The 72,089-nt window shown below is 34.7% G+C and overlaps 3 protein-coding genes across 6 annotated transcripts in view; 1 reads left to right on the top strand and 2 right to left on the bottom strand.

Moving 5' to 3' along the window:
* The first annotated feature begins 31,891 nt into the window (after positions 1–31,891).
* LOC119633569 (glycoprotein 3-alpha-L-fucosyltransferase A-like) lies at positions 31,892–33,194 on the top strand. The gene is made up of 4 exons (XM_038027184.1): positions 31,892–32,126; positions 32,183–32,408; positions 32,479–32,662; positions 32,727–33,194. Exons 1-4 carry the CDS (start codon positions 32,027–32,029, stop codon positions 33,192–33,194), a joined length of 978 nt encoding a protein of 325 aa, XP_037883112.1. The 5' UTR covers positions 31,892–32,026.
* A 6,380-nt stretch (positions 33,195–39,574) lies between these two features.
* On the bottom strand, positions 39,575–43,832 carry LOC119633538. The gene is made up of 7 exons (XM_038027141.1): positions 43,424–43,832; positions 43,099–43,263; positions 42,649–43,024; positions 42,359–42,594; positions 42,116–42,277; positions 41,414–42,031; positions 39,575–40,047 (listed from the first exon to the last, which is right to left on the bottom strand). Exons 1-7 carry the CDS (start codon positions 43,686–43,688, stop codon positions 39,575–39,577), a joined length of 2,295 nt encoding a protein of 764 aa, XP_037883069.1. The 5' UTR covers positions 43,689–43,832.
* Positions 43,833–70,071: 26,239 nt separating this feature from the next.
* Positions 70,072–72,089, bottom strand: part of LOC119633197 (contactin-5) — a 244,755-nt gene continuing 242,737 nt past the window's right edge. For 3 of the 4 annotated variants that reach the window (XM_038026595.1, XM_038026594.1, XM_038026593.1), the window contains one exon: positions 70,072–70,873. In XM_038026595.1, the coding sequence (XP_037882523.1) occupies positions 70,692–70,873 (182 nt within the window). In that variant the 3' untranslated portion in view covers positions 70,072–70,691. Of the gene's footprint in view, positions 70,874–71,107; positions 71,152–72,089 lie in introns of all 4 variants that reach the window. The other variant, XM_038026596.1, reaches the window with a different exon arrangement.

Genomic DNA, 72,089 nt, shown 5'->3' with positions numbered 1-72,089 from the left:
AACTTTTATGAAGAAAAATGAAAACATTTTTGATTTTTATCAAAGCATCTCTGTCGACTAAGTTCTATGAACGGCAATATTTTTCTAAACAACCTTTGCAGGCCCGTAATTAAAAGGGTGAGATTATGCCGGAATATATTATAAAGCCGTTGTCCATTTTTAAATATCTAAATTTTCATTTATATACATATACGGTGAGGTTTGATGGTCAAAACGATTCCACTCCCTCCAACAAAACCGGGGAGCAAGGTTTCATTTTGGTTTTGAGCGGATGTCAGCGGATGTCTCCTCAGGATGCTGCAATGCTGTAAGTTGACAGCCTATATTGAGGACTCGGAGTTAGATTTAACCTTTCAGTAATTCTTAATCTCTTCTTTCAAATTTCTAAATATAATCAATATCTTCCTTTCTTCTTCATTTTCTTTAATATCGGTTTACCGTACTTGTTATTTTTTCCTGTAAGCTTCTATGAGTGCCTGTCTGTGTCTACCTGTGTTTTCAATTCAATTATTACGAATTTTCATGACCTCTGCGAACAAGTTCATTATGTACCCGATCAATTCGCAGAAAAAGTGAAACTTTTGGCATGAAATCTTAGTCGAAGTCCGTTGACTATACCTAGCCTTTTCTCTATATTAGGATTTAACTACTAACGTTTATGTAAACTTATGATTAGATTATAATTAACCTTGCAACTCACCTCAGCATTCCCGAGAACGCGCTTGTGGTCTAAGCGCGTCTCTCGTTTTGGAATCACACCGTAGATGGGCTGAATTAATTGATCTGCGTAGAGATGAAAGCGAAAGTTGGCTTTTATATTGAGGTTACACTTAGAGAGTCAATTTTTGGTTATTTGTTGTTTTAATTTTGCACAGCACTATGAACACGCAATGCACTGATAATTGTTATGTACGTGTTACATTTCCTTTACCAATTGAATATTTTGCTCCCTAAAACAGAAAACCTGCTACTAACAAATACGAACGCAATAGACAACAATGTATAACATTGTGTAACATAAAATCGTGGCTAATGCTTGATTAGTTTTAGCTTCAGTCGGAATTACAGAAAGGGACAAACGTTGAGGCTGCGAAAACATTCAAAATAGTTTATAGTGGTTTACCAGTGTTGAGTAAAACCTTTTTGACTTTTTAACAAACTTAATAATAACAACATATGCTAACACTTATGTAAAGGGATTTAGATTTGACGAATGCACACTAACCAAGAATACGTAATTTTAATGATTCGATCAGAGACTCGTCGCATAAGCCGATATTTTGCAATTAGTGAATGGCGAAAACTCTTTCCATTGTATAAATGCATTAAAATATCGTAATAGAAATTTAATTATATGAAGTAGGAGACTGTTATTTCGGATAATAACAGTAGGCCGAGTACTTGGTCTATGAATGAAAAATTTGAATATTTATCAATGATATCACATGAAAACAAAATTGACCTTTTAAGTGAGTAATTCTTATGAATATATTGGCATAAAGGCGAGCCAAAAAATTGACAGTTAGTTTATAGTGTACGTGGACCAGTAAATAATGTTTGCTATCCAATCGCTTGCAAACAATAATCAATGTCTAAACACAAATGAATATAAGCCGGGCATACATTAACATATGAATGTAATTTACGCTTCATTCATCAGTGCTCCAGTATTCATTTCCCTTTTCCGTTTCCTTTCTCCTACCATATGGTGTTGCCACACGAACGAAGGGAATGAAAAGATGGCTCAATTCATAAAACGAGAGACGACAGCGAGCAAGAAATTTATACGCCTCTTCAGGTGAACCTTTAATTTCCGTCATCTCTATCCGTACACTAAAATTACCAAACAGTTTCCCTTCTTTTCCTCTTCTAAACATGCCTTGATGCTTAAGCGGTAGAACTACCTATTGGTCACATTTTTTATAGTCTTAAATGATTCTTAAAAAATGATGTCCAAGGCAGGTCACGGCAGGACTCTGCGTATTTTGAAAATCCAGTTTGTCACGTTTTTCCCGAAAATTTCCTTTTGGAACTTGTCATGCCTCCATTCTCAATCGAGTGATGTCAAATTTCAACTATGGTTTGATAATAACGTTTTTTAATGTGAGGCGTAACATCACCTCCTTCACTAAAGATCGACAGTAAATTAATTTTATCAGCATGTTTGCAACAATCAGAAGAAAGCTTCCGACATCCTACAAAGCATATATGTTATGGTTTAGTATCAAACTCCGAATCGATATAAGTGTGTCTACTTGTTCGCCTAACCGTCTGTGTGAACGTACGAGACGAGCATTTTTCTGATCGCCTGTTAGCCTGTTTTGAAGCAGTCGTGACTCCCCTTTGCAACTCGATATGTTGAACTCGATATATGGTAAGCATTGCTGTGCTAAGTGTCGATGTCTTATATCAATTTGCAAATAAATTATTAAGCAGTGATATTTATGTTCAGTTAGAGCCTCATGATGTTTAGGAATTCATCTGTTTCAAGATGTTACAAAGCGTAAGATGAAAGTTATAAAGATAAGGAGACTTTTATTTATAAATTCCATGATTTAATTGAACATTTCAATACATATTTGTATATGCTTGCTGTTAAATTCCATATCTTCCTAACTAACTAAACTAATGCATTCAAATATTCTTCTTTCATTCACTTCTTACATTTACAATTCTTGCTGAATGTACAGACTTTACGAAATTCTCAAGGAAATGAAATGACTTAGATCAGGTAATTTAATTTAATATAAGCTTATGTCACAAATATGTTCATAAACTACAACTAAAAATGTTCCTTATACCGATATTATGTCCATATAAATGTATACATAAGCTCACCATTCATGAGAGCAAATGTTTAAATGTATGCTGTCAGCAAACATATGTTAGAAATGAAATAAACTCAAGCACAAATATTTTACTGTGCATATGTATATGTATATAGATAGAAAGACACAAAATACAAGATCTTAAATTTTGTAGAAGGTCGTAGAAGCGTCATAAAGTGAAACATTTGACATCAAAACTGTCTCATTTATATAATGAAAGGTTTCGTATTATATCTCAATCAATTGTATTAATAGAATAGAATGTAATTTTATAATGCAAACAAAACTGGCAGGGGATCGGGCTTATAATATGTACATTATTTTGACCGTTCAAAAAATGAGGAGAAATTTCCTTTGTTTTTGAATAATACGCTACACTTTTCTTGGTTAAATTTGAATATTGTTAAGAAGTTTTTTTCGCCGCAACTCTCATTAATACTTGATAGAAGATGTCAGCCAATGTTAGTTAGTTGATGAGCAAGAGCATTTCTCTTTCTGTCTTTTTTAATATAACTTTAATCGTTTCTATCGGTCCAAGAGGATTACTACCGACGCTTCGGAACCAAAACAGGTAAATACAGTCCTTGTGAAAGGACATTAGATTGAATTTTAATGAAAATCTGGCGTGTAATTGCGCCAGTGTGCGATGATGCATTGATCCAAAACCAATGGGCGGTTTTCAATCCATCGGAAAGTTTCTCGCGAAACAAATATTAACGAATAAACAAAATTCTTGCAGAAATCTTGACATTCACTCAATAATGCGTTTTTAGAGCTCCGCATATATATGTCGATATGGTGGTTTCTCAATGGTGTGACTTACTGCGCTAACGGTATCACTTTTAAGAGAATTGTATTTGGTGGTATCCAAAGTAATTCCAGTTGTAAAAAATTGACTCTCCATTTGACTGAGCCAAAGGTAGAGAGAGGTACGTCTTCCAGAAAGGTGGTATCTTCGGAACAACTCGGGGAAAATTGGTTGAAATGTCGTTTTGCTGCAGCCGTAGATTGCTCGTTTTCTCGGGTTCTGGCATTCTAATGGTAATTAACAAGTGACAATAATAAGCAAAAAATGTTTGAAGATCAAGCAGAAAGTGGGGTTCATGCATCTAAGTAATCAATGTGGTATTGTTATTTGTTGTTACGGAAGAATAATGAATGACGCAATGAACACAGAAATAATAAGATATTTCGTAACCGGCCGAGTAATTTTTCACTTAACAATATTTATTAATTACTTTCTCTTTCACTTCTACCAATGTAGGTTAGTTTATCAACCTTAAAGTGAGACTGTTGCTAATGCCCACAGAATTTTTTCTCAACAGTGGAAGCCCTTGGAAAGAATGCATTGTAAACAGCAGTGAAATACTCGCCATTGATATATAATAGTCTTCCCCGTAGCTCTTCTGATTCCGGTTTACCTTTAGCATGCTATTCGCTTGTTCTTGCTGGCTCCGCAATCTATCTCTCTCAACCAGCTTTTCGCTTCATCATCACTTGGACAAAGCGTCTTTTCAGTCAGTTGGACGGAAAGTTGCGTTTTAAAAAGTTGGAGTTATTTCAAAAAAAGACAATACAAAGGCGTACAAAGTGACTGATAAACGTTCTTTAAAATTGTTCAAATTGTTGCAATGGTTATTTCAACCATACTTATAATGTGCCTTATATTTCGTCGACGATAGTTCCTCCCTTCATTTTGCTGATATTCCAAAGTAGATGGTTTTCGTGGACTTGATTCACAACACGATTCCTTCTCTACCATTTTTAAGGTCCTTGAATGAGCATGAATATGTGTGTGATGATGTTATCATTTCATTGCCATAGCACTTGTTTCCATCGGCGCTCGCCAGAACCCGAGAGAATTTAATGCAAACTCCATGCAAACTAACAGAAGAATATTTTCTTTTTATTTTTAAAAAATGTCCGACAACACTTTCATACACATAACTGATGTGAAAAGGTCTAAGCACTCGACATCATTTTATATAGAATTTAAATTGATTTTTGTTTGATTTAAGCCAAGCAAGTTTACGAACGCTTGAAGAAACTTTCCTTAGCAACATTTTAAGAGATAAGTTATCGAATTATTCGATACTTTGCGCACTTACGCATTCGCTTTAATCTTAGCTTACTATGGACACCGGTCTCGTATACGAAATGCAAATGCATTTCAAAATCCTATGATAGAAAAAACATTTTCTGTTGCCACGACATTTATAACTCTAACAGGCGACACTGCTAATAGTGCTATTAACAAAAAGGAAAGCAAAAAGAAGAAAAAAAAAAAGAAAAAGACAAAAAAGAATTCCTAATACAGCAAAACACACTTGAAGCTTAAAATGCTTCAATTATAAATCTTCCTTCCATTAAAATCGCAGATGGCATCAGTTCTACGAACTTCGAGTATTTCTACCTTATCTTGTACATATAGATATGCTTACGAATATTCGTACGTTTGTTATATGGGAAGTAGTGAAGTGAAAGCTAAACAGACAAGTAATGCTGAGGAACTACACATGCACACAGGCATACACATGCAAAGCCATAAAGTAAGTTAGATTAATGTGTGTCGTTAAATCGAAAACGCGTGGTCGAATCAACGCATCGGTGAATACTTTCACATAGATTACATGAACATACACAAGAGAACTAAATACATTTGTGAGAGGGTTTGTATCAGCCTTGAAAAAAAAAAAAAAAAAAAAAAAAAAACAAGCATGTGCTTTTAAGTGTGTGTAAAAAAGAAGAAGAAGTGTATGTCAATACGGTGAAAAGGGCCGAAGAGTTTGAGAGATGATAATAGCAAACAAAAAAAAATGTCATTTTTTCCTTCTTTTTTCAACATGAGTTACCTACCTATACAAACAAGAAAAACGAAAGAATGAAAAAGCAAAAAAAAACGTGAAAAAGTTCTGTCCGCTCGCAACGCCAAGTGGGTTTAAAGGGTAGTTATCGAAGGGAGTATTATATGGCGAAGGCCGTGGGCGCGATTAATGTTTAAGCAATTGATTGATCAAAATGCTTCGACACGTAAACTGTTATGTCCCTTTAATTATTCTGATAAATCTATTACGTGGCTTAAATTAAAAAATTAAAGTTTCTACCTGAACTTTATCCTCAAAAGTAAATAAACTTTACAACCAAATTGGAGTTACAATTTTTAGGTGCCACCCCAGTTAGGGAAGCATTTTTAATGAATTTAAATTTCAATTGAAAGCAAGGTGAACTGATGCACACTCTACACTACATCGCATCGATTTCTTCAAAAAACGGCATCACGTTGAATGTGATAGGAAAAACAGCCTGATCAAGTCCACTTTCAATAGGATTCACTATTAAGCCAAAACTTGTGAGTGTCTCAAATTTTCATTCAATATATTGAAAGCTTTCGACTTATAACACATGCGGAACGGACAGACGGAGAGACTAGATTAAATCTTGCAGAATCTCTCTCGACCTGCACAAATTTAGTATATCTTGGCGCATCAGTGATGCAGGTTGTAAACACAGACATGCGAACATGCATGCTTGCATGGTGTCCAGGCGCAAAATCTTCGAATGCAAAGAATTTTTTTTCAGCTACTACGAAAGATTAGACGGAGAAGCAAGTAATTTCATCTTAGGGTGTTTTCAGACCTATTTCAAAACTCTTATATATAGGACATAAAAAAGATGCTCATGAAAACTAGATTTTTGTACGACAAGGAGACTTAATCTTTAGTCTTTTTTATGAAGAAGATAAGTGAAGGATTATATTAAATGTTTCATCTTTCAACAAAGTCATGATGTCGGAGCCTTTTTCAAACAAAACTTATCCTAAATCAAGCAATCAAGCAAAATGTTACTTTAAAAGTTTTCAATGAGTTTTCGCACAACTTGTATATAAAATACAATTTGCGAGTGAGTATCTACGAGAACTGATGAGTATTTTCGCTAAAGAAAAGCCATGCATTTAAGAGGCAAAAATCAATAGATACTTTAATGCCATGGATTGTTATACTTTTTACAATCCTACAGCAGAGCAATTGTAAGACTTAAATAGGTTAATAATTCCTTAAACCGTCCGCCATAGTAAATGTATTCCATATTGAATGTGCATACATGCACACGAATGCACTCATAGTACGCTACTATACGATTGATTGGATGCAGAAAATGTATCTATTGTAACAATATGTTAAAATTGTAAAATTCATTTTTTAACAAACAAAACAGTTAAAAAAATATTGAAAACGCAATGTATGCGTTGTATATGCAAAATGAAAACAACATCATGCATAGGATAAAAACTATTTTAATGGATATTTTTTCATCGAATTCATGACCGTTAAAAAAGCAAAAAAAAAAAAAATGATATAAAAGTCGAAAGCATATTTAGATGTACCGCGTTGTACACAGCATGTGGCATAAACGACAAACCCAGCAAAGTCAGAGTTTATAATGAAACAAATAAGAAATTTTTATACGACTTTGAAACGAATTATGCGATACCTACCTATCAGTTTTCAGTCTACATCCAGCAATGAGAAAGTCTTCACTTGAACGACGAAACGGCTTTAAAATCGATCTGAAAAATATTTGCAGCAAATTTTAAGGCACTATCTAGAATAAGAGATAAGAGATTAGATGAGATAGCGTCAGTTTGACGATTTGAGTGGCGCTTGTCTGTTTTCATATTTCACTTTTGGTTATCATCTGACAGAGTATGTGACAAGTTTTAGTCATTTCTCTAAGGTGTAACATATATATTCTTGATATTCATTATGGTGGACGACAGACCGAAGGGCGATCAGAGAGCAGTGCATGGCCAAATCGACTTGGAAACTTATGCTGTTCAAGGATTGCTGTACTTGGGTGTTACAGCATTAATGACAAAACTACTATGCCTCTGTCTCTGTCTGGCGAGTATAAACGAAGAGAATATTAAACTGAATTTACCTCGACTCAAAAATGCTTACTTTACAATACACTCGTATTAATGATTATGAAAATATTTTTTACTAAATGCTTTTTCAAAATGACAGCTGATGTAACAGCAGAATGAAGAGAAAAATTTTTTTAATTGTCGTGAGATTCGTGTACAAAATATCTTAGCAACAGAAGATTAAAACTTGATTTTCAAAGTAATTAAGAGTCTTTGGATGTATTGTTTGTTGGTGCAAGGTTGCAAGGTTTTGCGAATAAACTAAAACTAAACTAAAACAGAAAGCCCTCTCTTCACCTTTAATATGGTGCACTCAATGAAGTCCAAAAAGTTCGATAAACTGAGAGAATTCTTTGTTGATCGGTAAAATGCTTCAGTGTTGTAAGTAAAAATGGCTGCGGTCGAATAATGTGAGACCTTCGCTTAGCTTTGAGTATTTTGGAAAATCATAATTTTATATATTCTTTGGTGTTTCTTAGAACAGCAAATGGGCAAATATATCATTATCTTATCCTTTATTGTTATTCTTATACAGTTCAGGTGTTTATTTAGAACCTTCTAAAAGATTTCATTCTAAGTAACAGTTGCCAACGGTATGGTCTGTTTAATTATTTCGTTGGTGAGAAGGGTGCGAAACCAAACAACAACCGAGCATGGAAATATACAATTTATGAATATAATAATAATTTCACAGTAGCAAAAAGTGCATGTTGTGGCCAATTGGAGTCTCATAAAAATAGACAACCGCTGTGCCATCTTTAACTTATGAGCTGAACTAGTTATGAGTTCATAGGGCAGTAGAAGCCATGTAAACAACACGTTATGAGTTTAACAATTAAAACACGCATTGCAAACCAGAAGGTTACATAAAAAAGAAACCGTATGTCATATCTATTAATTGAGATCGAATTGTTTTATGAGCTTTCAAGTGTACATTGTGTACGGTTAAGCAAGTACATGCCTTGGGCCTTTGCGTATCATTTCTTCAGATCAATAAAAAATGCCATCCATGGTTTATAATATCGCTTGCAGCAGCATATCGATATGGTTTTCATCTCGTTCTGCTGCTTCATCTTCTCTAACAATCTCAATCAATCTTAGCCAAGTGTGACCGACTACGACTTTCGCAAGTTATCTTATTAAAGCCTATAGGAAATATCATATCAATGATGGAATAAGCAAACTGAAAATACTCGGAAGAGAATAATTTGAACAACACATGTTGTTTAGCATCTTAAATAGTGTTATACACTTCTTAAACCGATGCAAATGATGTATGCTGTGATGATGATGCCTGATAGGGTTCTGACAGGGTTTCACCGAATGTAATATTGTGGACCATACAATTTTGAACTGTTGTAAAATAAAGAGAGACGAGTTATGGCTGAGCTAATCAAAGAACAGCGCCTCACATCACATCCTTATGTCGAAACAAATTTCCGCCTTTGGAAACGAAATATTTTAATCGAAGCATCTCTGACCTGCAGGAACAGACGAATTAGCTGAACTTGCCCAGAACTTGCAGAGCATGTTCAATGGAATACTTCGACTGCTTGGCCGTGACCTCAACAATGAGACACTTTTAAAAAGTTATTGAGTAATGAGAGCACAACAATCTCACGCTTGGTGCCGGGTTTTTATTGCTAATTGGTTATCTTATCCTTCCGACACGACAACTAGAAGACGACGTAGTTAAGAGATCTTGAGTTTGCGAAGATTTTAACACACGCTTGCAATCAGTCTTAATTGGAAAGATCGCAGGACATCCCAAAAGTCGAATTTCCTTTTTTATCCCAGTTTCTCAAGCGACAAGCAATTTACAAAGTTACGTATGTGTGCAAGAATCAAGTGAAGTACTTTTTACGAATTTTTTTGAAACAAAAATTAATGCTTAAATGACTCTAAAAGTTTGTTAGTGAGTTGCACTCTCAATGTGGCAAAGTGCATTTCTAGCTTTATTTCCGAGCACAGTAGTCATAGGCGTTTTGACTATCATTGAGGCAAGTTGGACTTTCCTCGGCGTCTAACCAGAAAGCCAAAGCACAGAAGCTGAACTACTTCGGCGTCCGAATCGTCCTAAATGATTGTAGCAGCATCAAACTGTTTTCTTATTTTACTCATTGAACAACGACTTTATACCTTTTTTTTTCTTTTTTTTGATATAAGCTACGGCACAAAAACGCATATAGGAAAATCATTATTTGGCTTAATTTGTTTCTACTGGGATTGTTGCGAACGCACTACCTCACCCAACGCGCGGAAAATTTAATGCGCTTAATGTTATGGTTTTGTCGCGTTGTACCTTTTTCATGACTTTTCGGACAATCAAAGTCACAAAAACTTATATGTGCAGTGGCAATGATCGAAAACATTCCGACCCATACTTGTCGCTAATGCGTTTGATATAAAGTGAAATACTTGTGTGTTAATGGAATAAAAATGGAGTAAAAATGATGCTGCGTATTAATTGTAATCATAGCAAGCTCATTAACACTTTTGCTCTGGTTTTGCAATAAATATCGTATTGCTTGGGTACGAGCGTGCGTGCACACGCTGCCGCCAACATTTATTGCTATCACATATTTAATGGTAACATGCGGACCTCATTTATCACGTTTAACTATATATTTTATAGATTCACTGATTCTCGACCATACGCACACACATTTCTACATACAAATGAACAGAACGCATTTACTTAAATTATCATTAAATTTGGAAACTTTAACTACGCTTACCATTATAAGCACATTTTGTCTGTGCATATATACGCATATACATGCAAACGCATGCATATCGACTTTTATTGCATCGTATATATATGTGTGCATTGCAGCTGTAACAAACACAAATGTCTGCATCCGTTTGGCATTCTTTGTGCTTCCGTTGCCATCAGCCAGACAAACATGACGTTCTTGTTATTGTTGTTTTTTGCTGTTGTTGCTGTTGTTGCTGTTGTTGTTGTTGTTGTCGTTTCACAACCAACGCAATCTTCAGTGTCATGCGCTTAAATCTTTTATGTCTTTTTGACACGTTAACAATTATTCAATTAACTGTACGGCCTGCGAACAGCAAATGTTTAAGCAACAGGATAATGACAAAAATTTCATGAACAATGACAATATAACAACAACTATAACAACAACAACAACAACAAAAATAAAGGAAGCAACAATGAGAATAGCAATAGCAACGACAAAATTGAGGATAATAATATTCTGTACTACTATTACTTATACTCTCTTACACTATCTGATGATATATTTGGTTCATTAAAAAGATACCGAGAAAATTAAATTAAATACAAAAAAGACAAAAAAGAGAAAGATAGAGAGAAAAAAACAAAAAAAAAAAAAAACAAAATAAGGAGAAAAGGTGGCAAATGAGTTAAGTGTGCATTGTGAGGTAATTGTAGCGATATAAGGCGGTCTTCCAGGCGTCGTAATTGAAATAATTTAAATGGAAACCATTAATCGTTGCAGTCGCGATGTTTACTGCGACAGACTACCGTTACACACTATATATGTACGAAAATTGAGTATAATGTATTTTCACAAAAAGCAAACAAAATAATGAAAAAAAGAAACATAAGACCGCAAAGTCTGCGATCGAGAAAGGGAAAGAGGGAGAGAGAAAGAAAGAAAGAGAGAGAGAGAGAGAGAGAGAGAGAGAGAAAAAGGAATTTTCAAGAAATTTCAAGCCTGCACTTGTTTACGAATTTAGATATTGGTTTGCATGCAGGCGTGCTATGCTTGCGTATTAGATGCTTTTCACGTACGCAATACATGTACATGCACACATATCTAGACCAGCACACATAACTATTCCGTAGTTTTACGCTCCTCGATTGCTATGCTGTAATTTATTGCAAGAATTTGGTTTAATGACTGCGCACTGAAATATTGTTTCCGTAAGTTAAGACAAGTGCTAGACTGGTAGACATGACAGGCGACCATACGACGCACAACAATAGCCATTGCAGGATAGAAAATGTGCACGGTGTGACCATAATAAATTGTCCAAACTTAAAGCGAAATCCTTTCATTGAAATCAATAACACTCAACAGTTTGCAGCAGGAAAAGCTAATATGTGTATATGGGTTGCGGAAAACCAACACTCAAACAAAGACGCCATCGCACGTATTTACTTTGTGTTTTTTTTGATATCAGATTGTCCTAAAAAATATTGAGCCTATTAATATAAATTGCAAGAGCTACTTCATGAAAACATATTTAATTGAATAAAATGGATGTGCGAATCGTGTGCCTTATCTTGGATGAATATTTTTTACATTATCTAATGCAACTTTCATATGAGTGTTGTTCATATGATTGTTTGAAATGGCCTTTAAAAGCTATGAAAATTTCAAAGAAAGTAACGCTTAACTAGCACTAGGAAGAAAGGGATACGCATTGAAAAAGCAAGGTACTCGAATGTAAAGAAGAAGTAGTATGCACAGAATAAAATCTGGGAAATGCGGAAATAAGAGAAAAAATGCTTAGTTCTCCTTGCGATCAATTGTTGCTTCCTTATAGAAAGTATTTGTCCCCTCTTCCCTATCTAGATTTATTGCTGTTTGCATTGGTTTTATTTAAGCGATTGCCGGCAACGTATCAGGACTCACTTACATCGTAACAGGTCCAGCATGAAGTTGCTTAAACTGCTTAAGCCGAGAAAAAGCTGAGTGGTGCTTATGTGGGCTTAACCACTAATCCGGATTTCCCGATAAATTTGCTAATGTTTTCAATATTAGTGGAAAACAAGACAGTCTAGCAATGCTGAACTAAGATGCCCATGCCTATGGCGAAATGTTTCAACTGCTTTCGGTTTTATCAGTTTCCAAAACGTATCGTTACAACAAGTGTTACTGTTGGGTAAATTGATAAATCAAGGGATGCTGTTCACTTTACGTGAAAAGCAATGACGGTCAGAAAGAAATGGGGAAAAGGAAAGAGGGAACGGGGCGTTAACTTAGCGGATGTATGGCCTATCGAGAAGTGTTATACCTTTATTAACTGAGCACTTACTATAGCTACGATGAAGTTTGCTCTACCGCACTGAGGTTTAAACCGCTTGTAGCATACTATCTACTCAGCTAATTCTTATCTATTTAGCTATTACTTCTATGTTCAGCTACTCATGCGGATAACAGCTTTTTTTTTTACTTAATTTGCATTCTACTTTCGTCAAATTAATATCGGAAACCCGGAGGTGCCTATAGTTTAGCTGTATTCTATAAAAACGTGAGGAATAATAAAAAGTATTTTTATATTGTTTAGGAAGGGACAGTAGCACCATAATTCTTGTTACAGTTACGAAATAAAAGCAGCTGTTAAGCCAAAAAGTGAAGTCGGCGAAAATTTCGTAGGAGTGACGATACTGGGGTCCTACAAGCGATTTTATTTCGTTTTCTTGGTTAGCGACATTCCACCGCCTTCTAGCTGCTAGAATGACGTTATGCGGTTCTACAAATTGTGTAATTGCAAGTCTTTGTAAATAGAGAGAATGGTGTGCATGATAGAAGAGATTTCCCTTAAGTTCTATTATGTTCTGCAGGACCTCCAGTGGGAATTCATGATATTCATGACTTCTAGTAGTCAATGTACCAATAATAACGTTTCCTCGTCTTGTACATGATAATTCCGACATCTTGCTCACTTTACGATACATTTCCAATTCGGTTTCCCGTGTATGTCATGTTAATTTCTGATGACTTTGATTAACTGTTTGGACGTGTTATGTGTGGCTTCATTTCAGTTGCATAGCAGTTACGTAATGGTATACTTACGCTTACATAATAGGTTATGTTGACTGCGCTGACATTTGGTTTTGACAGCTTTTTATTGAAATGCTGTGAAAACAACATCGTAGTTAATATCAATAGATTCGATTCGATTTAAGCTAAATTGAATTTCTCTTTTATTCGACTTGAAAGGAAACCGTCTCCTAAGCTCTGCCATTGCATACAGAATGCCAATCGTGCTCGCAAGCATTTGCACAGAAACTCTTATGTATGTATAACTATGTTTGTTTGATGTTACATATCAATATAATTTTAACGGTTAAACTAACTCAAATATGGAGGAATATCGTTACGCTTGTATGTAAAAGGAATGTGGCTTTCATTTCTAGTCTTCTCTCATGGTAATTGGCTTTGCGCGAGTTTGTGTATTTATTGCCTAAGGTCTGCATAATATCCGTAATACAGTTTACAGTTTATTTAATATTTCAATAACTCTCTTTGCTATAACTTCATGTTCGATTTTCGAATGCTTCCCACTTGGCAAAATTGTTTATTATTATTATTATTATTAGCAAGCTGTGAGCGTCTGAATCCGTTTCATAGGCAAAATTTAGTTTAAATGTAGAAAAATGTATTAAATGAAACCAGAATTTCATTATGAAAAGAGAAATTGTTTTTACTTCAAAGGTTACTAGATAGACGACCATAGCTGAGTTTTTTAAATTTTGCATAAATTTATACACTTTTTAAAAACATGCGGTGCCGCCTTTATTTAATACTCCTCGTTCTTTGAATTATTGATATAGAGACACAAGTGGTTCAGTGAAAGTGTCAAAAACACTATGTCGCCCATAAAATTTATGGGAATTTTCATTACATACCAATAATATGTTGAGAGTAAAATAATAATAGCTTTATAAATTAAATATTCCGGAGATAGAAATTATTATTTCTTTTTCAGATTTTTTACTACCTACAGAGAGGATAGGTGGTGTACATGCCTTACTTACTTACACCTTACTTACGCAATAGTACTTACGTAATAGTACACTAAACACTTCTGATCGTATTATTCATTTCATGAACTGTGCATATATTTATGAATCTGTCTAAGAATCTGTTTAGTTATGTGTAAGTTTATCAGATGTGTCGCTATGACCGTCTCACCTTCTATCCGTTAATCTTTCGATCCGTAAATCCCTCTATCAGTGAGTGCTTCTACACGTTCAATCCGTTCATTACTCTATCCATTAATTCATTTGTCTCTCAATCGTTATCAACAGGCGGGATCTCTTTTTATTATCACCTTGTGTACGTGTCCGCTCTTCCGTTTGAAAGCGCTTCTACTCTATTGTGTATTTTTGCCCTCTTCTATAGAAAGCCGATCATTTACTTCGTATTCTTCTATCCATTCATGTATCTGCTTGTTCATCCGTCTGTTTATTTGTCCCTCTAAGTGCGTCTTTGTCAATTTATCTATTCTGGGAATCAACGTACACCGTAATAATTATAATTATAATCTGAAACTTGTTAGCTTCATATCCTTTCAGTTCGACACACAGGGTCTCTTTAAAAAATAGTTTTTAAACAAAAAGACGAAATTCACCTTCTTTTTGCATTGAAGAAATAACCAGAGGTTCGACAAGTGTCAAAACGTACCGCACAAGTTCTTCTTTTTAAGGCTAAAAAGAGTTTTTTTTTGCGGCCAACATTGCTGCCAATAACTTTTAATAAATAAATAGCAAACATCATCTTAATCGTTTTAAAATTCTGCACAAATAAAATGCCAAGTTGGCTCCCGCGTCATTCTTTGCATTATTCCGCGAAATGCAAATCTTTACAGTTGTGGTACGTTTTGTTGAAATGAAGGGTATCCAAGAACCCCTCAAAACGAATATGACTTTTTTATTTGCTTATTCGTTCCTCTTTCTTTATGTAGCACTTACCATTTCGATGAAATATTTGCAGTGACTTATTTCCCATAAACCCATTTTTCACAAATCGTAATGCAAATCAATTGATTTCATAACTTCATTTTTAATGGTCATCATAAAGCACGTCTCTGGAATTGTTATTTGTGATTTGTGGCACCATTTAAGATATACGATACTTATAGATATTTCAATCAAACGAGGCCAAATTTTTAAGCACCAGCACCAGCACGAGCACCAGCACCAGTATCGTCATCATCAACATCATCATCGTCAACTAAATTCTCTTTTCAGCTTTGCTTCACACGACCAAAATAATGATGGCTGCAGTAGCGGCCGAAAGGGATATGGCAGCAATAGGAAAACGGGCTTTTCGCCGTGCTCTGTGAAACATGCATTAAGGATAAAATTAATACGTCAGCAGTTGTTTCAGTCATTCATTATGCTGATGCACATATTTTCTTTGTTTTTGTTTTTGTGTTTTTTTTTTCATTCTTTTTTGTGCTCTGCTAGTAAAAGACTAGAAGAATTCAAAGGAAAAAGAGGCAATAAAAAAGGCAGAATACGCCGAATGTTGATAAATTATACAAGCACTTTAGCCAACACTAACAGGCATCCAGACATCGGTTCATTCATGTAGTGATGTGTGAAGCAAAAATTAACTTAACAGGAAATTTCCGGCATTTCATGAGGTGTGAAATCATTTTATCTCATTACTACGTGCATCGACTGCCTATATACCACTATTACTACTACTACTACTACTACTTGTAGTAGTCATGGACGAATAAATTCGAGTCAGGCACGTTAGAGAAATATTAATTATTAAATCACAGTTTAACATAATGACTTGGTTAGTTAACAGCAATTGCTGTGTTGTAGACCAGGCGGAATGAGTAGCAAAGAAATATTGCACTTGAATTTTTTATGGGTTTATTTAACACTCAATAGACAATCGCTTGTTTAATTGATGGAATGCTACAAACTTGTCTATCGAGCATAATTTTGCTTTTCACAAAATACTTTTATTGAGCATTTGTTTCATTAAGACTTCAATTATAATGCTTATCTTCACCATTATCGTAAGGATTCGTTGCTTGTAAATCAATTGAAAATATAGTAACCTTCATTGGGAAGGGACTCGACTTTAAGAGTCCAATTTTATATTGATTAACGGCTTTTTAATAAAATTAAAGGCTCTGTTCAAGTTCCTCTATGTATCCGTTTGTCCGTCCGTACGCCACTAAATTCGCGACATAAGAATAAAAATTATCGCTTGTTTGTGCGTAAAGGCTACTTTTTATGGGAGTGTTTATAGGGGAGGAGAAGCGAAATATGGAATAACGTCTTTTTTTGCTTACATGTAAATGCTTACATGTAAAGTCCCAAAATATAGATCTACATAGTCCAAATATGGTGCGATTAATTTTTTTTAACAAATTGCTACGGTGGGCCTACCATGGCCGCCCGAGTAGGCCTGTCGGTAAAACCCGCGACTGCGAAGTCGCGTTCAAATGTCAAGAGTTTTCCTTGGACGCAGCTATAGTAAGTGTCCTATCGGTAAAGGCATTGCGTTTATGAAGTCCCTGAGTTTGAGACCATCGACACTGTATATTTTTCTATCTTTCTCTTATCTCTCTTCTTTCTGATAGGTACCGTGTGACATGAATAGGGACCAACCCTTAGGTAATTGGTCACGTTAAAAAAAAATAATTGGACCAATTTTCATCACGAAATATTCCAAATTGCCATACCAATGTTTAGTTTTCGTAGGAACAGTGTTTTAAATTGCAACTAGATAACGTGACTATTGGCAGACGATCCGATGGTCCAAACCATTTTCAAGGAGTTCATCTTTGCGTGGAAATATTCCAATGTATCTCACCTCGTAAGCTAAACACAAAGATACAAATCCAAAACTAAGATGGACAGACAGATAAACAGAGGCAGGAAATGTTCCTGAATCAATTGGTCCAATAAAAGGTCGGTCTATCTCAAGTCCTTATGAGTTCTATATACATCCTCAGAAGTTTAACACACACTATACCCCAGCCTGTGTTGAGTGCATTTATTGAACATGTTTTCAAATCTCTTATCGAATTTACAAGCGCTCATGAAACATTTGTTTCAATAAATTGGTCGATTGTTCGGAAATAAGGGCAACCTTAAGTAAAGCAAAGTAGGGGTAATCTTAAGTGTTTCGCCAAAAATGTTTAGAGATGTCCCCCCCCCCCCAAAATTATTTAGTTGAAATTTTCATCGCTATTGAAACGCAAAAAACGAAACACTAACTTGAACACAACTACCACAATAATTCTTGTTGATTATTCGCTTATTGTGTTCTGCGTAAACTAATTATTGTGATTTAGGCATGCCTTTCGAGCAAACCATGTCTGGCAGTTGGTTACCAGAATTAAATTTTTAAGGGTTGAAATTGTTGCAAATAAGAAACTTAACTTCATTTTATGGTTTTGTGAGTTTATAAATTTTTTGGGGTAAGGAGAAGGAAAGGGGGGAGGGGGTGTGCGTATGAATGAACCTCAACAAAATTTTCTCAAGTACTTTAGATAACAGGCAGATATTAGACTTAATTTCGAAAGTAATGATGTTCTAAACGAAAGGGAGCGAAAATGTTCAAGCCTATCCGTAATGTAATCTTTATCTTGTTAATAAAGTGTAACGTATGGTATGTTCAGGGTTCTGCTTTAACTACCTTTCTCTGCCCTAAGTTAAACAATTTAAAGTTTTTATGAGGACTACTTCTCTTATTCAGTCACATTTGTATTTCTCAACGTAATTGTGTTTAATTTTATCAATTTTTTGTGTGTTTCTTTCTCTTTCTCTCTTATATTTTTCTTTCATTTTTTTAGGTAAAAAGTGTTGAAATCACAATCGTTTGCAAATATTTAATTGCCACTTAATATCCAGAAAACAATCACAGTGTCCTTGTGGTCTCATTAATGCTTCAATACCAGAATGTTACTGATTTTATACCCTCTTATATATATATATATATGTATGTATATGTTTGCACACACAGACTCAGGCTTACGTATATCCATTTGCATATATGGTCGGTCTACAGTATGCAAATAATAGTAAGAAAGTCTGTTAAGTTTATCTGACTACATGCAACGAAACGTCTCTTTAGCTATCATAAGATGAATCTTGAAGTCTCGACAGACAGAAACATTATTGAAAAATATTACCATGAAGTAGTTAAAACGTTTATACTGAATAGATGAATTTAAGAATTTCGTTTGTATGTAATCATTCATGCTAAGGATATAAAGGATATAAAGGATTTGTGTTTAGTTTTAATTATATAAAACTCATTTATCGGTGATATGGTATGCGTTCTCGAATACAATTAAAATTCATTTTCAATCTTGTTTCTTTACATGAATATGCAAGCGGACGTCTGTGTGGTTATTTCGCAAGTGAATGAATGGAATACGTAAAATGTCTGCAGTCTCATTGAAATTGGAATTTATGTAATCCGATTTTTATTCGGTGAATGAATGAAATCGAACGTTGCATGTAAATGGATCTTCGTAGTAATCATTAATGATGTGGAAAAGGAAGCACAAATTTTTTTCCTTTCCTTTTATTTTATTTTTTTTTTTTTTTGTGTTTATACATGTTATATTTTTATTTTCATAGGAACGAGAGCAGATGCGGCAGAGAAAAGTTTTCAATACTTCAATCATTTTAAGAGTAATGTACCATAATGATTGAAAATTGAATGGTTTTCCCTTTACTACTAACGCGTAACGGCATTAATTCAATGTAATTATATAATGCAAAGTTTTATGATTGAAATAAAAATTATTTACAACTACTTATCCAACTTCGAAATTCACACATATAAGCCATTTTCATCTGCACAGTTATTTCATACCAATCGATGGTATCTTCGTTCGTTAATTTTCTCCATGATAATGCACGAAATCAGGAAAGTCGGGAGAGAAAAAGAGACATTGAGATTGATATATATATATATATATATATATATATATAGAGAGAGAGAGAGAGAGTGGGTGAGTGTAACAGAGAGAGAGAGAGAGGGAGAGCCACTAATGAACAACTTGAGATTCTGCAAATTCCAGATGGGCAATAATGTACCGTAACTTGGAATAAAGAATTTTATTCACTCGATGTACTGAATGTACATAACATTCTGCAAAGCCCATATCACATGTACTTCCAACCATGTCTGCCTAGGATGGGGCAGCACCTTACGGGAAATTCTAGAAGCTAAAGGCATAGTTTTTTTTTTTTTTTTGGTAATAGAGAACGTAATCTTGCTTTTAATCTAATTAGTTGATTTCCCAACCCCGTACGACGGCTACGTTAAGAAAAGTATAATGTAAGAAAATTCAAGATTCTATAATTTTACGACCAACTCCGGCAGATAGCAGGATATATAGCTACGTATGTGAGCGACTAAGCCGACAGACAAGTAAGTCAACCAAAAAGTAGTCTACCAGGGCTACCAAGTTATTTGCGGATGTAAGCGCAATAATCAGTAATAATGAGGTGTTTAGGCAAGTACGCACAAAGCCAGGCAGACAGCTATGCAGATAACTATTCACGCAGCTAGATTAGTAGAAAAACGGATAGATACACAGATGGGCAGGCAGGCTATTGAAAAATTTTCGGAAAGCTGAGTAGCTACAGAAATACGTTATTACCGAAATACACAGTTACAGCAAAGAATAGTTAGAGAGTTACATGTGCAGCAGACGCTTAACAAGAAATTACACATATTGTACACATATGCCTTAATTCTTGAAATTAAATAGATAAATTTAATTGGAATTTGAAAGTTGTGTCAAAAGCACTAAACGTCGATTAAGAAAAAAAAACCTCTATTGAATTAATATTAAAATATAGTAGAAAAAAACACATGTAACATAACAATTTTTTCAGCCAGAAGATATGAAAATGTAGCATGTATGTAGCTGGGTTCATTTAAAGTATATTGCAGTATATATGTGGAGGCGATCGGTCACCGAATCTTCCACTTACTCTGAAAACTTGCATAACATTTCATTATTAAATTATTAAGCGACATTTTCCAACAATTCTTCAGGTTTTTCAGAAAATTCATTTTTCCCTTACAATTTAATCGATGTTTCGAACATTTCACAACACGGGCAAAAAGTGAAAGCTAACATGAAATACATGTTGAATAATATTGTATATAAAATGTCTTTATATGGTATGACTGTCGGCTTTGTTAAAAAAAAAAAAAAGAAGAAAACGTTGAAATTATATTGGATAGGCAGTCTACTTGACGATTGATTTGGTGGTGGTGGTGGTAAAGGTAAAGTTTTCATATCATTTATACTTTAAGGGTTAAAACTGTTGCCAATGAAGAAGTGGAGTTGATTTTGTGGCAACTGGCTAAGTGGTGATATGAGTGAAAAAGATTGGAAAGGGGATGCATGCAAATGAACTTAAATAACGATTTTCTAAATTTGACGGCGTCTTTTAGATAACATGCTGATAAATTTAATTAAAATTTGTTGTATACACCGGGCACGTGATTGTTTTCACTAAACGACTTTACGTATTTAACATTCAATTAAATGTGAAGAAAAACGTCAGCGCCGTTAGTTGTCAAGTGGTTTACGAGCGCTCGTATTCATAATTATTGTTATTAAAAACAGTAAAATTATTAAGAGGAATTTTTCTTCCGGGCTTTAGTCTCATAATCAAGTTATAATAATTGGAAACATTGTAAATCTCTGCATCTTATGTGACGCTGAATGTTTGACTTTAAAGATTTCATAATAAGAGTACACTACAAGTACGGTGTTTATGCTTAACACCATATCGGTTAGTATAGAAAATTGGGCAACAAATAATGTTATCTTATTATATATTATAACATACATGATTGCATATCATTGTAAGAAATGGCTCTTCATTGTGTGAGTTGTTTTCCCTTGTCGTTTTGTTTACTTCATCAAACTTCTCCGTAAACTCGATAAAACAAACAAAACACTTTTTATTTCAGATTTTCATTAGCTTCCCACAACTTAAGTTTACTTAGTTACGAGTTAGGCGGATCTATAGTCAAACAACTAAGCAACATCATAGCTTGTTCGGTAAGGGTAAACGAGAATTCTTCCTCCCCTTAACTGCCTCAGGCCCCAGATACTGAAAGCAAATATGTTTATGCTTGAAGACCTTGTACCAATTTTGACATTCCGAAGCAATCTTCATCGCAAAACACTATATTAACTTTGTTACAAAACCGAGTCCTTAAGCCACGCAAATACGCAAACACAAAAAGGTCTTGTCACTTGTCAAGTTTCTTTTATATTGTTCAGAATAGGGCTTGTTCAGAATATGTTTACTGACTACTTTGTTGAGAAAGATACGTTCCAATTATTTACTAGTATTTTTGACAAAATTTCACAAAATATCGTTTATATCCATTGTTATTAGATACCCTTCGTTAAGAGCTCACAGCATCGATTTAATGTTTTAGCTTAGAAAAAAAAAGTGTTTCACTTTGAAAAGTTTCATGTAATTATTAAGCTTTTCTTTTAATTATGTTAGATGTATACTAAAGTAATAGAGAAACACTTTTACGAATACTAATCCTTGTCGAATTGTCAAAATTTTACAAAAGTTGATTCAGAATAGCAATATGACATCTAAGTTGAATTGAACTCGGTTAAGGCCGGCTTATTTGTTATTCTCCCTGACATGTAAGGTACCATGGATGGGAAACTTTGTCTTAACTTTGTCCGCCTATACATATATTTGTACACATAATAATCTTCAAGTACGCCAACAAAGTCGAATTTTATAATGAGAATTCATCCGGTTACCGAAGTACCTCTTGGAAGGGAGGCCTTTACATATGAGAACAGCACAAATTGTTGGTATTGTATGACGAAAGTAAGCGAAGTAAATTCTTTTAGAAAAAACGTATTATACCCAGTTTTCTCAAGGTCGGTCCACGTTTTAGATCGTTTGTTATATGAGACTTTTCTAACATTTCTTATCCTCCTTCTTGCTTTTTGTCTCTTAGGATTATAGGAGACGAAGTCATAAGTGTTATTCTGTACTCGAGTACAAAGCTTTAAGTTGGTCTTTGTTATTGTTGTAGCTCTGAGATCCTTCCGTTATGCATATTTCGTATCCTTACTATAATGCATGTCCGCTTTTCAAATAAGAGCGGTTTCATTTTTAAGGAAGAAGTGAAAATTTTACAATCAGCAAAATCGGTCATTATTTTCGAAGCAAACCAACGAAAATTACTTCTTGTTTCTATTTAAAAGCATTGGTGTTTTTATATGAGACCTGTCTCAAGATGCACATTGGCTTGCTTCAAATCTTCCAAGATTAATTTTTTTCTCAAGCTATTTCCGTTTTTAAGTATTAAAAACTAGACCTTACTTACTTTTCCTGACACTCCAATATATTGAATGGTATTTAAGTACAATGAAGGTAGTAATCTAGCGAGTGCATGGTAGAGTGCATTAGACTAGTCTACCATGTTCAGTGCAATACCCGAGACCTATATATCTTGAAGAAAAGTAGTTCACTTGGGGCTGGCAACCAGGAAAGTATGGAGAATCCGAAGCAAGTACGGTTGTTTTTAACAACCGCCCAAAGTATGCCATAAGGCTTTGCAAAACAAACTGGGAGCCACGGGGGTCAGGAAGCTCGCCTCACAAAGCCACGTATGCCTGCGGGTATATGATGGACTTTGTCCTTAAGTCGTAATAAATAAATTAATTATACTATTAATGCAAAAAGGAATTGACGGACGGCCTTCCCTTTGGCCGATTGATAGAAAATGTCTGGTAAATTAATTAATACATGCAAAAATGGAAAAGGGATATGACGAATAAGTTTTCCCCTTTTACCTATTTTTACTTTTGAACACATGTCACGGATGCCTGCGGGTAATGGTGGTAATTGATCTACAGCACAGTGGAAGCCTTATGGCGGAAGCAGTCAGTTGATCAATTTGTGAGTCCTGACTGCTTGGGTGCGGCCCTTCGGGGAGTACTCGTGGTGGTTGTGGTTGGCGAATTCCTAGCTAAAATGGAACAATTGAGTGCAGCTAGGCCTCGCCATTCACCAGAGTGGGGTTTATTGTTCCATACACAATCAACTGATCTGGACTCTGGTGCTGTTTAGGCTCCTACTCTGTGGGGATTGTCTAACTCGCCAGGGGGCGTAGTACGCTTAAAAGTGGCTTGGGCCACCGTGGGGTTAAGCCTTTCAGGCAGGAACCCACGTTAAACCCTTGCCACAAATTCTGACACTCCAATTATATATAAATAACAAGTTTCATCATGAATTCTTAATAATTGCACTTCTTTCTTATTAAAAGATTTATTTTCCGTAGCATGGGCTCTATGAATAGACAGACGGACAGACAAGCTTGAGTCGGTGCGGAAAATGATCCTGAATCCATCGGTATAACAAAAGTTGTGTCCACATTAATCCTATCTGAGCCCATCTGCACACACCCTGCTTAACACCCTGAAGTACAAATAGTTACATATATAAATATATATTATATAAATCCAGTTTTTATATATATACGTGAGACTCGGCACGAAAGAAACCAAAGAAGCAATTCTTTAAGAGGGATTTATTAAAAAAAACGACAACTCTTTCTTCCCAATCTAATATAAATAAATGTACTTGTAAAGGCAGTACAAATATTAATACGGATGTGTGTGCTTATCCACTCCGTGCCGAGAAAATATATATTTTCTATACTCTTATGCTCTAGCAAAAACATATAAGCAAATATAATTTTATTAAATATCATAACAAATGCACACACACACACACGGTCACCATACAAGCAATAAGGAAAAGAGCTGAGATACGTAAACACATTAAGGGGTTTGCAAATATTTTCGAGTTTTACCATCATATACGAATACGAGTACACGCACACAGTTATGTGTTCTGATATAACGTAGCTAAGTAACGATAACGAATATACTGGACAAGTTAAACATTTTAAACAAGTAAGTAATAATGAAAAGAAAAAACACTATAGAACTTTAAGAAGAAAGCTTTCACAACACCATAAACAAAAAAAAAAACAAAAAAAAATGAAAATGAAAATGAATATGTGTCTGTGCTGTGCTGTGCATTGCAAAGTTTTTGTGCATTGTGTACGATTAAATTTTACAAGTAAAGACTTGCAACCCATAATATGTGCAGTAAGCGTATGCAAACAAAAGCAAACAAAGTATAAATTGGTTACAAAAGGATTACCTGACAAATGAATGGATATTAAGACATAATACGTAACAAATAACATATGATTGCACATATTTACATTTCGTTATTCATATACAAAGCCATATGTGCTTCTCATCATGCGTGTTTTTAAAGAACAATTTTTGATGTTGTTTTAAATTTTCAATAAATTGATGAAAACGTTTTTCAAACGTCAAACATGATGCGATTCAGAATTGACCTCATTAGCGATAAGTAAGAAAATTTTCATTTTAATTTGCCAGGTCTGAGATGCGAATGCAATCTCCTTAGATGATTTCTGTCAAACTAAAACTTTTTACTTGTACTTCCCGCTGATTTCTTCGCTAAAATAGTCAGTATATTTCGAATTTGACACATGGATGAGAGAAACCGTCAGAAATAATTATTTGTCGTTGTTAATACGGTGATAGATCTGTCTGATGAGTGGTTGTAAAGTTTCATGTTAATATATCAAATAAGTTGGTTCAGGCAGCACTTCAAAGTAAACATAGTTTTGTCTTTTCTTAAAAGCGGAAAATTGGGCAAACCAGCGTGCGGTTCAATGCTTATATAAACAAGTAAGGAAATTATATTTGCCTGGGACCGATTCTTTGCACCCACAAGTTTTATCTTTTGAAAAAAAAATACACTAAATTTTGCTATTCTGTAATGTTGGATGGGCGTGGAGGATTTCTTCCATTTTTGCAGAAAATACATTAAAGTTTTTATTGCGCATCTGTTGTAATTTACAAGTTGTGCGCAGAACAGCAAGAAAGCAAAACTGTTTACAGTTTATGTCATATGGTAGGCGTGTCTGTCGACCTATTTGGCCCAGCTTTTATACCAATCGGCATGCAAGAGACTTCAATTGAGTCATGATTCATTTAGCGGCCGGAAGAATGCCCATTGCATTCTCGCTTATAGCGGTGAGAAGATCGACAACCGGACAGACGAATATGCCTAAATGAATCTCGGATTTGGTATGTGGCTGGAATATAGAGTCTGTATAGCTTTCTTCTGGATGCGCTGCTAATAATATAAGAAATTGAATACAATCCCCATTTTGCGCCGATGAGTATAAAAGTTTGTATCCTACTTAGGGAGTATTGTTGGAGTGTTAGGAAACGTTTCTTTTTCCTCTGTTTCGAAAGCTTGGATAGAGGAATTTAAATGAAGAATACGGTAACGGAAAGTCACCGAGTAACTGAAGAAGAATTTAGGCTATAACCATCTTACATAGAGCGGTATACTTGTTTCTTTCCGATCGTTATCGTGGTAAACGATATTGGCTTTATTAAAAAAAAAAGAAAAGAAAAATGAGATCATAAGTAATTCATTGTGCTTGAGAAAACTATTGAGGCGCAGCATGTGGCACATGCTAACCTGGAAACTGAATGCTCTTCGAATGCAATTTTCCGCACAGCATTTTGAAATGAATTTATCGGGAAAGAAATTTTTGGAACGTCTTCAGCACGCATTCAATTTTGTCAGTGTGTCAGGTTGTTATTACTATTTTATGCGATGGATGTGAACGCTGCGCGCAGCGTGGAAAAATTTCCATATTTGCTCTTATAAAGGAAAGAAATGTTTATTGAGAATTGTTGGGTCAGTGTGTTCCGAAAACGGTACAAGTTGCGCGGAAACAGTGTTGAGTCATAGGCAGCATGCTACAGAATATGCTAAGACTTTAGAAATCTCTTGATTTTTCTATTATATAGATTAAGAAATCGATTTTACAAAACTTAAAAATATTCGTGAGAAAACTCCCGTTTGCAGAAGAGAGCAAATAATTTACCATCAATGTCTCACAAAGATCTTGGACCAATGGAAAGCTGAAGGAATTAATTAGGCAAATCGGAAACATCCACAACGTCAGCTCTGATCTCACTTTCCTCTCAAACCTGGAATCGTTTTTATGTGACAAGCGTTTTTTTAATTAAGGAAAATAATAAAAGGAGTTTCACTCATATCGCTTATATGGTATGGTGGGATAAGAGGACTTTCTTTTTAACCGAATACTTAAAAAAACTTGTATGCACAACTGTTTAAAAGAGGGAAAGAAAGTGTTTCACTTTAACTAAAAGACTGCAAGCCAGTAAAAATTGTGTAATTTGTTATCGTTTGTTTAGATAAAATATTTTAAAAATCATTTTTCAATATATGTATGTGTATACATGCAACAGTCGTCTTAAAAAATGTTTGCATATATTTGAAGCAAAAACAATAATAATATTGCAAAAAAAAAACGCTCATAAGTGAAACTAAATATTCCAGGGGACTAATAGAATAAGTAAGTATAGTTTAGTTAGCAATACACATGTGCCAGAATAGAAAATTGCAAATACATATGATCCACGAGGAACAGTGTTTGGGTTATCTACGCAAACAGTAAACAGCATCGCATAAATCTTAAGTTAAGGTGACGTCTTGGTGACTAAAGAAATTGCAGGCTAATAAATTGTAAATGTCCACATATAAATCGTATAATGACTGCCACATAGCTGCACATACTATATATACACATACTTTCACTCAGCATGAAAAAGACAGCATAAAGATAGTATACGATATCGACCACCGACCAAGTATCTAACCACTTTTGATGATAAGAATCTCCAGTAGTTTTGCACATGACCATTGCATAATCAGACACATTGAAACACACATATACATTACACTTACACATATATATATATGTATTCATTCGTGTTCACACATTCGCTTATATATAGGGATATTTATATATATATATATATATATATATATAAATGGTTATATTATAAAGACATTCAACCCATAACAACCCTATGGTGCAAGTCGTTATACTATATTATGTGTGTAAGTATTTTCACAACTTTTAGGTGTGAAAGTGAACATTAACTTAATATATGCTCACATGCATACGAAGCATACATTCATACATTCTCTTAGACGATGTATGTATACGTACATACATGCACTTATGCGGACTGTGTTGATTTTGTGGTTTGCTTTCAAGTTCTTATCGTTTCATAATGCGTCGAGGGGGGGGAGGGGGTGCTTTTTATATCAAGCAAGTCTATATAGCGTTTAGTTAGTTCATTACAAGGTGTGACAAAGAAAGACTTAACAAAAAAATAAAAATATAAAAAGAAATTGTTTAACAATAACAACAAAGATCGGAAGTTTATTTTTAAGTTTTTATGCTTCAAGTGCCATTTCAGTGATGAAGTAGTTCAACGAAAGGGGGATGAGTTAGGCATGTATTTGCGCAAACGTGTCACTTCAGGCACGTCATCCGACAATCGCAATAAACATAAGAGTAGTTGAAGAAATTTTGCGCTGAAATTCCTTAAAATGTTACGCGGCCAATAAATTACAGCAATTTATTGCCAACGATAAGCTTGCGCTTCCACCTTAATACAAATGCATAAATACTTGTGCATGTATTGGGAATCGCGGTTGCATAAACCGCCATTCTAAGTCATAGCGTGCATTCTAAGTAGCCTCAGGCAAGAGGCATACAAGTCAGTTAATAATTTATTGGCTACCAAAGCAGTCGCCCCATTGAGGAAATATTTTGAATAATTCGTCACAAATTAAAAAAAATAAAAAAAAAAAATAAAAAATGGAAGAGAAACAATACCGAAAGCTTAGAACGCATTCCTTTTACTATGCTACAAGGTTACAATTGCAACTGCACACATATGCGTTACGTATAATATATAAAGTTTTCCTTTGCACTTTTTGCAATAATTTGTTAATTTTATTTTGATCACGAAAATATTTGTGCCTTGTGCTGTGCTGTGATACGAAACATACAGACAGACACTCTGCGTATTTATGGCGTTCGCACCGCATAAATTCCCTCAGTTCCTCTCTCTCCACCAACGTGTCATTTCTTCCACTGTCCTTTTGTACCGTTATTCATCGGAAAAGGCATTATCAAGCGATGGTACCATAACTTACAAGTTGTCTTACGTTTTTCCTTAGAATTACTAAGACTCGCTGCACAAATCTTTAGTTTCTTTTCAGCAAATCTATGAAGACTTTCTGTCAACTTCATTGGAGAAATTAGCTCCTTCCTCGTGTTTCTGTACCGCTAGCGATGAAATAAACTCTCGTCATCCTTAATTGAAAGCAAAGTTGATTTTCTTTTTCCTATCGCGCTAATATTTAGTTGGTATCGTTGTGAAACGGGTGGGGGGACTAAGTCGAAAGTTGATGACAAATTCAATGATGAATTTTACCTTCAAATTTCGGATTAAATATTTCCTTTGTTTATCTTACGGATTAGTTTTTCCCATTCATCTCATTGTTTAATCTGAAAAATGTTACTATTATTTAAGCAGAATTCTATAAACATTTTGTTACGTTGTTTATTTTGTTATGCAACAAATGGAAGAAGAAGCTTGTGTACTAAAAATATTGATCTCAGCTGTTGCGAATGCCTGAGGTTCAAAAAAAAAAAAATAAATAAATAAATAAAGCAAAAACAATAACAAAACATATAAATATGTACAGGTAGGTACGCACATATGCAAGATTGCATACATTTCCATAAGCGTATGGCTTTCTACATACATATGAATACATACATATATATATATATATATATATGAAGTATTCGTGGAGTCTCTGTTACCTCTATTTATCAATTTGCTCGATAATAACGATGAAGTGGAAAGCAATCAATGTCGTCTCTGCGGCAAATTCAATACGACAGCATCAATAATAGTAATGTAGTAACAATAATAACAAATAAATGAACTTTATATATATATATGTGTACATGTCGCTTTTTGCTTACACATGCAATCATATGTATCCGCAATATTTTCATTGTTATGATTAAAAATGGATGTTATTCTTATCGTTTTTGTCATCATGCTTAACTCAATGTTATCGTTGATGCTAAGTATTGCAAAAAAAAAGGAAATGTTCGCGTTTAATATCAACAATTCTCTCTTTTGTACGGATAGAGAAGTATAAGCAACGTTTTGTTAATCACAACTGAGTTCACAATTTCTCGAATGAAAAGCTCAGTAAACTTTCTAACTAAAAAGAGGTCAGCTTGAACTTCGAGGCAGGTACCAATCAAGCTCATCGCAGCGAAAGTAAAGAACATATGTTACATGCCACGAATCGATTCATAGTCATTTTTAAGTAAACAAACGTCAATAAGAAAAACGTAATTGTTCAGTTTCGTCGTGAAAGGGTACGCGGCATGATAACACATAGCTCTTAGAAAACATAACTCTGCGAATTATAAAAAGCCATCCCAGCTAACGAGAAAGCAATCTTTTCGCTATATACTATTAATGTTTGCACAAAGGCATGCACGCGTCTCTGTAGGCATACATGCTTACGGCTATTGGCCGCATATTTCACACGTAAACCAACACTCCGTAAAGGATTCTTGACGCACGCTCCATTTTCTATAAACATCACAAACTTCGTCAACATCTTTACATCTGTAACGTTTCTATTGTTCGACGTTGGCAAAGCTGTGCCATGGTTACATACGCCATTATATAGCATTTCATGCTTCTCCTTTTCTTTTTAATGCCGAACTGAAGTTTCTAACGAATCTCTAATCGTCCTTAACTTTAAGCTCGAATCTTCTTTGTTCAGGTGGGGTACGGACTAAATAAGTTCTACAAAAAAAGAACTTAAGTGAACTAAGCTCTTTAGTTAAGCAGCTGTTCTCTAAGTTAGATGAAAGAAGATTGCCGTAAGACACTGCTTATAGAAAGGTGATAATCTAAGGCAAAATATTTAGTTTTCAATCTTATAAAGAAACTTGGGAAACCGGCGAGCTCTGCTTCGGCGTAGGTATAGATACCCATTTCTGACTAATGTAAATTAAAATCGTGGATCCGATAGATTCTGTGAGTTATCCTCGTGATAGTTTTGCATGGTTATCGTTATCGGCAGGCTGCTTATTGCGTCGGCTTTACTTTCAGAAACGCATTCCCCAATTGGGAGAGTTTGAATCTACCTGCAACAATGACTTGCAAATTAGCCATTGTTTACTTCAAGGCACGCATTTCATTTCACAGGGTTGCAAACAGGGTTAACGTTCTAGCAATTTATTCTCCTAAAGTTTCCACCCTGGCGTCAAACTGACTCACTGGTTCAATCACTTTCCCGGCGGGAGCTTCCAATTTGGGTGCAAGCTGTACAAATACTTTAGATACCTTCTCTGTAAAAATCTTTTGTATTTCTTGAGACTTCACCTCAACTTTCAACTCCATTAACTGGTGTTGTTCGTCGAACGCTGATCCTATTTCGGCTTTCGGTGCCGCCAATCGTTGTTGCTGACTGCTTTTTGCCGCCATTTGCAGCTGTTCTTGCTCTTGTTTTTGAACTTCTGACGCCATCTCTTCTCAACAATTAATGCTATTTCTTGATATTCTGTTTGCGTTTGTTGTTGCATTTGCTCCATGAGTAGCGTAATAGCGGCTTGCTGTGCATTTGCATCACTTTCGCTGTTTTCTTCGCCATGTTTCTCCTGCATTTCTTTTTTTCCTCTTCGTCACCATTGCCATGGAACTCGCATACCGCAATATTCTTTCCCTTCTTTTCCAATTGTTCACATAGATGCTATTTTATTTCAGTCTTAAGATCGGCTGTCCATACATTCGTTTCACCCAACCCCTGTTTACTTTGTTCCGCATTTAGATCTCCTAATTTCAGCGTCCTTTTCCCTATAAATCACAATTTCACTTCTGACGCCAGTGTAACGTAGATCGTCTTCTCGTGAATTTTAGGTTCTTATTGAAGGTTCTTTTAGAGTAAGTTCGTACCATTGAATTGTGATTTTTAAGGTTATATATTATATATATCAAGTTAAACGCCAATTTTATTAAAGTCCATAAACAGAACATTGTGTTAACGTGGAAATGTTTTAACTCAACACAGTAAATTACAAGTTATTGATTTGTTCACTCCCAGAAGAAGAAGAAGAAATAATATGTCAGATATTTTAAAAGTGAAAACGTAAACCTATATTTTACGTCTTCAACAAGAGAAAATTGTCGCGAATGGCACACGTTTGATTTCATTCGAGTAGACATGAAAATATCATTAAATAAATTTATTTCGAACAAACAAAAAAAAAAGAATAAATATATTTATCGTATAATAATTTGTGTTCCGGTGCTTGTGTTCGGTTTTAAGCTGTTGCAAGGAAAACAGCAAATTGCTTCAGAGAATTACGTTAAACCTTGGTTTTTTGAAAATGGTACTTATCCGAAATCCACGGCTCTACACAAGGCGCTTAAGAGTGAAGGAGCTTTTCTTTCGAGTTCGGCGCTCTTCCCATTTCAAGATTCATCTAGCGATCGTATTATAAATCAACTTATGTACGTGCCGCCCGATTATGAGGTAATTAAGGGCAGTGGAAAGCTGAAAACCATTCTCTTGGCGACTTCTTTCAATTCACTGCAAGTTGAAGATTCGGGTATGTTCAAATAATAATTTTCAAAACTGCGTAAACATAATTATTCATTCTCTTAGGACGCGAAGTCTTTCTGCGCTGGAAATGTCCGGTGGACACGTGTATGGTTACTTTTCTTGAAAACTACACCGAGGTAGCTGATATGATTTTATGTGAAGATTATGTACCAAGCACGTTTAGTCGTCCATTCAATTCTCGCCAAGTCATAATGATTTATCTCTTAGAAAGTGCTTCTACCAGTTCTTTTGAAGAAGCCGTGTCCGTGAATTGGACGGCAACATACAGGTAATGTTCACCGATATTCAGTAAAACACAAGACGGGGGAAATGCATTAAGCAAGTTATCACTCTTATAGACGTGATAGTGATATCGTAACTCCCTATGGTAAATGGCAATACTATGACGATCGCGTCAAACAAATTCAACAGGATCGCAATTATGCAAGTAATAAAACGAAAACGGTAGCTTGGGTCGTATCAAATTGTTTCGCAAACAACAATCGGCGAGAATACGCGGAAGCGTTAGGCGAACATATCGAAGTAAATGCACATACATACGACGATCTTTTGTGTTTTCTTCCGTTTCACTGTATTTTCCTCTAAGGTTGACATATATGGTAGTTGCGGTCCTTATGAATGTCCGCAAGAAACGGCCGATGCATGTTTTGAAATGTTGGAGCGTGATTACAAGTTTTATCTCGCATTTGAAAATCGCAACTGTAAAGATTATGTGACTGAGAAATTCTTTGCGAACGCTTTAAATCACAACATATTACCCATTGTTATGGGGGCAAGTCCGGAAGACTACGCAGTCATTGCCCCATTCAACTCTTATATACATGTAGATCAGTTTGCCTCGCCCGAAGAATTGGCCAATTATTTGCATATATTGGATAAAAACGATAGCCTGTATAACACATATTTTGATTGGCAAGGAACGGGGGAATTTATAAACACGTATTTTTGGTGTCGCGTATGCGCCCTGCTGCACGATGAAGATTCACTGCGTAACCCCCGCTGGTACACAGACTTCACGGATTGGTGGAATGGAGCGGATGTCTGCCGGAACTGACCACAGAAGACAACCCCCCTGGAGGGGCTCACGCTGCAAGCATTTTGATCTTGTTCTTTCGTCAACTTTTATTAATTCATTTTTTTCACGCTACAAGTATGATTACTAAAATTTATTTATGCCGAAACTAAGTCGATGTTTCAAAATGTACACTTCCAACGAAGAACTATTCCGTTATTTAAAAGTTTCATAGTTGATCTGCTCTTTTCTCAGTTAATTTCTTCTGAGTTAATTGAGATTGCGGGGCGACACAATTTACAAGATGGAGGATACTTGTAGTGTTCGAACTTATGACGAAATTTGGAAAGCCGGTGAGCTTTATCTCAGCGCAGATTTAGATATTTAAAAGTTCAAATCCGTTTTTGATTTATATTTAAATAGATTTCTATGTCAAATAAAATCATTTCATAACATACTGAAAGTCAGATTGCGTTGCACCGCAAAGACTTATTTTTTGGCAACTAACTTATGCAAATCTTTCTACATTTCATTAAAGCCAGACTGTGTTTGTTTAAAGTGCTTGTAAAAGTCTATGTCCTTTTGAAGGCACTTCAGAGCAGACCAGCGCAACCCTTTCGATCTATCGACTATATGATCGAACCTGCCTGCCATTAAATCTCGCACACTTGGGCTGAGATAACGTCTCACGTACCCAGCAACTGTTCCACACGGAAACTGTTTCGGTAACAAATTTCTTCCACTGTACTCCTTCCTCTACACCTTGTGTAACAACAATCCATGATCACCACTCAAATAAAGTTAATGTTGTTAATGTGACTATGGTTTTAACAACTTCCAAAGAGAAGAAACTTTAGTAAGCACAAGACTATAAATTCAAACGGCAGAAACGTATGGCCCCTTAATAGACAAAACATCTCTGTATTTTGCATTTTATAAACTGCAACCTGTCTATATTATACGAATATTTCACTTCTAAATTATTCCGGCTTTTGTTAATAGTGCTGACAATTTCACATAGAGGGCCATCTGGAAACTGTCAAGAGTGCAACTGTGCAAGTATTGCAAAAATACTGAATCCCAAGTAAGGGAGTTAAACACTTAGCTAATTGCATTCATTGCATACATCCCCACCAATCTTTATTCAATATATGACGAAACAATTCAAAAGTTGAATACTACTTAAGTAAAACTTAATTTTTCACAGAAAATTGAAGGGCAAGTAAAAAACACAATCGAATAGCAGAGTTGCCAGAAACAAAAAAATAAAATATTTTTATGTCATTTATTTACTTATTATTTACATTTTATATTTTAAATTGTATATAAAAAAAAAAATTGAAAATTTAATCCAAGCGTTTAGCATACGTAAACTCATATATAACGGTTTTAAATGCTCTCATATTCGATCTTATTCAATATTTTCGATCTCGTTAACACTAAATGTGACAAGTAAAGTTCCTTTAATTTAAAACAATAATAGTTTATTATACTATCTACAACATAAAAGTTATTACTGCAAGTCATAAGAAGGACGCAGTAACCGTCAAGTAATGTAAATGAAAATGAAAAGTAAAACGAACCGTTAGAGATTGAATTACATGTTTAAGAAACATTCAATTATATTTGAAAGAAAGTGACGTTGCTCTGAATGAAATTATAAAATTTGTTACCAGAAAGCGTACATGCATGTTACACTGATATCTATACAAATGTTAAACTATTATATATAAAAAAGCTATTATATATTAATATGAGTATGCATGCGGCGACTTCATATAAAAGAGTAGAGATGAAAATCCATAATTCTGTAATGGATAGATTTTTCTTACTTCGAAGATAAGTGTGTACGTGTTCTTGTTCTTTTTGTTTCCAATGTATTATTGTGTAATAAATTATAACAGATTCTTACTGCAGAAGTGGCCCAGCTACAAAAGTCCTTTTTAATGAGTCAGGGCGAGCGTCTTATTGGCCTTAAATAGAAGCAAATTGTTCAACTAAAAATGCCATTAGCTCTTCGGAATAAAGTAAATTAATATTTGATTTGTTTCTTCTTTAGGAGAGATTCGCCTAGTCTAGCCCAGCAAACTTATTCAATTCCGTGCCACTATTTTTTTCTTTATATAGTTTGATAAGCTGATCAGATCACATTCTGTTCTCATAATGATTTGGTTCGTTGCCTTATTCTATTACTATCAGAGGTTTTGCTTGCAGTAAAAAACAGTGCTTGCGAAATATCAATTTTTCATACGCACCACCGAAAGAACTTGTTCATGTTTTGATAATGTTTGCAACAAGCAAGCTTCAGAAATTCCGCAAAGTATATATATGTTCTCGATCAGTGTCAAATATCAAATCGATTTAGACGCGTATGCCCGTTTGTGTGTCTGTATGCATGGGAGAGAAGACTGAGTTTTTCTAAATTTATTTTGTTGACGACCTCCTTCCTTCCCTCATTGCTCAAAAATGGGGAAAATTGGCCACGGCCTTACAAAGTTAAAACTGATCCTATTTTCATTTTGTTTAGTACGACAGGAAATCTAAAGTTGAGGAGCTGCGTGTAAAGTAACCATCTCAACATATAAGAATAGCTAAGTAGATAAGAATCAACAAGTTAGTGGTCGCAGGTTAAGATCTCAATGCGATAGAGCATATTTGCTCGTATCTATAGTGAGTGCTAAATTTGTGAAGATATAAAACTTACCAATTGAGCATGTGTCCACGAGGCTGCTTCTTTTTTCTCACTTCTGTCTGACAGACGCCGTATTGCACGCATGGCGAGTGTACTCTGAATAATTGCTCATTTAAAAAAAAAAGAAAATTTCGATAAACTCGAGGACGATAAGTGTCATAGCTATTAAGTTAATATTTTGGTAAATTAAATTTTTTTAATATATTTCTAATCAGCTTATGTCTATTTCCGAGCTCGGTTTGTTTAACTTCGTTATCTATGTATAAATAAATTAAATGTTAAATTTCCTAGCTGAACTAAAAACAGATTTAGGAGGGCGAGAGAAATGGTCCTGGCTTAATCGAAATAACCTTTACAATGATCGTGTACATGTTATCGTCAACTTTGAATTGTAACATTACTAACTATAATCAATTCATTCCACTTTTTATAAGCAATGAAGCCAGCGACGTGCTCCGCTTGGAGAACAATCGACAAAAGATAAACGTTGGAATCTTATATAAAAAAAATTTTCATAAAGTGAGTGCGCCGTTGAGGCCGTGCAGATTAAACTTAGACTACAAAGCTTTGTGACCGTCCAACCTATCCTTTCTCAAGATATATGCACGTCCGTAGTGAGAGGTGGCTCGGCCTTCTCTATTCTCCCGACTAATAAAACTTCAAGGTATTCTACAGCCTAACTGACCTTGTTTCACTTACCGTGTATTTCCTCCATAGAAGCAATCTTTTGAGAAAAGAGTTGCTGTTTTATAAAGAAAACAAAAGTTTTTCCAGTGCACTCCTAAGTTATGTATGAGAAAAGCCAGTTGCCAAGTTACAGATAGTCAAGCCTCTTCGTCGGTCAATGATCGTTGTCTAGGATCACCATAAGAAGGTAAGAGTTTCAGCTTGTTATTAAACATACCTTATAGTTTAATATACATAGATAGAAAAGGTGTGCTCTTAGCATATTTAGGAACAATTTCGAATAAAAAAGCCTATCGAGGGATGTAATCAGTTAAATAGTTTCTTCGGCCCTTGCTTAATTTTAGATTATAGTGCACTTTGCTATCCTAATAGTGAGTGCATCTCATATACATCTTAAGGTTTCATTCTGCCTTGTCGCACTGATTTTTTTATATTTCGATTTCGGTGGTATACATACACACTATTAATTTATTGATATTGGTCTGACGATCTATTCATCTTTAACATGGTACTAAACTTACTGTTCTCTCAGAGAAATAAGTGTTAAGGGATGATGCAGTTATCTTTCCGTTAATTAACCGAAATACACCCTTTCTTACCCTCGTTACATATGTCTTATCTTTTTACGTTTTCATCAATAACAACTATGAGTGTACTTTTTTTTTTGAAAGTGACTGTAAATTCGATAAGGGAACTTGCATAAAAATACAAACATACAACAGGTAGTAAATCTATTTGTGTGTAACATGATATCGCTTACATTAGCTAATGTTATGTACGTTCAATAGGTAGGAATGTATAAACGGTAAGCTTGTTAGGTATGAATAGTGATGGTTCCCAGTGATTGCAATGCCAACGGAAAAAGGGGTAACTCGTTAGGAATGGCATCTATCACAATGAAGTTGAAATCCTTTTTACCATTTTCTAAGTATTCGTTTAATTTGATTCATGTTTTGACGCAGAACTCTGCTGCTATTGAATGGTATACGGCGGTCATTATTTGCAAAGCTAACGTTCTGATATAAGAGAACTGACGTAGCTAACGTAACGTGACGGTTCCTTGCAACTGAATTATTGTAGCTTCTTTTTGTGCATGTATAACAAAACATGCACATCTGTAGCAACAATTGCATAAAACCCATAATGGTTTAGCCTGTCAATCAATGTCAATAAAACAATTACTGTCAGTAGGTAATAGAACGCGATGGCAACGGCTTCGGCGGTCATTGTAATAATTCATAGAAATCTTGCTGTGTCAGTACATAGCAATACATTCAATGTAAAACTGTATCGCCCACGGCTTGATTTCAAGGTATGCGCATATACGCCGTAAGTTTAAAAGGAGAGAAAAAAGAAATAGCCAAGCTTTGCACCTTTCCGCTTTGGTCAATCAACAGTGAGCAGCGTTAGAAGACTCCTTCCGTGAAAGCATTACAAATGCTATTGTGTTTATTATTTATTAGAACTCAGGATTATTTAGAGCGTGTGTACATTAACGTTGCCTGGAAACTATTACAACATGAATTTATAGAATATTTCTTCTTATATTACTTGTGATTATGCTTATAAAGACAACAATGGCCGTAGCTCATAGCAACTATCGCATCAGATTAAGTTTCTAAAAGACATTCTGTACATAATGCAACAACAAGAGCAATAAACACAGGCACATATGTCAAATTCGGTTTAAGCCAAGTCTTAAGCATTTCGATGGAAACTAGTGCTTTACTTAGCACTAAAAACCTTGGCAGCTATTAACTTCATTTTAAAGAGACGGCGCGATATATTTATGGTAAACTGTAAATGTAAGTTAATTTCAGAGCAAACCTCACGAAAGCTGCCAAAAACAGTTACTGTTTGTTATATATTTAAGCTTTTGTTTCGCTTAAGAGAGCAATGGTAAGATAAATACCATTGAACTAAGAACGTTAAGAAAATGCCAAAAAGTTACATTTTCCTACGCTGCATAAGTTTGTTGCCAAATCTTGACAATCTGTTTGAGTTGCGCTTCTTAAAATTACAAATACTCACAGGTGACACTGAACTAGTAGTACTAGGCCACCACCTTGTTTTCATTCAGACGCATTGAAATGTCGTTCAACAGCGCAAAAAATAAAAGCATAATAAGAGCTAGTCTGAGAGAGAATAAGTCTGTCTAGCAGAATCATCTGAATACGTTAAGTTTGCCTACGAAAGCCTTAAGTTTACGATGTCGGCTTGCATAGGGAATGAATATTGCGTCACACACAAGGATTGCACTATCTATCTAGTTAGACAGCAGGAGTTTGCTGGCCACTGATATTCCGGAGGGACTGCACAACGCCATGCAGCCATGATATCAGACCATGTCTTCCGAACAAAGGGAAACCTACGCAGTGTCTGTTCTTCTCATTACAGCCTATAATCGCGTGATCATCCCACAATCATAATCTCAAACTGATACATTATCATCATTCAGACTAACATCTGGTATGTAATAAAAAGTAAACTACTGTCTTTTGTATGTGATCGCCTTGGCTACTACGTTGTGGACTACGGCCATTTCACAAGTCTTACGCTGAGAAAATTGAGGCTCATATGCCTTTAGCTTGATGTGTTTCTTCAAATAATAAAATGTGTGGCATACGGTTGCAGCTACGCCTACATCGGTGAAGAAACCGAAAAAAATAAGATTGGGATCTACTTTGCTCATGCGAGTAGAGTGTTCCCACTGAAAGATTGATTTTCTAAAAGTTAACCAAAGATATTTGCTGAATATACTGAAGTTGGTTCGGTTTGTATCTTAGTTATTATTATTGAGTTTTTACTAAAATACACAACAGCTTTACAGTTTTCATAATACTTGTTGAGAGAATAACGAGATTAATACACTGTTGATGAGATGAAAGTCACTGATATGCCAGAGCAAAAAAACGTATAAACATTTTTATAACTTTTTGTTTTAACTTAAACGCGTTCGGATTCATTTTGAGAAAGTAATCAATCCTTAATACAAACATATACTCAAAGGTTATTTAAAACTTATTTTATATAGGAATCATGTTTACAATTCAGTGAACAATTTATTTTTCATTGATAGATTTCCATTCGTATTCGGTACATCGCCACCCTCGTCATCGTCTTCATCATCTTCCCACAAAGGCGTTCTAATATCGTTTCTATGAGAGTTCGAACTCGATGATGTAAAATGAAATTTTCGTTTAGCAGTTTTTCCAATTTTCTTACAACGATATGATAATGGTTTGCTTTGGGGTTGATTAAAAGTTCCTATTATCGATGATGTTTCCTCATCACCGCTATTGTTGCGACTAAAACGTATCATAGACCAGTGTACAGCACGATTGCCGCACCGCCGATACATAACTACGCATAGAATGACAGTCAATAGGATAGCAAGCGTGCAATATAACAGATCGGTACCACGCCTTATAACATCTGGATTAGATATGTCGTCATGATCTACAATGAATACCATTGTTTTCGATTTTGTCGATGGTTTGTTCGTCGTATTGTTCACTAAAATATAAAATAAAAATAATACAAATTTGAAAGACGATACTCACGGCCCAGAATGTAAGCTAATTTTTCGTGCCCGAATAAAATGACATTAGTCGAATAGTTTTTTACATCAGCAAATATATTATGGATAAGCCTAATCGAACAGATGCCTTCGAAATTTAACATCAACAACTGTTTTTATTTGCTTTGGAAAAAAAAATGAAACAAGTAAAAACACAATGGAGGGGCGCGGCTGACTATTAAATACCCCCGCACCACCCTACAGTTATGAGTGAGCGACGATGTGCTTCGATCCGAATCATTTCCAATAGCATTCGTCTTTGGGCCAAAACACGTCAGTCTACCAAATTTCATAAATATATGTCAAAAACTGCGGCTTGAAGGTTGAACACAAGAAAGCAAGACAGACAACCGGACAGACAAACAGACAAGCTTGGATTTAGAAAATGATTGCGAATTGATTACTACAATAAAAGCTGGATTTATCGGAAGTCCTTCCTGGTGTTGGATACATCTGCTTACTACTTAATCGCTTAAATATTTTATTTAAAAATAATCCCGACCTCTCAAACCTACTAAAGCACTTAAACACTTAAAGCGTCTAAGGCTTTCGGCTTTATTGAAAACTCTACAAACGTTTCGGCACTATAGGCATCTTTTAGAGTCGTCCTCGATGGTATCATAGTTTCAAAGTCAGAATGTAGTGAGAGTAAGATTTCTTCGCTCATTGTTGCATGATGGAATAAGAAGAACTCCCACTAGCAGACGAAACTTTTAACAAAGAATACTCTTTACTTGAAGAGATTAGCCCGAATTACGGTCAGAATTTGGTTTTTGTTCACAACAGTGCATTTTTCTATCCTACATTCATTCTTCCAGCAATTCGACTTGTATCATTTCGCAATTGACCTACCTGCACCTGATTCAGCTCCGCCCATTTTCTGCATATTTTTGAAATTTAAAAAAAAAATCTGTTCCGAAGAAATTGCTCTAATCTTGGATGTAAAAATTAAGCCGGTTTGAAAAATGATACATAAATTTCCCGATGGCCCGATGTGGGCTAAGCGTACGAAGAATTTTTCAACAATTTTTGCATTAATTTCTTTGCCAGTTACTATAAACCACAATGGATTGAGGTAAGTTGACCTCGCACTCATGCATGTCGATCTATTTAGAGAAAAATTCTTGAACTCTTGAGCCATCAGACTCACATCAAACAATGTTCAAGTCTAAATGTTTCGTTCCATATACATGTATATGCTCTGATCATGTATAAAATTTCTTCTGACACTTTTTTTTTAAACACAAGTCGGCTCAGTTAGAATTGATGCAGAAAAAAAGTTGTATTTTGTGTGATTCTTACCTAGATTTGTTGAATTTTCTGTTGTTGTAATCGTTGCAAGTGGTATTGTTAGTGTTAAGGGCGTTGTTGTTGTTGCTTTGATAATGAGTGTTTTGCGCGTTGTTGTACTTGTTCGAGGAGTAATTGTAGTTGGTTTACGACTTGTTGTAGTTATTGCTCGAGTTGTGGTAGTTGATCTACGGCTAGTAGCAGCAGTTATGGTTGTTTTTTGAGTGGAAGTCGTTGACCTGCGAGTGGTAGCAATTGTTGTTGCTGTTGTAGACTTCTGGCTCGCAGTTGTCGGTTTAGAAGTAGTCGTAACAATTGCTATTGTATTAGAGGGCGTGGTTGTCGAAGTAGTTACTGTGATTGTAGTAGGGATAGTTTTTAAAGTACTTCTTGTAGTAGTCGTTGTTGTTGTAGTTGATGTTACAGCACTCGATTTAGACGGTGTTGTAAACTCCATCGGTTGTACAGTTTGGAGCGTAGTGCTAGTGCTCGTAACATTGACAGGCGCTTTGGAAGTACTGCTAATTAACGATCTTGCTGTTGATTTGTAAATAAAACCAGTTTCCGGTTCTATAGTTTCCCCAGCCTTAGTATCATCTGATTCCATCGTAGTGGATTCCATAAATATTTCTGTATATAGGTAAAAAAAATATTATTAATTATTCGCTAAACATAGCACCTTGTTATAGACAAATTTGAAATTGAAATTTGTACCACTTAAGCAGACAATTTTAAAATCAGGACAACACGTTTCCTCACAACCAATATTACAATCACAAAGGCCCATTAAGTGGTTGAGTAAATACATAGCATCTGTGCTATTATTTATGTCATTGCAACGTCCCACGCACGACTGAGTATCATATATGGATTCATCTAAATCGAAAAAAGAAAAAAAAAGCGTGATATTAGTTTTTAGTGAAGGTTGGTTTTTCTGAACTTAGTTTTATGATTTACACGGCGTTGTAGAGATATACTCCACGCTACTGTAAACAGGATCTGCTTTCCTATCCAATGCACGACAATTATCGCCTGTCATTAGGTGAACATCATCAATGGCAATATCGCTTAAATGGCCTTGGCCTCCTTTAGCCGCAAACACAATTTGAAAGTCCTCTTCCAACTCCTCGATGCTGAAGTGCGCTTCATTCCACAAATTGTTCTGATTACCAGTCTTTTGGAATTTAATGAAACTATAGACGAAACTATAAATAAATATACAAAGTGATAGCATAAGGCATTTATACTTTTTTCTTTTATTCACTATATCCTCCAAGCTGATCGATATCGGTTTTAAAATTACGTATAAGCTACCGACACCTGCTCCGTACATGAAGTAATAAAATTGAAAGCAGCATGAAGTTTTCAATGATAACGCCCGTTCATAGATCGGCGATGTTAGAATCACTGGAGTATTTTGACGGGTTAAGCTTTCCATTAGCATATAATGGCCACCATTAGCTGTCAAAGTGGTGTGATCGTGTCGTGGTCCCGTACGGAAAGTGGTAAAAACATTAGCCGCTATAACACGTTTCCATTCGAGTCCGTCACGAGGCTCATAAACCCAACCGCATATATCGTCGGTCTCGAAATCGCAAGAATGTTGGACTACATTTTTAGGAGCTGCATCAGGTAGGCACAAAAATTATCGTTACTTAGTTGTATGCTAAAAAATTTCTAAGTACACCTTAGCTTACCGCGGCAATTGCCAATGGGACGATCCCAATGTGTACCGTTACAGTACGTATAACGATTTCCAGCTAAATTATAATCATCCAAACAGTATAGGATGGCTTTTAACTCATTTTCAACATGAATTTGACCATTTTCGGGTGCCTTTAAAACCTCTTTGCAGCCTTTTTCTAAAAAATGTCAACAAAACAAAATAATTTTGTGGCATGAACATCGCGGATGAATCATAATGCCACACACACACACACACACACACACACATACGTACACAATTCCACAATAGTCATAATAGAAAAACAAAGTGAACTATTATTTCCGTTATTTACATACTTGCGCAGACTGGTTTCTCCTCTGACCATTTGCCACGAACGCAACTGATTAGGCGATAACCTTGTAACTGATAGCCAACATTACAGGTGATACGCATCACCATATTGTTGCGTCTCAATCGATAGCTTCCGTTCGGTATCATGTCCGGTTTTTCGCAACGCACACGCGATGGACTCGCGCTTCCGTTTTCGATGCGGACAAAGCACAAAAAAATTAATTGCATTAGCAAAGACAGGTGCGTCCTCCAAATCTTAGCTGGCGTCATAATTTCATTTATTCTCTATGATCTCTTGTGCGTTTTTAATTTTATCACTTGTTGTGTATTGCTGGCGTTTGTTGTTGTTTTTATATGAATTTCAATAAATTTTTAAGGCATATTCTGCTGTTTTCAATGTATTTACTCTTTGAAAATTACTCGCACTACTGATAGAAGTCTCAGATTTTTAAGCACACATTAGGCTCTGAACTCGCTTCGGCATCCTTATCGGGTTATGTACGCGTACGCTAATGACTATGTTTTCGCACAAACACACATTTACTTAACATGTGAATATATTCACGACGCATTTGTAAGCGCATTTAAAAACCGTTTGAAATGGTCACCCGCACAAATATGTGCGGTTTTTTTTACTGATAAAATTTCATGCTCAAACAATGCGCTACACAAAGCAACGAAATTATGTTTCAACGGAATATAAACATAATTCGGACTCCGTTTAAAAATAGTTTTTGAAAGTTGATAAGACTTTACTATTGTTATACAATACAAAAATATGGTATATTGATTAAATCGCCTACTAATCCGTAAAAGAAACGAAAAATTTTAGAAATTTATAGAAAAAAATTGATTTTTCAATTATTGAGTCCATGGGCTGTTGCATAGGCGAAACGATAAGAGACGCAAATAACACCATGTCCATGTTCGCGGGTTCAAATATCAATGCGCTTTGACAATAATCGGTCGTAGCTATAATGCGTGCTCAGTTGGTAAAGGCATGACATTCCCCAATTGAGCACATATCCAGCAGATTACGGTCACTCATTATTATTGTTTTCTCTTTCCGCACTTCTTTCTGACCATCAACGTTGTATACGTTTAGGGAATATTGGGTTCGTAAGAAAACCGAGCTATTTTGTTTCGAAGTGTATTTAACTGTGCAAAGTAAATTTGATAATTTCCCCGATCATCAACATATGTTACAGATTAATCGATTGAAGATGCCTCAGGGATTACTTTAAAATTATCTTACCGGTCATTTATTGCCCGCTTCATATTGCTATCCTTTTGAAGAGTACGGTCTAGCATTCATTATACTATCTACTTTTCGTCAACGATCAAGTCCGTAAAGAAATGACTATCGTTCTTTTCAGATTGTCCATGAAGCTGTCTATTTTTTGTGTATTCCTCTAATAATCGCAGCCAAATAATAAGTTATTGATTGCAACCAATGTTAGTCAAAAGGAACACCAGCTGAGGACTTCAACTCGTATGGCAGCACATTCCAGTTAAGAATTGCTGAGCGAATTTTGCGACATGTGCCCGAATCACGATAAATGATTTCCCATGTCAAACCATTCTGGATCAATCTTAATGAAGTCAGCCATTAGTTAAAACTCTTCATTAATACTGCAAGTTCAACTTTACCTCCACGATAGATCGCACTCATGCTTCCCTAAAGTGTAAGGTAGCAACATTCATTGTTAAAAATGCTCATCCTTAGCTAGGCCGCGGTTTGTGAGCTTTGGCTTTTAATTCATCATAAATGGCTTTCTTCAAATTCGATATTGAATTCCAATAATTAGTCATTTGCGCCATACCCAACTGTTGTTGTTGTTGTTTGGCGTTTAACAAAAACTTTCAACTTTCAACTCGAATCTCTCTAATCTGACAATTTATAGTGAGCAGAATATATTGCCATTTACCTTAATAACCGTTTTGCAAAATTCGAAAGGTTAGTTGTTATTCCAATTATTGCGAAAAAGCGATTCCAGGATTTGTTTCAACGATTATTCATGAAAAAAAAAAAAACAAAAAAATTAAGAGGAATATTGTTAGCTGATTTTCCTGAACTAAGAGATGCATGAGTTAATTCATTCATTCATTTTTTTATACCCAACACTGAAGGATGAGGAATATACTTATTTTGTCGTACTGTTTGCAACACTCGAAAGGAAGCTTCAGGGACTCTATAATGTACAGGTATTCTCGATCACTATGAAATTCTGAATTAACTAAGCCATGTCTGTTCGCTTATGTGTTTATGTTGTGTGTATTATAGACACTCGTCTGGTCGCAAAAATTATGAAATCGACTTTTAATTTGGTAGAAATATTCAAAGTTTTTGCACGCAAGTTGGTATTGAAAATGGGCTAAATTGATCAGAGCACAGAGCACCCACAGGAAAGCGTAAGGCGAATGCAGCTCCGCTTCTCAAAGGAAAAATGTGTGAGTTTTTGCTCATACCTTATGGAAGAGAAAGAGCTGAAACTTTCTAGATTCACTTTACGGAGAAATCTTCCATTTGTGTGAAAAAACTGGGCCATTGGCCATGCCCACAACGTTATGAGTGACTACATTTTCCTTTTTTCACTTTTTTGAGGTTTTGTGCTTGTTAATCGTAAGATAAACAAGACGGAGCTAAAAACTATTTTGAACATTCCCCAAATGAAGACATGCTATCGGTATAAAAACGCGTCAATTTTAAAATAAATATAGTGGACTTCACGATCTGGTGGATGATTTTGTTCTTAATAATACCAGCGTTATGGGTGTCAAACAGAAGGACTTTGCGAGTGGAAGACGGCAAGCTAAGTGCGTTAATTTCAAATTGCTTGTGGTAGACGTCATGAAGTGTTAGATTAATTTTTCTTAACAGTAACTTTTAATGAAGTAAAATCTGAATGATAGATTTGATCCCATTCACTCTTTTATGACAGTAAACAAAAGCGTGAGCCGCCAAAGAATGTAACAATGATGGGTGTACGAGATTATAACTTTCTTACTTGCTTTTTTTTTTATTAATATGATTAGTCTCTCGTATAGAGAGAGAGAGAGAGTGATGACGGTTAGAAGAAGTGGGGCAAGAGCACGTGATGGCGAAAGTGGCCGAGGCGTACCGAATGCGTGTCCATTCAGCAAGTCTCTATCGATTCATTACAGCTACGACCGAGTTCGTTCTCCCGGATTGAGATTTGAACCTGCGAATACTGGCTTGATAGCCGCGCTTGCCGTTTACTCCGCTACTCGATGCGGTTTGCAACCGCAACTGAGGCTGGATGAGGGAAAATATGTCCCTCTCAGAGGGTATAGGAGTACAGAAATCTTAGCCGCTTTATAAAGGTAACTGTTCGCTAAAAAGTGCGTTTTAAGAACTGGACAACTATCGGCAAAGACCAATTTAGGATTTACCATCTGTAACTGGCGACAAGTGATCCTCTGTAATGACCTAAGAGGAGGACAACATCTTTCTTGAAATAGTCTGCTAATGTGGGGGCTATAAAACCGCAGCCCCTATCTCTTTAGTTCTGATGAAGAGAGTTGAAAAGCGAGCTGAGAGCACGGTAGGAGCTGGACTCTGTCGATCTTTATTCTTCTGAAGCAAGGTTAGTTTAATTGACGGCTTTTCGAAATGTTTGGATTATCCGAATGCAAGAATTTCTACGGCTGCGAATAGCCTGATAACAATCGAAGCTATGTAATGCAATACACATGAGTTTTGAGTATCCATAGCGATCAGGCTGCCCAAAGAGAATTGCTTTAAATATCAGGCACTATTCATTAGGCTGCCGACAAAGTGTCGGACTGGTGGGCGCGGCACTTGAAGTTGCGTGGCGACAGTAAGTAATGAGATGCTAGATAACTTTTGACACTAAGCAGAGTTCTGAGAGCACAGCAATAGTGGGGCATACATTGTTGGTGATTGCCGAATTCCTTGAAGGTGCCGGTTATCGTTTCCACTCAATATGTTATGCCGTGAGGTAAGGCTATCACAAAGTTTGTCCACGTAAAACTCTAAAAGGGATCTGAAACTAAGACAAAGAGAATTCACATCTCGTACGTTAACCGGGTAAATTTTGAAGTATCTTAGAAGCAGAGACAAACGCTCCTGTCTTATTGCACTTATTTTTACCCTTAACAAAGTCAGTTGTATTGTGTAAGACTTCTTTAAGGTAATTTTATTTATCTTAAATATTGTATACGTATGAGGCAAAGAAAGTTCACGTTGCAACAATGATGAGTATCTATTTTCTCCTATGCTTTAAGACTTAATCAAATATGTATAACTTAAACTGAAATTACATATGAAGAGAGAATGCCTGGCAGCTGAAATTTGAAAGCGTAATTATCTGCATTTCCGTTCTATTATTTCATAAATTCATTGGAATAATTTATAGGAAATTCAAAACATTAGCGGATGTATACTCTATCGTCAACATTATTTCTAATGACATTTCGTGCGCATGAAGGCGCTCACGGCTCGAATTGGCTAACGTACGGTTTCTTCCTCTCAATGATTGAGTGAAGCAACAACAACAACAAAAATTTAAAAACTACATTGTGCGCTGGCAATAGAGCTTCTCTCTGTTTGCGTTAAGAGGATGTGGTGTGGTGGCAGTAACGGTGGTAGTCGTGGTGATGGCAATGGTAGTACTGCTGAGCAAGGATGATATTTACAAAACATTACTGTGTGCTGCTAAAAGCCGCTTTAATAATAACTGCAACAACAGTTGACTGTAAGGGTACGTTTTATGTTTACTGCTAGGGCGCGCAACTGATGAAAGATAATCAGTCAATATTGACAAGTCCTTATTGGCGTTTCCGGTGCTAATGGTTGCCATTTCATTTAGATTTGCAGCATCGGACGATGCATAAATACACAAACGCACATGGGTACACAGGTACAGATGGAGAATATTTAGAGTCTTCCATATAGTTTGCAGAAGATTTATGGATACGCAAGGATTTTCGGATACGAGGAATATATATGTACATATAAACAGTCCTCTAACTGTTGTTGACGTTGTAAGAAAAGTGTATTTGAACTTTGAATTTTTGAAACAATGTAATTTTCTATTTTAATTTTAAATATAAAAAAAAAGAAAACCACCCTTTGGCCGGACCTGATAGCATGTCCGTGTGTACGTGTATGTGCTGGCATATGCTTCATGATTTAACGCAACACATTGAATTTAAGCAGCATAAATTGACACGTGACCAAAGCACATGACAGGCATGTATGCACAAATAAAACCTTACCTCTTGTGTGTGCAAAGATCCGGACACTGGAGGCATAAGCTTAGATTTACGCTTGAGGCTAACATTTTTAGCAATTGGAAATCGATTTCGTTAAAGGCATACATAGATACGCTTTATAATTGCCCTGATATGTGAAACACTTAAATATGCAAAGGCTACTGTGCAGAGTTTCGTTGCACGCAAGTGTGAGTATTGTGAACGTGATGGCGTATTAAGTATCAACCTTTAACTTTAGTCTTGATTTACGGCCAAAAAGATATTCGCTGCGAAACTGCACAAGTGTGTAATAATGTTTATTTCTGCTTCACCCATCATACATGTACCGTATAAGACCTTGCACGTTATCTATAAATAACCGAAATGTAATAATATTTTCGTTTGCCCTATGGCAACCGTAATACAACTCAACCCTGCAGGGAACTTGTGTTGCTTTGTAATCATAATCATTATTTCGTCAACAATTACGATAACATTTATTGACGACACATTCATCGAAAACTCAAATTTCGCGCTACTGGTCGCGCGGGGCAACGTGAAATAAATAGACGACGCTACCATTGTGTTAGTAACAAATATTTGAACTTGACGAATCCATAATTAGCAATTTGATCAACGCGTCTGCGAGCATATAACAGACATGCACACATTCTCGTTTAAGCCATAGTCTTCCTAATGTTGCACAATATCATGGTAACCGGTAACCTTAACTGATATTGTTAAGCACATTTATTCATCGAGTCTATCGATTATCAATTATTTTGCTAATCACTAACTACACCATAAATATTTTTGGAAAGAAAGAGAATTTTTTTTTGGCAATATTTCGGTTGAAAACATATTCAAGGAGAATAATAATGAAGATGGCTTTAAAAAGTGCACTTCTGTTTTTTTTTTTTTTTTTGCGTATTGCAAAGGGAAAGACGAGATTAGGACATGTTTTGGTGCCCCACTAAATCGTTGCTAAACAGCGCTGACTGAAATCATTATTTTTTTTTTTTTTTTATTGACATTAAATGAGCGATAGCAAGCGTAGTAAAGGAATCAGTTTATTTCAAGCTTTAGCTTTCGGCGTCTTCCATAGACAGCATGGGCCGGAGGAGACTATAAGGTAGGGCAAGGTAGAGAAGTATCCCCGTTCTGTAAGATAGGTTTCGTTCGTCCCTGTATTCATATAAGAACTAAGTAGCTGCTAGGCTTTTAAGTGCAAACGTCTGAAGAGTGTCCGTGAAAGAAAATTTAAAACCGCCCACATATATCCCGAACTAGCTAGCTCAGCTAAGGCAGGTACAACAGTCTCAACAGCTTCCGATCTTCACAAAGCGTCGCAGCCGCTATGCACGGCTTCTACAACTTTTAAGCTACACCACACTACCGACTACGCTTGAGTATCATTTTAAAGCAATAATCTCCATTACCCGTTACTTTAATTAAACACACAAACATGTTTAACACGAAAATAAAAAGAATAAGGCAAAATAAATAATAACGACATGGATCGGAAAATTTATCAAGTTAAAGATGTAACTTACGTTCCCCTGCCCATTATGTCATAATATATTAATACATTTTTATTTTTATTTATATAACGTAGAAAAGCTAAAGTTACCTAAAATTAACTCATCATATATTAAGATTTCAAAAGACAAAGTGTAGTAAATCTTTAGTAGAAGCATTGCTTCCGTTCCTCTTGTACGAAACTCTTGATATTTGTATGCAAGTTCGTACTAAGGCTGTTGTCCTTAAACTAACCTTACTTTAATTTGTTACCTAGCTATACCGGCGTAGTTCTTTTTATCTTTTTTCGTTTCGCCTATCGAAGAGGGTTTAAAGTGCAGCTTATTTATATTGTAGTTGTTTTACTTATCTGCTCATCTTTAGTTGTTTTCATGGGTCCTCTCAGTAGAGCACAGTACAACTTCTCTCAGTAAACGTTGATTGCATTAATTTATTTTCCAAGTTTTTGAATTTATTTTGAAGGACTTAGCAATCCTTCAGATGTACCTTGATGAGTGTTGGCCACTATCAGGTCATTGAAGCATTATAAGCACAAAAAAACTAGCCCTTGATTTCAAGCAATCTCGAAAGCAAAGGAAACACAAAACGTGACAGCTTCTACAGGAGTCTCATATGCGACAGGCCGAGCATATCACCAGAATGTCAACTTAATAGCAAAAAGTGAGACCCGCGTGTATTAAACATGACTCGTAGCTTCCAAATGTTACGATGGAGCAGTATGGAATAGTAATGCAAATGGGCATGAAGTAAGTGAATACCCGGAGAGTTCGTGCAAAAACACCATTTTTTCATTTCAAAGCAAAAGAATTCGACCCGAGGGCCACCACTATTAAATATGCGCCTATAGCCCCTTGAAAAAGTATTATGAAATAAATGCCGCGTCTGTATGACTTGAATGATGACAAACGTATTAAACAATTCATGAAATACGAACTGTTTTTAAACTTGTTAAGGACGGAAAATACGCATAAAATTATCATTTGTTTATTTATTGCTTTAGCGTGTTAAAAGGAGGAGGATAAAGGAGAACACCAATATATCTAGTAACGTGATGATGACTTTTTAAGTTTTATCGTTGATAACAACAGTAAAGATGATAATCAGAGAAAATTGGTTGACGGTTATTATTGATTTACTTATATTTTTGATTCGATGATGTTGATCTCTCTTGACTGCCAATTATTCATGCTGCAGTATCCCATTAAATTCTGTCCATTTTGGAGTTTAATCGAGAAGATTAAAATTTGTAAAAATACGAACAGCAGTTATCGGCTTAAGAAGGGAGAGCTTTATTGCGAGCACGAAAATTTTCTTTAAGGCTACTATAGATGCCGAAAACCTCAAAGGAATATCTAGTGTTGTTGAATTAACTGCACGTGAGAATAAGATGCTCAGCTGACTCTTTTGTGTGACACTCTTCACATGCATCACCTGACGTCCGTCCGACAAATCTCAAATAGACTCTGTTATATCTATGACTGCACCTAAGCCCGCCGTGCAGGCTAATCTCCCATGTGGTGAAGTTGGCATCAGAAGGAGGATTGAAGGATGAAACGATGAATTTTGTAGGAAAGACGCTCTTCATTTGATCTTGCTATATCACGATATTTGTCTTTCCCGTCTTGCGGAATAATGATTTCGAAGATGTCTTTGAGGGTATATTTGATTGAGAAAATTTCATAAAGATCAGCATTTGCGTTAAGACAAAAGCCATAATGATCTGGTATCCAGGCAAGATGAAGTGCATCTACGTCAGAGTTATTTAATATATTATGCATTTCAAATACATACTTAAGTTAAGAGAACCCTTCTTTTTTTTTTGATTAGGGTCAGGCAAGAACTGCTACAAGAAAAAGTCGTGAATCTTTTGATGCCAACTGCTTGTCTGACGGCTAGAAATTTAATAAAAGTCGAAAAACGCTCTTCCCACATTTTTTTTGTTTTTCTTATACATAATTTAAAGAAACATTTTCTATAAAAAAAACTTAAAAATATATATATATTTTTCTTTTTTTGTAATAGAAATGCACAATGAAAACCTTTGTACATAAAAACTTGATTGTATTTAATTAAGTATCTATGCAAATATGCTTCGTAGAGATATAAAGTGTATGTCTATATAGATATATATCTATATATATATATGTAAATATAATGCAATGAGTATCATCTAAAGTGATTGGTATTCCACTCTAGTTATAAAAGTCAATTAAATCATTGAGCCACCGAGCCACAGCAGGTGATTGCATATGAATATATGTTTATAAAGTTCTCAGTTTATACAGTTCTCGTTTCACGTTCCTTGCACATATTGACTGGGCATACACATTATTAATGATATTATTAGCAAGTGTTATTTTTATTATCGTTATTAAGCGAGTGGTGTAAGTGCAGTAGCTTTTCCTTAAATGAAAATTGAAATATCAATTTATGTAACCTACTCTTGTCAAAGTCATTATGTTAAATCGAAGGGAGGGAAATGGAATGGAAATTGAATGCTATGTCCTCTCTATTTATATCAATTGCAAGAGAATCAACAATTCCGCGAAATATCGGCAAGTTAGAAGCAAAAAGTTGTTTAAACCTCTTTTCAGTGAAAAACCTTTTCTCATGTGCATAACTAGTCGGTTCAATCAACCATTCGAGTCATTTATTGTTTGCGTCCTTAAAACATGATTCGGCATTGCTTCCCATTATATAAAAAAGGGTTTAGGACTTTCCCTGCACGTAAGCTTTAAACCCTTTAGCAAAATGCTAACACTGCTTGTAGTTCAAACCTAACCGTATTCAGATTCGGTTTGTGTGTGAGAATAATTTTTTGTGAAATGAGAATCGTTTAAATGCGCGCCCGTAAAAATAAATTCATATTTAATGTGGGATCTCAATCCGCATATCCTAAGGTCACTGCTTTATGTGTGCCATGTCAAAATCTTAGTGAATGCTAGATACTTGAACACGTTGCCGAATTATTTAAGCGTGCTCCAGCTGCCACTTGTCGGAGACCTATGAGATGACTTTATTACTTACTTGTCAATGTTTATATAGTTGCAGAATAATATGTTATATAATACCTTTACCGAGCCAATCTCACTCCGTTGCGATTGTCCTTACCTTCCTAATAGTAATGTAATCACAGAGAAAAAACCATATGATGTGTGCCTTCTACTCGCTCGCCTCAGGCCAGCCAAAATTGAATGATTTCCCAATAGAAGCGATATACCTAATGATTTTGTCGAAAGAAATCTTACCCCTCGTTAGTGTTTTCCGAGCCGTTTGTCGAGCTGGTCAACATAGCTCGTCTTATTGCCATTGTATAAGATTTGTAGTAACAATTTGAATTTAAGCCTCGTTTTTTCTGTTGACGAAGTAAATACTCTCGGCCGCTAATCACTGAACTGAAACAACGACTTCCAAGCTGTGAGCTGCACTCGAACCCAACATTTGTTTTTCGGGAAAGAAAAGCGTTTATTACAAAACAGTAGAAAAATATTGTATTCAAGCAATTGTCCGACGCTAGCTTTATATCTTTTCCAACTTTGTTAGTATTCATTTCCTATGTTATGGAGGAGAAAGCGTGTAGCGGGCTTGACCGTTTATTTCAGTTCAGTGGTGGTGGCGTTTCCTAGAAGGGCACGAGGTTGGTCATCTTCAAACTGAAAAGTCGCCTCGTCGCCATGTTACCTTTTCTTTAATAATCGGTGCAACTGCATCAATAATTGCCGGTATCTTCTTCGTCTTCTTCTTCTTCTTCAATTCAGCATATCAAAACCAAAAGGTACGCTGTATTGCTTAATGAAGGTTTAACGTGAGCACGAAGTCCTTTCTTTGGACATTTATTAAAGTTACTCATAAAGTTATTTAGTTAACTAATTTTTCCTAGTTGAGTTACGCGGTGAAGGTGGTTGTGTTTTACACAACGGCAACTTAAAAACTCGTATTCTTATTACGGATGTTTTTATAAATCAGGTTTGCAAGCAACATGATCAACTCTGCTGGTCATATTGGTTAACTATGGGGTATCGAGTACAAAATAGGAAGCCTTCGAACTGTATTTACAAACAATCTAAGCATGTGACATATAAAACATATGGGTTGTGGTAGGTATGAGAACCGAGAATGACGTATTGAAAAGTTTCGATAAATTTAATGTTCCATGTCCTTGGTTATATTTATGTAGTTATATGCTCAGTAGCACAGATACTTTTTCCATTTACGTAAAAGTACTGTAGCAGTGATCCGAATGCATTCCTATTTGTGGAGGGTATAACAGTTAACCCACTCATAAAATCTATGCTTCATACTGCATTCCGAACTTACTGTATCAATGATTCTAATATGCATATGCCTATGAATATATTCACATACGTACATGCAAAGCCGGCTGTTTGAAATGTTTGATGGCTTTATTAAGTTGTTACAAAATTGTTCAATATATAAGAGTTTGTGTATACATTTTGACGGTATTTGTTGCATATTTGTATATATGAATATGTATGTATATATGTATAGAAAAGTTTATATATATGCAGTCAGTCATATTTATTTATAGAACTGCTGCCTAACATGAATGTTGGGTTAGAGAAATTTATTCAGCCGTTAAAATATGCACAAATTATGGGTCTCAAGTGGCAACAATGATTTGTCATGAACATGTCAACCGATGACAGTGATATACGTGGCACGCGCAATTGATGTTTTCATGTTCGATTACTTGGAATTGCACTAATAGACTGACTATTTCATAGATTTCTTTCCAAGTAAAATGTTTATTAGACATGCCTACACATATATATATGTTTTGTCGCATATTGCATGAATTGTTTAAGTATCGTATAAGATTTGATATTGTTCCTGTCAAAACTTGTTTTCAATTTTTTCATCATAGACACAATGGGGTCCTAAGACTACTGAGACGTAATTGTTTAATTAAGAAAGTAAAATGAAAAATAATAAAAGTTCTTTATTTGATCTTTGATATCCGATGAGAGAGGTAACAGGATGTCCAATATGGATGTACACATGTCACCATACGTCTCCGTAAGTTATCTACACTACACTAATGTAATCGTTTTCTATGCGACAGTTTAAGGGGAGAATGAGAAAGAAGAAAAAAGAACCGGAACACACTTTAGGCAAGGCGGTGTAGATTGACGACTTGGATTCTAACAAGAAAGTGTAACCATTCCCATCTTCAGTTTTTTTATTCTTTTGCTTACAAATAGTATAACATTTGGGTACCTTTCATATTCTCGTTGCTTTGTGAAAAATCCAAAGTCCCGTACCTACGTAGTACAACTATTCGAAATTCATTTCTCTCAGAGTCGTGGGCAACGTTAAATTGTTTCAACCTCTAAGAGTTGTTGACCCTACGTAGTCGATAGAAGCTTTATCGCCTGTTTTAATCAAAAATTGACTGAGTTGCCGGGAAAGCCATTCCTCCATTAAAACCATGCCTTGAATACCACGGGAGCACTACCTCGGTTTTTTTCTCACTTTTTTTTTCCGAAAATCGGAACGTGCGGAACGTTTAAACTCGTGATTGCTGCATATCAAGTATCTTAGCCTGCATGGATCGACTACACGATGTCAACGTCTCATTTCTCCACAAATTCTGCTTTTCTCCTACTCTTTTGCTCAGAAATGGCACGAGTTATGCAAAACGTGCCTCTTTTATGCAATATTTTATTTCCATTTACTTTTTTGTAAGAATTTTTCAAGTCGTTCGGCCAGATGGTTGGAAGTTGTAACGGATAGACGCACATGTAGTAATGAAGGGTTTTCACTATTTTTCCAACCGACTCTCCAAACCAAGAAATATATGTGCAAAAGGTCCTATTTAAACAAACGGACGGACGAAATTTTTTTATCGGCTGGATTACTCTGCATACTGATCCATCTATAGTCTCCTTCAACCTCTGATTTTTTATGCTCCGTCTTTGTACCTTTAGCCCTGAAGAGTCCTCCCGTAAACTGTAACCCTTCTTCTTAGTCTGTCCCGTCTTTTTATTCTCAAATAGTTTAAGTTCCACTGAAAATCAAATTCGTTGTCCCCGTCTGAGTTTTGAAGTGCCTTCGGCGCCGACTGTTTTAACCCTTCTTGTATTTTTTTTTTTTTTCGGAATTAATATAAAAATTGCGGAGCGCCTAAATCGTACTTCTTCCAAGAGGACGAATGAAATATTTTAAGTTGCGAAAAGCGAATGCTTGCATGGTTTTGTCACATTCCTTATCGAAAAATTGCTGAACTTTTCGGAACCTATGGCTTGCCACTCTATTACTAATGGCCTGATTTTCTTTACACAAAATTGGAATCTTCTTTAATGTACAATCCGAGAATATAATGAAAAAACAAAAAGGTTTTTGTTAAATAAACAAAATTATGCCGTAACTTAGAACACGATCTTTTATTCCTTCTATTCTTCTTAATGTAGACGAGTACAGATATAAGAGCATGTTTAATAAGTAATTTTATCGTTTTGTATATTTTTGAATTAATCGCATTGTAGGGCTTAGAGGATTTGATAGTACATCCACTATGAAATCAATAGTCAATCATCAATCATTATTGGTTTCGAAACTAATTTGAATAAAATAATTTACTTTAAATTACATAACGTTTTGATTTATATAATAATTGCTTATATAGTTATAGTTGATTAAAGTGTATTACTGCCGTCGTATATAAAAAGATCGATTTAATGTTTTGACGATAATAAAACAACCAAATTATATGCATAATGAATAACGAGAAAGAGTCACATGATGTACGATGACATTTTAATTTACTTTTCATGTACACGTTTGTACAAGTTTGTCATATAATTGCAGATATCGTTTTATCGATAACCTGATTTACAAGCAAAAAGAACATACGTACGCATTTGTCTGTTGCAGTCAGTTACATGCATATATGCCCAAATATCCTTACAAATAAGTATAGGGTTTTGAAACTAACATATCCACACTGCTATGTGTATGCACTGCTTGTCTTTGCCCGTTGACTATAAACCATACAGCCATCAAATAATTTCAGTCTATCAGATAATAATGGTGCATATATATATTTATATATATTTATATATATATATCCTGATGCATGCATGCATCTAGAGTGCATATATATGTAGCAGGAATTCATGCAACGAAGAAGTAAAAGTAGAATGTTTCTGTCTGTCAGACACAAGTAAAGCCAATGCCGACAGTTTCAACTCTAATCATCTCATGTACTGGAATTCTTCTCTGCTAGTAAGGATACGGATGTAAACAATGGATATTTTGTTTGGTAAAGATGGTAAGACTGCTTTCCAGAATTAGGGCGCACGAATTGTATCTTAGTTGATATGGGTACTTTTCTCTGGCTCATTAACACATTACAATCCAAGTCAAGTTAATTTAATAAGCTTTAGAAATTAATTTTCAAAAATTCGATGAGACGTTCAAAGCGAGGGGAAGTTTTTTCTTCGTAAACAGGCGAACTGTTGACGGTTGAGGCATACGGAAAATGTTGCAATCCGAATGTGTTGTAGAAATTGCGCAAAGCGCTTTACATTGTTCTTTCTACACATGTATGTTTCCCTTAATTTTGAGCGAGAGGGTACGACCGTGTAACACTAGTTTCCATTAAATCATCAAATTTGCTCTTCATACTCTACTTTTTGAGATGCTTACAGCTCTTACAGCTTTCTCTACCAAAATGGGTCAATTTGGCATTCAATCCCAATTTATATCCAATTTATTCTAATGAACGTTGGCACGTTGCTCATCCAATTACGACTAAATTGAAAATAAATTGATAGATTGGGAATATGAATCAAATTAAAACATAGCTATATGCTATAAGCAAAACGTTGGTAGCTCTAGTGTTAACTGTTGCAGAGAATGCCTGCTTGACTCCCGGCTGCTTGAAATATTTGTAAAGCTTAACAATGCTTGTTTCAGCGCAGTTCTACTGAAGAAGGGTTTAGACGAGGATTGAAATAGTTGTGTAAATAGTTATTGGGCTTGTTTTTATTCAGGTATAAAACTCAGGAGAATATAAAATGTATACAATCACACGAACGGATTGTTGATAGTTGCGCTCCCGTTATCTTTTCCGCAGCTGTTATATAGTCTGTCGTATTGCTACAATGATATGACACTTTCTCTCGCCCCCTTCCTTCACTCCACCTAATCATGCTTAGCATTTGTAATATTTCGTGATTTACCTTTCCTTTGGATCGTTTATGCAGAAATACATCAACATTTCTTGGTTATCTTTTTTATTTTCGTTTTTTACGTGGAAATACCACAACACAGGCAGGCTACATATTTCACACTTTTCGCCTTAAAACATTTCGAAAAAAGTATCGAAAATTGTAAGAGTCTTATTTTAACGTTGTCACTGGTCACGGGTCATTAAAAAAAAAGCGCCCTGTTTTCTTGTGACTCTATATCAATTTTACTATTTCGGAGTCGCACTAAAAAACCATAACCGAAAAAAAAATACCTTGTGACTTATAACGTATCTGTGATTTCGTTCAAAATATGGCTGTAAATGTTCGATCGCTATGTCTGTCTGCTTAATCTGCTTAAATCATGATTGCAAGAAATGCATCTAAAAAAGCTGGAATTTGAAACATATACTCTTAGCTGAATTTCGAAGATGACTTTAATTCTTTGACAAACATTTAAAAAATATTTTTTTCTCAAAAAAAAAAAAAAAATAAATAAATAACGTTTGTTTCGTGAATGAATATGACTTTCGCAATGTTTGGCTTTGAAAAAGATTTCGTAGTATGGGAATCGCTCGAAAGAATCGCAGTTAGTAATGACCTCAGCCATATGCAAAGAAAGAAAGGCTTTTCTAGCTGCCAAGAGAACTTTAAAAATATTTTAATTTGCATGCTGAACTCGAAGCGAAGTCTGCGTTCGGTTTCATTACGAGGTGCTCCGGCGAACTTTAGGATCCTTACATTACTAAAAGGCTATATATGTGCTTCGTTAAGCCAATAATTGAGTATGTCTCTGTTGAGTGATCTTTTTGTGCGGCCTCCTATAGAGGTTATGCAAATTCAATTGAATGCGTTCAAAAGGAATTCTTCCTGTTTCCCCTTAGGAATTTGAATTGGGATCTGCTTCTCTCTCTCTGCCGCCTTATGAACATAGGTTGCTTCTGTTATCCTTACTGTCACATGCGAGGCAAACTTGGCGAGATAAACTTTAATGTCGATAAACGCCTCTCTAAAAACTTCATCTTCATAAAGCTCAGTCAATGCAAGTATAATTATGAGCTGTTTAATGCGTTCAGAGTTGTTTGCAGAAACCTACATTATGATTATCACTTAAACTCAATACCGGACTATTTAAAGTCTATCAAATCAACTATGCTTAATACGCGCGGTTTGCCTATGTTGTATTTAAATTAACTTGCAGTCTTAACATCTTACTGTGATACTGGTGGAAATGAACTGGTGTTGTTGACTGTTTTTGGTTGCCAAGGTTTTGTATGTGTGCAATGGCACTTGAAACTTGGATCCGTGCTGTTTGGGGGTGTGCTTCTGTGTTAGTTGTGTAGTGTGGTTTTTTCTTTTTTTTTTCTTTCTTATTTATTTACACATGAATAATTTTTTAATTTTTTGTTTCTACTTCTTCTTATATACTTTGCATTAGTTTTTAATATTAATTAGTACAAGATTTACTTTTAAGAGTCAATCGAATTTTATTTTATTTTCGCTGAGTCTCATGTGTACGTAAATAAAAAAATATACAAATAAATTTCTAGACTTAAGCGATAATACTTTCTGGAAAGAAGTGTGAGGTAGTGTTTCAAATATCTTTCTAATTGAAAACAATAATTTCAATTACATTTAACAATTTTATATTGTATTTTCCATTGGGATCATAAAGCTTCTCAATGAGTTAGGTATCTTTATTAAATCCCATACTAATCTAATAATATTCTCATATTCATATAATCCTTTGGTTGTGTTTTGCACTCAACGCTTATTATTATATTGAAAATATAAAGTGATATGAACGTTAAAGTAAATGCTTTCATATAATAAAATAATTTTTTCTTCTTCTTCTTTTATTATTATTATGAATTGAAACTATATACGTACGCGCATTCAAGGGAGTGCGAAATAATTTTAAACGATTAAAATTGAAAAATTTACGCTAAATTTAACTTTAATTATATTATGGGAAAACCTATTGTACAAATTTCCATGGAGTTAATTTAAAAAAAAAGAAACAGTTACGTAAGCTTTATTAACTCTGAATTAAAATAATTTTCAATTGTGGCTTTATAACAAGCACAATTATATATAAATTCTCTCGACAAGAGTGTCACCCGTATATCACCTAAAGCTTTAATCTCAACCATTGTACGTGTGATGTAAGCTGATAATAAATACGCATAGCATTGACTGACCCCTATAGTTGTGCCAGTAAACAAGAATTATTTCGCCTACGTGTACGATAAACCTGAACCTTTTACACCTTTTCAGTTTGTTAAATCTATTATTGCTTCTAATATTCATCAGAAACCTAATAAAATGTACATTTTGAAGGTCAAGCGCCTGTGCTGGGATCAAATCTGTTGTCGTAGCTGTAGTGAGTGCTCAGTCAGTAAGAGCATAACTCTTATCGATTTGGCATACGCCCACGTGGCTGCAGGCATCACTTCCTCTATTTCTTTCTCTTTCCTCACGTTTTTCTGATAGTCACGTGTTACGCATATGAGGGACATCCCCTGATGCCCTGGTCATACTAAAAAAAAAAAAAGAAGCAAAATGGTGTTTTTATTTTCTTTTCTTGCTTAATCGCAGTTATACGGGAAGTGGTCGAAGAAGTAATGCAATCCAAATCATTGATCTTCGTTCATGAACCAAAGCATGTAAGTGCACCAAATTTCACCCAATTATCTCGGCAATTGCGACCTATTGGTTGTTCACAAGAATATACGAACTGACATCAGATAGATAGGTGGACGGACAAGCTTCAATTGAATCAGAAAGTTATTATGAATCAATCGTTATGGTAACAGGTGGGTTTATCTTAAATCCTTTTGGGTGTTGTGTACATCTGCACAAACTTAATATACCTTTGTACAACAAGCAGTGTCACTGTGCGCCAAATTTCCACACTGTAGAAGAGACACATTTACTAAGTTGGATATAAAGTCGATCATCCACACAACTATATTCTCTATAATGCACTATAATATTAGGTTCCTTATCATGATCGATGCTTTGGAGTTACGTCGTTGTAAATAAATTATTAATACTCGGGAGATTCACGCGGCTTTTATTAATCGTCTAGATTGATAGGTCCGTTTTCATCGACAGTTAACGTGCTATGGTCATTAACATCTTCTCGGCCTAAAAGTTTATACTCTTACAAGCATACACTGATAAACATTTCTTTTCCTCAAAGTAGACTTGCCACACATGCCACGGTCAACATTTCAAGCGAGTTGGAACACTTAATTTCATTGTTCACAAAAAATTTAATTTAAATCCTTTGGTCCATTTTTCTCGATAGCAAAAAGTCGTCAAGCCGATATCTACCAAAGATCAACTAAAAATGCATAATGGCTAATAGCTTGTGCGAAGGACATATGCACTAACGTAACAAAGAAAATTCGAAAATCGAATTTGTTTAAGCCACGAAATTTCAAAAGTCATCGTTTTTGACACACCTCGCGTATAGCGTAATCACTATACGAACGTGCTGACGCGTCTTTATGAAATGCTCGCCTTTAAAATATATTAATGGCCTTGGGGTTATCTTCTTTTATGCGTCCGTAAAGTAAATCTTAGATCGTATTTATTTTAAGCACTAAAACTTAAGCAGACATTTATTTACCTTTGGTTATTATTAACGGTAAAGTAGTACTTGTTTGCGCCAAGCCAGCGTCTTTTGAAGTCTTCATTTCTGTTCGCAGGAGAAGTCTATTCAATTGGCGGTTGTGTGATTTTTCGTCAGAAAAATTTCAATTTTTTTCTTTAAGATCTTAAGAACGATGGAAAGTGAGTAAGAAGTGGACGCCCTGTCCTACATTCGGTTTGTTATTGTAGTTTGATTGTTTTGATCATAAATCTTTTCAAAATTATCCGAACTGACCAACGAATTATAAAAGAAACCAAAGAATTATTATTACACGCATCTTCCTGAGCGGAGATGAGTTTGTTCCTTCTCCCTCATTAATATCAAATATTTAGAAAAAGAAAAGAGAAAAAAAACTATAAATTTCTGCAATATTAAGTTTATCTCAACTATGAATTGTTTACAAAATCAGTTCCGGTATATGTTTGAGTCTGACCTAAAATACACAAATTTGTTGTTTTCTTTTTTAATGAATTTTTATATTATGTACACATTTATTTATATATATGTATGTGTAAATACGTACATATATCTATATGGATACGAATGTGCGTCTGTGTGTATTTTACCTCATTTGTGGATGGTTTTTATATTGACTTAAACCACTTTGAAATGGTAAAATCAATCGATATCAACAAAGACACGCACATAGTAGTAGAGTACACAACATACATGTATCGTTTGTGTTTTTTTTTTTTTTTTTTTTAATTTTCTTTTTGCCGGAAAAAAAAATTGAATTAAAGCAAATTTCTCATATTTAAAATGTATTCTGATAAATTAAACGATAAAATCAGGATGGCTTTTAAAATTGTTAAACTATTAATAAACGTTTTTTTTTTGAGAAATTATTTTTTCCTGTTTTTCTTTTCGTTTTTTTTTTTGCGTTTAAATATTTACTCACCTACGCATCACTAGAGGATATGTTTGACTTTGTTGGTTGGGTATAAACAAAGAGAGATGTTTCGAAAATGGTCGTACGTATTGTCGCATACATTGAAATATCCATAGCCTCAAGAATCAATCGATAAAATTTATATTAAACTATATGTTGATGCTATTGAAAATTGATAAAACCAGCTTAAGGCTATATCCAAAATAAATAGAGCTGAAATTACCTATAAACAAGTAAGAAAACTTTGTACGAACGTTGGATACCTGTCACTTGAGCACATTGCATTGCTCTCAGTTTAAAGATAAGTAGAACTTCCGGATGTATCTTCTGGCTTTTTTGGGTAAGGCATCAAAAAAGTTCTTCGACTTCGGTTTCGGCTAATAACAGCTACCACGAAATTTGCCGTAATGGGCCAATGTCAAGCCGAAACTGAAAAATTGCCTCGTGGCTGCTGACCCCGTGGCATCAGAAACAAAAGAGATGAAAACAATGAAAGAAGAAATAATAGGATCAGGTTTTGCATCACGCCGCATACAACCTGCAACTAGTTACGGGGATAGAATCTGTAGATGAAGGTGCAAAACTATAGAACCAGTCAATACTTTTTTTGCAGTAAGAACGTGTGTAGTGAGAAAAATATTAATCGACTCTCGTTAATAACGTGTAGCTTTCGCTTTCCACTGCGAGACATCCGTTTTGCTTTGGAGTTTCCTAACAACTCATTTCAACCAAGTATTAAGAGTCAAATAGCATGATGCCATAGTGTTCGACAGTATCGGTAATGTGCCCTTATGTATGTATTTGCTTCACATATTATAGGTACGGATACCTTAGGCTCTTAAATATCATAGATGTCTTTTTCATCAGCAAATATGTTTTTCCTTAACTAGGTTCGATAAAAGTAAATCAAAATATTTAAGCTTATGTCCCATGCAAAGGCCAGCTATTTAGGGAACTATTACATATGTAAGCCAAGCTGGTGTAGTTCTTTAAATCGCTATAAATGCTTATGCTTAGACAATGAAGAAATTTAGTTTAGGTATGCTATTGAATGGCTTAAGGCTATATAATTTGTGTTAGACAAATGGGGCGAATTCCACTATAAATCTATCTCTGTAGCTTTTATCCGACTGTTGGCTTCTTGTTTGTTTTTATTACCAGCCACTCAGGGAATATCCCCTACAAGTGTGGGGAAGGGCGTAATTAGAAAGGATTATAGGTAGGGACGGAGGGAAGAAGGATGTGGCACTTGTGACTTTTGGCTTGAAAGTGAAAACGTCTGGACCGGTGAAACACCGTCGCTTATAGGTGCTTCCAATGGTGGGTAGTAGGGCTAACGATCACGTTAAAGTTGCCATAATGTGTTTTCCAGTATGCGGCCATCTTCGGGACGATTGGTTAAGACCGCTGACTGAGCCGAATAGTCGTTTTAAAGGACCAGATTGACGGAAAAATCATCTTTGTTTGGAAAACCTACGCCACCTATTAGTGCACATAACGCAAATGCTCCAACGTATCCAGAGTTTTCGGCACATTCTGTTGACCCTTGACCGACCAAACGTTTTGCTATGTCCGGCCAAGGATTTGCAGGCAAAATTTGGAAGCTCGTGTCAGAAATAGGCAGATATATATAAGTATATGGTTAATAGGTCGATATTAATCTTCTTAACAATGTCGTTGTCGAATCTTTCGACGGTAAGAATTCCTAGTTTCTACGCAAGTTTAATGGTAATTGCGGAGCAGGAATCGAAAGTTTCTATTTTTTTAAAGTTATCTTTTGCCCAAAGGGTAACAATGCCTTCTCTGGGATGCATGGATCCCATCCACCCATCAGACACATATAATATAGGTGGATGATGTTTTTGTAAAAAATGGTATTCGGTAACAAAGCATTCGAGTAAACTAGTATGTTATGTAAATCTGTCTCGATAATTTAATATCTGTTGGCTTTATTAATAGTAACACATCAGCAAATGTTTATTTTATTAATAATTGCTTCTGTCTCTCATTGTTTTTTTTCCGTTCTGTCCCTCAAGCAAACGAAACAATTATACCGAAGTAATTATATAACTTATTTACAAATACCAAACATTGTTAAGAGCGAGAAAGAGATGGAGAGGGGGGAAGAGAAAGGTTTTTTTATGTGTTAATGTTTGTGTATTTCATTTATTTGCTTAGGTATGTTGGTCTATATTGTTTTTTCTGTTATTATTTCAATAATAAAAATTAAATAGTTCTACGTTTTTTTTTTTTTTTTTTGTAATAATTTTGTTTTATTTATTTTCCGGCTTTTTTTTTATAATATATTTAATATACGTTAAATTATTATATTGTTGTTGTTGTTATTTGTTTTTTTTTTTGTTTGTTATTTTATTTTAATTTAATTTAATTAACTACATTTATAAATCATTATACATATTAATGTCCGTCTGTCTGTCGTATGGTCCGTATATCTGTCTGTTTATTTATCTGTATCTATGTGTAGCTACATGTATGTATGCTTTCCTAACCGACATATACATTGACATTATATGCATTTTTCTTCTTTTCATGAAAAAAAGTTAATTTAACTTAAACGCATACATACATATATTGGTATTTGGGAGTCACTTTATACTGCTTTCATATATGTATTTATTGGCAAAATTGTTTGTTTTTTTGTTTTCTCTTTTGTTTTTTTTTTTTTTTTTTTTAGACTGATCGCCGTATGCATGTATTCATTTATATCTGATACGCAATGTGTTTGTTTAAAAACAAACACAATAAAAAGAACAAATAAAAAAGAAATTATTAAGAACAAATTTGTATATACTGCCATGCATTTACATTATGTACACCAATACACCAACAATTAAACCTTATTTGTTTTTTCATTTCTCTCTTTTTTGTTCCTTTTTTTTTTCGTGTGTATTTGTTGACTTAAATTTATGAAAAATAAGTAAAAAATAAACAAACTTACATTTAAAGTTTTTATAGCCTTAAATCTAACTTATGAGCAAGAGACGTTTTTTCATTTTCGCATATTTTCTGAATTCTACGTATTTTAAATTTTGTTGTTGTTTTTTACTATTTATTTTATAAATACACATAAATTTAGGTATTGCATGTACACATACACACACGCACGCGCGCATACGACGTGCTGTCGTCGGCATACCAATGTATATATAAATGTCTGTATATGTATGCGCATGTGTGTGCAGCAACCTTACACAATTCGTTATAATTTTTTTCATATCCATCACGCAAGGGTAGAAATATTGCAGCTCGGGAAATCGTAATATAAGTATATGTTTGCCGGCCCGTCCATCCATCTATTGATTGCTTTCTGCAGCTACGATCTTACATTTTTCGTTTTGATAAACAAAGCTTGTCTGACACGCCCACTAACAAATCTTAAACAGCAAAACCAATAATATTCGAAAAGCAGAAAAAATTTTAAATATGGTTTGGTCCGTTGAACAGATTACTTCGATGATACAAGTGATAGCTCTATTCCCGTGCCACTATTTCATAATTGCCTCCTATAATCCGAATAGCATTAGGAATTGTGGTTCACGCAGCGTACACAGAAAAGCGAAGAGTTCGTAGTCATAGCAGCAATTGAATAAGTGATGGGTATCTAAGATTCGCTTCAAGGCGAATATAATTTTCTTATTTTAATTAATTTTCTCAGTGTTTGAACAGTTGTGGGAGTTTTTTTCAAAAATTTCTCGTGGTTTGTGGCTTTTGTTTTCTTTTTTTGTGTGTAATTTCTTTTTATACGTACATACATACAAAGGTAGTCACATGAGTAGATAGAATACAAACTTTAATTCGTTGAATAAATTATTAGATAAAAAAAAATTTTTTTTTCTTTACTGCACACTGAAATCACATAAATTTCTGGCATTTAAATAATAAAAAAAAAGAAAAAATTACATGATAATAAAATGCGAACAAAAATTTTTTTGTTTTAATTAAATTAATTTCAATTATGTGAACCTTTTAATAATTTATGAAAATATATTTTACTAAAAAAAAAAAGGTGACCAAAAGCACGCGTTAATTAAACAGAGTTAATTAAAGAAATTTTTATTATAAAGCTCTTTTCCTTTTTTTTTTTTTTAAATTTTAGAGAACACAAAATTTTAACAAATACACTGCCAAAAAAGGATTGAATTTTGCTTCAAATTTTTCATATCAAGTTTGCTTAGGCATTTATGAATTTATCGAAATATTTTACAAAGAAATCCTCAGAAAAAGGAAAAAAAACTTTTAACATCGAACTCGACTTGTGAGAAAGTTTAAGAACCCCCTTAAAATTAGCAGGTAAATGTGAGTAGAGCTCTAAATTTAGTGAAGATATTCATACAGATATTCTAAAATGAAGTTGAAGGAATAACACATAGGCAATTGACAGTGAAGCCTCGCTCATTCATTTGATATGAGCGATCACGCAGCGGATGTCGTCCATTCGTGTAACACGGTGACGATCAGAAAACAGCAAGGAAAGAGAAAGGGATAGAATAGTGGTGGTGAAAACTTACTGATTGTGTGGCCAACCGGTAGATGCTATGCCTTTACCGCGTGAGTATTCAAAGTATATTCTGCAGGATGACTTGAGATTTGAACCGGCGAACACTAACTTGGTACATCTCCCACCGGCCAACAACATGTTAAAACTATAGCAGGTCGGAGAAGTCCGGCCGCCCATCTTATGTACCCTCTCTGCCATTTATTTTTTATTTAATACACGTTCGTTCGTGTTGCTCTTCTTCATGGCAATTCTTGCAGTCCTCCACAATTTTCCCACACCTAACTTCAAGCAAATCAAAGCAAATCCGACAAATCTTTTCCAATACGTAATGCATTCGTTCCTCGTAGAACACTGAGTATTTGTATTCTAAGCGATACTCCTGATAATGCTTCGAGTTGATGGAAGGCGCACTAAAAATTGGTGCTGTTAGCAACGATTTGGCAACAATAAGCAAAGATGCTTTAATTAATAAATTAACAAAGTGAATGACTTTGAATTTCCGTCAGTTAGATAGTACTCACAGTCTGTCTGCCAGATAATAATTATAGTTTCATTAGTAGACAATGAAAGCTCATCTAGTTTTAAAATGAAAATTATCTTTAATTTTTGAACATAATAACTGGAACACTTTAACTCACTAGGCTGGAGAGTTTATATACTAATACAGTGTTATTCGCAGTTCTCTCATCGGACAATAAAGCTCATCTAGTTTTAAAATAAAAATTCCCTTTAACTATTGAACACAATACCAGATGCATTGAACTCACTGACTCGATAGTTTTCCTGCTAAATGAAAATGTTAATTTGAAGGTACACCTTATTCCAACTATAAATTTAGGCAAATAGAAGCGATTAAAAATAAGAGAAATCATTTAATAGCAAATGCTTATGTGCCCATGGAAATTTATTTCACTTCGTTCGCAAAATTTTGCAATCATTTTTGCATTTCTGCGTTATTGCGTTGTGAACAGGTACCTATGTGGATATTCTGTGCCTTTCGCTCGTCTTCCTCTCTCTGCCACTATATTACCTATAATGCTTGCACAAAGAGTTGTACTAAGTAAAATGAAGAAGAGCAGATGACAACCATTGAAAGGATGATGAAAATTTAGTAAGTAAGACTATTGGTCAACTTAATAATAAAGCTTAGTGATATTACTTGGAAAAACTTCTAAATTGAATTAACTTGAGAGACTTTAGGCGCCTAAAAGCCGACCTCCTTTGAAGGTAATACTATTGCACAGATATTTTGATGTCTTTGCGAGATTAGGTGGGAATGAGTTTCTAATTAACATTATTTACCGTGTTTCTCAGAATTTGACTAACAGACATTTGCCACCCATTCTAATAGGAACAATTAGAAAAGAAATTTGCTTTAGATGTAGGAATAATTCCTGGAAATATTCACAGGAGGACTTTCAAGTAAAGCAGAATATGATAAAAAAAAAAAACGACAATAAGAAAAAATTTTTTAAAAAGCAATTCTCGTATAAGTTGCCTTTTCATTACAGAGATATGAGAAATATGATTTTATTAATTAATTTTATAATATTGAATAATAGTCGATATCGTTGCGATTTGTTTGTAAAACATTTCAATGAAATTAATACAAAAACACGAAGAAACTTGACATAATAAATTAAATTATAGACCATTGAGAAAAAGAGCTTGAAGCAATGAAATAATGAAAAAATTTATGAGTTTTTTTTAAAAAAATATTTATATAAACAACATTAAATAATAATAATTGCCTTAAATTATTAAAATTTATACGAACTAAAAACTGCATAAATAATTGTACTATAACGATAAGAAAAAAGAAAAAAAAAAAAAAACAAATAAATAAAAAAAATAAATTAAAACAAAAAAAGTAAAACACAAGGAATACATTAATAAGGACGAAAACGGAAGCCACAATGATTAACGGAAAGAAAAGTGGAGAGAAAAAGGAGAAAATAAGCAAAACAAAACCGAACAATTTTCTATAGATATTTATAAAACATAAGTACAAAAATTAAGATTTTTTCTTTTTCTTTACTTAAAGCAAAAGAGAAAAAAAATTCAAGGAATATCAAGCAAATTTTCTTCTTTTTTTTTTTTTTATTTCTCACGTAAACCTTTTAAGGGTTTAATCCCACTTAATTTGGAGCATAGTCGTAAATTATTCTTATTGTTTTTTTGTTTTTTGTTTTTTCTCTTAAGTTTATTAGTTATAACTAAGCTTTTTGTTTTTGTTGTTTTTTATTATTTCTGCTGTCACTTAAATGCTAACTTTTACAAAGAAATCATTATGCTCGTAACTGGTTTTTACTTTCAGAAGATAAAGTGATGTCCTTTCGCTTTGCTGGTGGTGGTAACACATGGACATGTAAAATTCCCTTTTTCTTTTTCTACTTCATTATTATTATTATTATTATTAATAAAAAATATATTCATTATTGTATTTTATATTAAGTATTATTTCTTAAATTGTTTTTGTATTTTATTTTCTACTTTTACATTCAACTGGAAAACAGTTATAAAAAAATGTTTTTTTTCGTTTTTTTTTTTTTTTTTTTTTTTTTTTTTTTTTAGCTTTGTATGTATATAAATGATTGTGTATATAAAAAAATATTAATAAAAAAAAAAAGAAAAAAAAAAAAGATGGCAACACTAAAAAAATTGTTGGTCTTAAATTTCATCTAAAGCAATTCGCAGTTTTTCGTTGATATCAATATATAAACTTAATTAATATAGAAATGTCTAAGAACTACCATAAGTATATCAAAGTAAATTAAGTTTGTTTGTTTGTTGTTGTTGCTTTTTCATTTTCGTTTTCTATACTGAATTTATTTAATGCTAAAATTCGTTTTTCTTCTTATATTCATTTCGTTTTCCTTTCCCATCAAAATATTCAGAAAGTGTTATGGATGTTATAACGGAATGCTTAACGCATTCAATCATCAGATGAAAAATGCATTACGTTAGTTAAGTAAATATAGTTAGTTAACGGTATGAGCGGTTAAAGAATTTTTAAGGAATACCACATATAATATTTATATGAAAGATGAATGTTTTATAAGATACGCGAAATTTTGCAAAATTTTTTAAAGATTCGTTGGTTGGTGTGTTGTTTAACAAGTAAATGTTCAACAAAGAAAAAAAAAAAAAGAAGAAAAATGAAAAAACCAAAAAAAAATCTAAATAATAATAATAAACATTTTTAGCAGCAGAAAATCTACACAATTATTTCACGTATCACACGACGATTTCGGGAATTGGGTGTTGATGAGTATTCACCCTCGAAACTGTCGTCATAGCTGAGGGACATGTGTTGCTGTGGTGATATCACTTCATCTTGTTCCATATGCTCCATATTATATGGATTTGGCAGGCCACTTACGTCGTGATATGGTGAATCTATGTTAGAGAAGAAAACAAAAAGAAAAAAAAGAAACAAACAAAAAATTGCATATAAAAGAATATAAATTTATTTATTTATTTTTTTTGTTTTTATTTCTGAAATTGTACTTTAACTAAAGTTTTCAATTATTTATGTATATGTAGATAGAGGATAGAGAAGAACTAAAACACTTAAACATCACACATGATGATGGCTGTTAATGATGGTGATGAGGCTCAAGCACTACTTACATTAGCAGCGCTCCGTTAGAGCGTAACATCCTGTATGATATCCGCTAATAAAATGTAAGCATTTCAAAAAAGAGGAAGAAAGATACAGAAAAAAAAAAAAAATGTGAAATATTCCTCTTAGTTGATAAATAGAAAGCACCAAAGTTGTTTGCTTTTCGTTTTTTTTTTTTTTTTTTTTTTTTGCTTTTCCGCTACAAAAGTTGATGATATGTCTTACACTTGATTTTTTACACTAAACTTGAGCTAAACACTACGTGATCATAAAATTTTAATTTACGTAAGAGAGCAAGAAGAAATGTTATTTTTGTATTTAACAAGAATATTGTATGTCCGCGATGTCAACTAAGCTTCGGTTACTTATTTATGCGCATCTCATCAGCTACCTGGCAGCCGCTATTTTCATCATGAATTTTGATATAAACCCTGGAAAGGGAAGGGCGCACCGTTTTCACGATTAGCTTTGTACTTTTCCACGTCTTTCGATAACCGTGAGCGCCCTTACTGAATTAATGGCAACGACTTATGGGTACTCCTCTGTAGAAGGAGCCACACTATCATTTACCATGGACGTAATAGGTATTATTTTTCTCTTGAATTCTTACGTTTTGGGACATCGTCGCATAGAATGTCTCTAAACCAATGTGAGTATCATTTCCCTCATTGGTGCATTGATATTTCGCCCATACATATGGTAACACGATGAGGTTCAGAAAGAAGGAAGTGTGAGAACGAAAACTAATAATGGCTGCAAACTAGTGGCGACGTACTTAATCGGCCAGTGCTATAGCTTTACCGATTAAAGCAAGTCACTATAGCTATGACCAAGTATGGTCTACCGCAGTGAGTTTTGAATCCGCGAACACTAACTAACAACTTATGCTCAAAATTGTACTCGGTATTGTGGCGAATGTCTTTCATACCAAAAAAATGTTCTACATTTTATCAATGGAAGTTACTTGGAAGGAACGCTTCTAAATATAAC

The sequence above is a fragment of the Glossina fuscipes genome, unplaced genomic scaffold, assembly GCF_014805625.2.
Source record: "Glossina fuscipes isolate IAEA_lab_2018 unplaced genomic scaffold, Yale_Gfus_2 2, whole genome shotgun sequence".
NCBI classification, from domain to species: domain Eukaryota; kingdom Metazoa; phylum Arthropoda; class Insecta; order Diptera; family Glossinidae; genus Glossina; species Glossina fuscipes.
Note: the sequence above shows the minus strand (reverse complement) of the source record. Positions and strands in the feature narration are given on the sequence as shown.

Excerpts from the sequence above, each read along its gene's own strand:
- LOC119633538 (XM_038027141.1), bottom strand. The coding sequence starts at position 43,688 with ATGACGCCAGCTAAGATTTGGAGGACGCACCTGTCTTTGCTAATGCAA. Across the intron at positions 43,264-43,423 it reads GGAGAAACCAGTCTGCGCAA|AAAAAGGCTGCAAAGAGGTT; the intron begins GTATGTAAATAA and ends GACATTTTTTAG. Across the intron at positions 40,048-41,413 it reads AGAAAATTCAACAAATCTAG|TGAACAATACGACGAACAAA; the intron begins GTAAGAATCACA and ends TTTATATTTTAG.
- LOC119633569 (XM_038027184.1), top strand. The coding sequence starts at position 32,027 with ATGTACGTGCCGCCCGATTATGAGGTAATTAAGGGCAGTGGAAAGCTG. Across the intron at positions 32,127-32,182 it reads ACTGCAAGTTGAAGATTCGG|GACGCGAAGTCTTTCTGCGC; the intron begins GTATGTTCAAAT and ends TCATTCTCTTAG. Across the intron at positions 32,409-32,478 it reads AATTGGACGGCAACATACAG|ACGTGATAGTGATATCGTAA; the intron begins GTAATGTTCACC and ends TCACTCTTATAG.